The sequence below is a fragment of the Schistocerca gregaria genome, chromosome 2 (assembly GCF_023897955.1).
Source record: "Schistocerca gregaria isolate iqSchGreg1 chromosome 2, iqSchGreg1.2, whole genome shotgun sequence".
Lineage (NCBI taxonomy): Eukaryota > Metazoa > Arthropoda > Insecta > Orthoptera > Acrididae > Schistocerca > Schistocerca gregaria.
Window position 1 is genome coordinate 31,499,267 of NC_064921.1, and position 72,089 is coordinate 31,571,355.

Here is a 72,089-nt window from a genome sequence, read left to right on the forward strand (position 1 = left end):
TGAAGCGGTGTAAACACAGCCGTCCGGGGCTCTCAAGGCAGGCTCCGTGGTTATATGCAACCAGAAGGCAGGCCTACGCTTATTATTATTAAAAAAAAAAGGTTTTCTCCTCTTGGCTCCTAACTTATACGACACAGAAAGAAGGTGAGCTAGTGTTATTAGAAATGGCACTATGCGTTAACCCGGCCAACAAGAAGGAGGAGTCTGGTACGGGTCGCCCACTGGGCGATGTTTGCGTTGTAACAGCCTAATGTTGCCGCGATGCCTTTGAGTTGTCGCACAATTCCGGATATTTCTGCCAAGACAGTGACAACTGTCAACAAGCGTTTTATCACTGTAGTCCTCTTTCCAACTGTTTCTCAACGCTGTTAAAAGATTTTATCATTCTTGTGGTGTCGTAAGCAAAGCACACACCACCAGTTAGCACCGCAGGCGTCGACAGGTCGGCAACCCACTCCAGAGACGGCGTGTAGCGCAGCGACTGCCGCACCAAGAAGTGATATGCGACGCGCCGGCGCCACAGCAGGGAAGGGCAGGGCAGCTCAACCACCGAGAATTCCGCCTTCTGCCTGTGTACTTCACGTCGCATCGTCTGCTTCTAGCGAGTCCACATCAGCATGTCTTCAGGGTAAATTCTAGTGAGACAAGAACTGTCTAATCTGAAGCGTTAGGATCTGCTGACTGAGCCGATCCGTACAAAGTTGAGTATACGTCAGTAAATGTGTGTGTTCTTGTCACTATTCGTTATCAGTGTGCCACAGTTCTCATTATGCTGTTATAGTGTTAACCTCAGCGCGCTATAAATAGTTGCGGGTGGCGACGAGTAAGATCTCCTCCTGTGGTCGTATCTAAAGTAGCGCACAACAACTGGCGACGGGGGTGGGATACGATCTGCGCAAGTTACAGGATTCATTTTTGTTTTTGCCTACCCATCCTCCCCTATCGCTCGTTGTTTGTTTCTTGTTATATGCCTGGTTCACTGGTGTGCGGACTTGTGACCCAGGGCGGACAGTGCTACTGTTGTTGTGTGCGCGGCGTGTATTGAGAGTTCCCTGCAGCTCACAAGATGCTTTTCTAATGCGTGTTGCTCACTCACAGGGCGACCAACACAGTAATTGCTGCAAGCAGAGACGCAGCCAACACGACAGCGGCACAATCTACCAGCAGCACAGCAGTCTCAGCCTCCACCAGCCATTCCACCAATCCGCCCCGCAAATCAACAAACAGCATGAGGGGCTCTTCGAAATACTTAGATCAACTGATAAATCATATGGAGGCACGCCAATTGCAAAGTACGAAGAGCAAAGTATATTTTTTTCTTTCTGTAGATGGCACTGAAGTTTACAGTCTGGGATATGTTTGGATTGTCAGTCCATGAGTCAGTGTTGAACATTTCAACAGACGTGCCTACACACAAGCTTCAAGCTCTGTGTGACAAATTTAGTGAACTTTTTAGCGACGATCTCGGTTGTGCGAACAACTTCTTAGCTCATCCGTCACTCAAAGACAATGTACAACCAAGGTTTTGTCAAGCTGGGAAAGCGCACATTGCCATTGGGAACAGGTCGCTGAACAATACAGCAATGGCAACTGATGGAGTGGAAAAGCTAGTCAGTGGCATTTCGCATTAGTCATCATTCGGAAACCGTCAAGAAGTCTTCGATTGTGCCTTGATTTTAAGTTGACTGAACTCTCAGTTACCCTTCACACTGCACAGAGGAAATAAAGGACAGATTAGGCAAGGGTCGTCATTTTTCCAGACTTGGCGGATTCTGGCCTCAAATTGCCTTTGGATGACTACTCAAAGAAAGTTTTGGTTATTAACACTCATCTCGGGTTATTAGAAATTCAATGCCTGCCCTCTTGCTCAAATTACCGGGATCACATTGTCGCATCTGGACGTTCTGCAGGAGACATTTAGTCGATTATCGGCAGACCTCAAGTGTCGCGAAGACAACTGTTCTTCTCCCAGACGGAAATGGAATGTCTAGGACATGTCATTAATCTGCAGGCTATTCGCACTACCCAGACTCATTTGCGAGTCATCAAAGAGTTGCCGGCTCCCAAACGGCAAGCAGTGTTAGCCAAACTGAACTACTACTACAAATTCATTCCTTACGCCTCTCAGATTGCAGCTCCACTTCACAAGTTATGGTGTAAGGATGTTCAGTTTGCCTGCAACAATGAATGTCAGTTGGCTTTTGATCAATTGAAACGGGTGCTACGTAGTAACACGTGCCTCACACATTCTGATGTGGCTAAACCAGAGGTGTCAGCGGTTGATGCTTCTTCTATTCGTCTAGGCGCAGTTCTGTCGCACTGTGTCATATCAGCAGATTGTCCAATAGCGTTTGCCTGCAAACTTCCAAGACTCAAACAAATTAGAGTCAGATTGAAAATGAAACTTTGGTGATCGTTTATGGTGTGACCAAATTTCATCGTTACCTTTATGGAAGGATGTTCTACATGATCACTGTCATAAGTCACTCACTTCGCTCTTCCACCCAGCAAATACTATTCTGCTGCGACGGGCGTTGCTGCTGTCGAACTAAAATTATGAAATCTTGTGCAGACCTACGGTTCAACAATCCAACGCTTATGGGTTGAGAAAGGCTACTGGTGGACAAGGATGTTCACTTCGACTCATCTTGTTGTCAGATAGATGCTCTGGACGCTTCTGTAGTTCACAATATTCCAATGGACTTTCGTCGCATAGCACAGGAGGCAGCTGCAAAATGGTTCAAATGGCTCTGAGCGTTATGAGACTCAACGTCTGAGGTCATCAGTACCCTAGAACTACTTAAACTAACTAACGTAAGGACATCACACACATCCATGACCGAAACAGGATACGAACCTGCGACAGTAGCGGTCGCGCGGTGCGAGACTGTAGCGCCTAGAACCGCTCGGCCACTCCGGCCGGCGGAGGCAGCTGTAGATGCAGATTTAAGCATTGTGCTTAATTTTAAACGCGCAGAGGGTGGCCTGGGAGAGCCAAAGACGTTGTTGGGCCGGAAGTACGTCGATGCTTCGGTCTTTGTCAAGACTTGGCAGTTCGGCGTGCGGTGTTTTGCTGTTACAAATTGAAAATGAGCGGGCCTGAGTCACCCCCCCCCCCCCCCCCATGCACTCTTCAGCTGGATGTTTTAATGTCCTTGTATGAGAGACACCGAGGTTTTGTGAGGACAAGCAGCTCTCTGGACGCCATTGTTCTTGGCCAGGGATCGACGAGCAGATTGAAGACATGACGTCACGCTGCGCCACTTGCATACAGCAACAGGCGGCTCCACATCAACGCTTCTCTGACGGGCCACGCCTCAGCAGTCAGTGAAAACGCACCAACATTGATTTTGTTGGGCCTTCCAGAAACACACAATAGCTTACTGTAGTGGATGCCTTCAGTCGTTCTCCGTTTGTGGTTCCGATGAACTCTACGACGTCAGCCAGGACTATCAGAACACTTACAGAGACGGAGATGGCAGTGTCTGATCATAGACCATAGTTCACCTCACATTAATTTGAATAATTTTGCTCGGCCAGTGGTGTTGAATATGCCACTACAGAGCCATTCCACCCACAATCAAATGGTGAGGCTTTGCGTTTCGTGCGAACATTCATGGCGCAGATGAGTAAATTCCTTGGAACTCACTCACGAGAGCAGGCCTTGCAACTCTGGTCCAGTCCACCTACAGTGCGATGCCTCGCGGTGGACCTATCCCAGCTTAACTCCAACACTGTAGCTGGCATCTCACCCTGTTTCATCTGCTACAGCCGCCGACGAGAAATACCGCTCAGTACAAGGATTCCCAGTTTCAGATCCAGGACGCAGTACTTTCAGGACTTTCCGGTCCAGACAGTGATGGCAACAGGTAACCGTTCTGCTTCTCCGCGGACACAACGTGCTCTTGGTTACTTCCTCTACAGGGCCGCTGCTCAAAAGGCTCTGCAACCAGCTTCTCCCTCTGAGACTCAGTTATCCTGCTGCTGGGTTTAGTTTTACAGATTCGGCATGCAGCCAGGAGCCAGGGTCGCGGCCCTCCGTTACGGACCACACGGTATCTTCAGCGCGAGGCGCTTCCCGTGAAGGTGGACGCTCCTTCATTCCTGATACCACCATCACGAAAGGATAATGTTCTACGAGTCGGGGAGTGGAATGTCAGAAGCTTTAACGTGGTAGGGAAACTAGAAAATCTGAAAACGGAAACGCAAAGGCTAAATCTAGATGTAGTAGGGGTCAGTGAAGTGAAGTGGAAGGAAGACAAGGATTTCTGGTCAGATGAGTATTGGGTAATATCAACAGCAGAAGAAAATGGTATAACAGGTGTAGGATTCGTTATGAATAGGAAGGTAGGGTGGTAGGTGTGTTACTGTGAACAGTTCAGTGACCGGGTTGTTCTAATCAGAATCGACAGCAGACCAACACTGACAACGATAGTCCAGGTATACATGCCGACGTCGCAAGCTGAAGACGAACAGATAGAGAAAGTGTATGAAGATATTGAAAGGGTAATGCAGTATGTAAAGGGGGACGAAAATCTAATAGTCATGGGCGACTGGAATGCACTTGTAGGAGAAGGAGTAGAAGAAAAGGTTACGGGAGAATATGGGCTCGGGACAAGGAATGAAAGAGGAGAAAGACTAATTGAGTTCTGTAACAAGTTTCAGCTAGTAATAGCAAATACCCTGTTCAAGAATCACAAGAGGAGGAGGTATACTTGGAATAGGCCGGGAGATACGGGAAGATTTCAATTAGATTACATAATGGTCAGACAGAGATTCCGAAATCAGATACTGGATTCCAAGGCGTACCCAGGAGCAGATATAGACTCAGATCACGATATAGTAGTGATTAAGAGTAGCCTGAGGTTCAAGACATTAGTCAGGAAGAACCAATACGCAAAGAAGTGGGATACGGAAGTTCTAAGGAATGACGAAGTACGTTAGAAGTTCTCTAACGGTATATATACAGCAATAAGGAATAGCGCAGTAGGCAGCACAGTTGAAGAGGAATGAACATTTCTAAAAAAAGGCCATCACAGAAGTCGGGAAGGGAAACATAGGTACAAAGAAGGTAGCTGCGAAGAAACCATGGGTAACAGAAGAAATACTTGAGTTGATTGATGAAAGGAGGAAGTACAATCATGTTCCGGGAAAATCAGGAATACAGAAATACAAGTCGCTGAGGAATGAAATAAATAGGAAGTGCAGGGAAGCTAAAACGTAATGGCTACAGGAAAAATGTGAAGACATCGAAAAAGATATGACTGTCGGAAGGGCAGACTCAGCATACAGAAAAGTCAAAACAACCTTTGGTGACATTAAAAGCAACGGTGATAACATTAAGAGTGCAACGAGAATTCCACTGTTAAATGCAGAGGAGAGCGCAGATAGGTGGAAAGGGGATCCAGTATTAGAATCGGAATTTAAAAGAGCTTTGGAGGACTTACGGTCAAATAAGGCAGAAGGGATAGATAACATTCCATCAGTACTTCTAAAATCAACAAAACGACTATTCAAGTTGGTGTGTAGAATATATGTGTCTGGCGACATACCATCTGACGTTCGGAGAAGCATCATCCACACAATTCCGAAAACAACAAGAGCTGACAAGTGCGAGATTTATCGCACAATCAGCTTAACAGCTCATGCATCGAAGCTGCTTACAACAATAATATACAGAACAATGGAAAAGAAAATGCGCTAGGTGACGATCAGTTTGGCTTTAGGAAAACTAAAGGCACTAGAGAGGCAATTCTGACTTTACGGCTAATAATGGAAGCAAGGCTAAAGAAAAATCAAGACACGTTCATAGGATTTGTCGACCTGGAAAAAGCGTTCGACAATATAAAATGGTGCAAGCTGTTCGAGATACTGAAAAAAGTAGGGGTAAGCTATAGGGAAAGACGGGTCATATACAATATGTACAACAACCAAGAGGGAATAATAAGAGTGGACGATCAAGAACGAAGTGCTCGTATTAAGAAGGGAGTAAGACAAGGCTGTAGCCTTTCGCCCCAACTCTTCAATCTGTACATCGAGGAAGCAATGATGGAAATAAAAGAAAGGTTCGGGAGTGGAATTAAAAGGTGAAAGGATATCAATGATACGATTCGCTGATGACATTGCTATCCTGAGTGAAAGTGAAGAAGAATTAAATGATCTGCTGAACGGAATGAACAGTCTAATGAGTACACAGTATGGTTTGAGAGTAAACCGGAGAAAGACGAAGGTAATGAGAAGTAGTACAAATGAGAACAGCGAGAAACTTAACATCAGCATTGATGGTCACGAAGTCAATGAAGTTAAGAAATTCTGCTACCTAGGCAGTAAAATAACCAATGACGGATGGAGCAAGGAAGAAATCAAAAGCAGACTCGCTAAGGCAAAAAAAGGCATTTCTGGCCAAGTGAAGTCTACTAATATCAGATACTGGCCTTAATTTGAGGAAGAAATTTCTGAGGATGTACGTCTGGAGTACAGCATGTGAAACATGTACTGTGGGAAAACCGGAACAGAAGAGAATCGAAGCATTTGAGATGTGGTGTTATAGACGAATGTTGAAAATTTGGTGGACTGATAAGGTAAGGAATGAGGAGGTTCTACGCAGAGTCGGAGAGGAAAGGAATATGTGGAAAACACTGATAAGGAGAAGGGGCAGGATGATAGGACATCTGCTAAGACATGAGGGAATGACTTCCATGGTACTAGAGGGAGCTGTAGAGGGCAAAAACTGTAGAGGAAGACAGATTGGAATACGTCAAACAAACCGCGGTGGTCTCGCGGTTCTAGGCGCGCAGTCCGGAACCGTGCGACTGCTACGGTCGCAGGTTCGAATCTTGCCTCGGGCATGGATGTGTGTGATGTCCTTAGGTTAGTTAGGTTTAAGTAGTTGTAAGTTCTAGGGGACTAATGACCACTGCAGTTGAGTCCCATAGTGCTCAGAGCCATTTGAACGTCAGGGAAATAATTGAGGACGTAGGTTGCAAGTGCTACTCTGAGATGAAGAGGTTAGCACAGGAAAGTAATTCGTGGCGGGCCGCATGAAACCAGTCAGCTGACTGACGACCAAAAAAAAACCACCATCACAGCAGTGACGCCTCTCGCCCTGCCGCCGTCCCCTCCGTGGGGGGTCCTCCAGCGTTCCACTCCAGCTCTGCACGTAGGTGTGCGCGATGTGCGCCAGGCGTTCACGTTGGGGATCAGGCCGAATGCCGGCCCGCGAACAGGAGCCTGCCGCCGGCTTCAGTCCCTGTTCACGTCCCATCTGCTGCACCTGCACCCCGACGTCTCCCTCGCCGTAGGTTCTCATGTCAATCATATGTGACCCTTGCCAGGAGATTGAGGGGGGGGGGGGTGCTCTGTCGTAAACACAACACTTACCACCGGGCAGCACCACACACGTCGATAGCTCGAACGGCGACAATCCATTCCAGATACGGCGTGTAGCCCAGCGACTCACGCACCAAGGATCCACGGTCGTGGTGCCGCCAGAGAAGTGGTTTGCCCCGGCGCCACAGCAGGTAGTTACGGTTGACGGCCGAGAAGTCCGCCTCCTGCTTGTGTACTTCGCGCCGCGTCACGTGATTGTAGAGTGTCCACACCAGCCCGTCTTGAGTGAACATTCTAATGGGGCAAGATAACTGAGTACTCTGCAGCCTTAGCTTCAGATACAGTAGTTAAACTGCAGGATTTGGTGCCTGAGCCGATTTGTGCGTAGTTATTATTCGACTGTAGACGTGTGTTACTGTCACTATTCATTATCAGTGTTCCAGTGTGCTCCTCGTTCTCCTCTCATAGTGTTTCCCTCAGCGCACTGTAAGTAACAGTGTGGCGATGAGTAAAATCTCCTATGGTTCTATCAAAAGTACGATACAAAAATTCCGTTCAAGAAAATTCATACTTGCTTCAGTATCACGTTTTGTACAAGAGTTAATAATTTTAAGCATGGGACGGAATTAGGTGTCCGTCGTTGTACTGACTCTTGTTAAAAAATATCGTTTCGGTATCTTGAACACTTCGCGAAGTGAATCTCACGCGACCCTCACAATAGGTACTCATTTTTCTCTCGCTTAATGCCAAAAATGTAATAACACACAAAAATGCTAATATTTGATACGCTCTGATTCCACTGCCATCAAGTACAATGCAGTGACTTGAAAAGCGTGCAGGTTTATTTAAATCGTAACATACTTGTTGGAGGAGCTGAAGAATAGTCGAGATAGAACAACTTTGGAACAGGAACTTACGGTCGTGGCAGTAATCCTGAGGCAGTGAGAGCTCTGAAATGTCAGGAAAAACAAGGACAATTAATGGACACTAGCCTTAAATTGAGCAACGCTAGTGTTCTGTTTATCGTACAACGCTGTACTTCGCAAGAAATTTCCTAAATGACAACCATCACATGCAATACAGCCGTAACATATTCGTAGCGAATTGAAGAGCACTCTAGCAAGGACACTAGGCATCGCTGTCAACACGCTGCAAGTGCCCTGTCGAGAAATTTTTCTTCGTAGGGAACTGGTGCAGTGCAGACGACGCTTTTGATTGGCCCCACAAAAGAGTTAGTCAGATAGAAACAGAGAGGCAGAGAGTGGCGTACCATCAGTGGAGCGAGGCTGGCATGAAACTGGAGCTGCCCTTGCAGCCCCGCGCCTCGGACGTGTGTCGCTGAGTACGTCACTCTGAGTATTGGGATCCAAATGGGAGGATGCACGTTAAATGGTACATTCGCAAACAGTTTCTGAAAAAAAGAAGTTCAACTGTGTGTGACATCTGATGGGACTTATCTGCTAAGGTCATCAGTCCCTAAGCTTACATACTACTGAACCCAAATTATCCTAGGGACAAACACACACACCCACTCCCGAAGGAGGCCTCGAACCACCGCCGGGATCAGCCGTAGAGTCCATGACTGCAGCGCCTAAGACCGCTCGGCTAATCCCGCGCGGCCAATTTCTGAACTTACGGAACGTATCCATGAACTGTATTTGTAGATCCTGACAATCTAAATTTTTTACTGGCTCAGGATTACTTCCAAGGCCACAATTTCCTATTTCAATCTGTCGTATTTCGACTCCTCTATCGGTTCCTCCAACTTGTGTACAAGTTGTCACTTATCCTTTTGTTCAGGTTGATCAGTATAAAGCTGTGGCCTGGGTGCGGGATATGTAAGTTGGCTCGCCTACATCAAGACGCGTGAAATACTTTTCGGAACGGTTTAGTTCTGTCCAGCCTGCATGTAGACGCAGCAGGAGGCTGTAGCTCTTGTGCAGACATAGGTTGTGCAGCTGTCGCCGTGCCCACGAGTCCACTGCTGCTGTGCGTTACTGCAGGGCAGCAGCGGTGCGTGGCTGTTGTACTGCGGCCACTGAGTGCGGCTACAACAGGTAGCGGCCGGCTGCCGGTGCTCTACTGGAGTGCCGCCGTGTGCAGCGTGGGCCTCGGTTGCTGGAGAACCGCGGCCATCGGTCTCCATACCGGCGGTCTGCGGCCCCGATATCCACAAATCACCCGGCGGAGCGTGGCCAGCCGAGGCGCTATTAGCGCCGCCGTAACTGCTGGGCGGCCGCTGCCCACAGCAGCCTCACCTGCCCTGATGGGCCATCCACGCTGCCAGCCGTTCCTCTGTGGCTGCTGGACGGGTGTCTGGAGACCGCAGCAGTTGGCGAGCGACCGCTGAGGAGTGCAGTAATCGCCTTCACATCGACAGACACACCCAGTCCTGAACCGCCTCTCGTTGGCTCTATCAACGCAACTCCGCACACTGCACTCCATACACTAAGTTAGAAGCTGGATATGGCAGTAGCTGTCACTACATACACTATGAGATCAAAAGTATCAGGACACCTGGCTGAAAATGACTTACAAGTTCGTGGTGAGCTACATCGGTAATGCTGAAATTCAGTATGGCGTTGGCCCAGCCTTGATTTTAGCTTCCACTCTCACAGCCATACGTTCGGTCAAGTGCTGGAAGGTTTCTTGGGGAAAGGCAGTCCATTCTTCACGGAGTGCTGCACTGAGGGAGGTATCGATGTCGGTTAGTGAGGCCGGGCACAAAATCGGCATTTCAGAACATCTTAAAGGTGTTCTATAGCATTCACGTCAGGAATCTGTGCTTGCCAGTCCATTACAGGGATGTAACTGTCATGTAACCACTCCGCCACAGACCATGCATTATGAACACGTGCTAGATCGTCTTGAAAGATGTAATCGCCATCCCCGGATTGCTCTTCAACAGTGGGAAGAAAGAAGGTGCTTAAAACCTCAATGTAGGACTTTGATGTGATAGTGCCACGCAAAACAATAAGGGTGCAAGCCCCGTCCATGAAAAACACGACCACAATGTAACGCAGCGAATTTTACTGTTGGTACTACACACGATGGTACATGACATTCAGCGGGAATTCGCCATACCCACACCCTGCCATCGGATTGCCACAACGTGTACCGTCATTCGTCTCTACACACAAAGTTTTTCCACTGTTCAATCGCCTAATGTACAAGCTCGTTACACCAAGAGAGGCGTCGTTTGGCATGATGTGTCGCTTACGAGCAGCCGCTTGACCATGAAACCCAAGTTTCTCACCTACCACCTAACTGTCGTAGTACTTGCAGTGGATCCCGATGCAGTTTCGAATTCCTGTGCGATGGTCTGGATAGATGTCTGTCTATTACACATTACGACCCTCTTTCAGCTGTCGGCGATCTCCGTCAATCAAGAGACGGGGTCGGCCTGTACGCTTTTGTGCTGTACGTGTTCCTTCATGCTTCCACTTCACTATCACATCCGAAAAAGTGGACCTAGGGATGTTTAGAAGTGTCGAAATCTCGAGTACAGACACAGGTGACACCCAGTCACCTGACCACGTTCGATGTCCGTGAGTTCCGCGAAGCGGCCCCTCCTGCTCTTCAAATGGCTCTGAGGACTATGGGACTTAATTTCTGTGGTCATCAGTCCCCTAGAACTTAGAACTACTTAAACCTAACTAACCTAAGGACATCACACACATCCATGCCCGAGGCAGGATTGGAACCTGCGACCGTCGAACAGCAGCCACGGTTCCGGACTACGCGCCTAGAACCTCGGCCGGCTACATACTAACATATTGTTTCCTGGCAGTGCAATATATTCAAGATTCTAAATCAATGCAAACGGAAGATAGGGTCGTTTATGTCACATATTTCGATACCTGCAAACTCATTCAAAACCTGTAGGTTACTTACCGTTATCCCAGCTTCATGAAATTTGGTTAGAAGCAAAGTTTCGCAGTACAAGAAAAGGAAAAATATCCTAAAATTGTCAATTTCTAATTATATCACACGATTTTTTCCTGACTGTCTGTCCCACCATCTGTGAAGACTCCTATTCTCTCAGGAACGGGTATACGTATTGAGTAGAAATTTATGTCACGTACTGAGGTTTATAGTTCCTTTACGGTGTACTACATATAAGCTTCTAAATCAATTCGGTCAAAAAATATATATAGCTATTTTGATAGTTGCAAACTCACTCAGCAAAACATAAGGGTATTTACCGTTCAAATGGCTCTGAGCACTATGGGACATAACATCTGTTGTCATCAGTCCCCTGGAACTTAGAACTACTTAAACCTAACCAACCTAAGGACATCACACACATCCATGCCCGAGTCAGGATTCGAACCTGCGACCGTAGCGGTCACGCAGTTCCAGACTGAAGCGCCTAGAAGCGCCCTGCCACACCGGCCGGCCATTTACCGTTAAACTACTGTCATGAAATTTGGCGAGAAGCTATATTTCACAGTGCAAGTGGAAGAAAGAATAAGGAAATTTTAATTTGTAAACACACGCCACGAAAGAGTTTGTCGTTTATTAGCAGAAATTAAACGTAAAACATGTTGAAAATCTTGGTATTCCCTGGACCGATATCTTGCCACTACCAGTGTCCGTAACAGGCATAAATTGCCAAGACTTTCGATTACTTAGATGGATGAACTATTTATTTACACTCTTTTCCAAATTTAAAGCAACAAATTCCCCGTCATGTGCCTAATTCACGATATAATGATACAAACTATCATTAGATGTCTGTACGATCGTCTTCTGCACTGAAGATGGCAACCCAATCAGCGTACACCCACGTCAACTATGATGTCAGTGCGGGGTTAGGGATTTTCTCTGCCTCGTGATGACTGGGTGTCGTATGCTGTCCTTAGGTTAGTTAGGTTTTAGTAGTTCTAAGTCCCATAGTGCTCAGAGCCATTTGCATTTGATGATGTCAGGGCATGTATCAAATGGGGCAGTGTCTTCCCGGTAGTCCCACATCCGCTGTCGTTGACAACACAGTCACAGATGGTGGACTAAGGCACAGAGAAAACGCCGACCAGATCCTGTGTGGTAGAGGGGTGACATTTTACAGAGATTTAAATGTACTCCGAAGATCAGGGCAGGACCGACCACGTGTGACATCAGAAAGAGGGGACCATTGCTTGGCTGTAAGGGCAGGACGGTGCCGCCTTATTGCAGTACGGCAACTGGCGTCTGACCTGGCAGCATCCACAGGACGTGTTGTGTTGAGGTAAACGCTTTGGAAGAAAGGCATTTACTGTCGAATACTCGTCTTCACAGAAGAGAACGTATAGAGTGAAGCCATTAACATGCCACCTAGACGGTCGAACAGTGGGCCAATTTTCTTTTCACAGATGAAACTCGATTTCGTCTGGAGAGTGATTCTCGACGAATTCGTAAGTGGAGGGGAAGTGGAACACGATTTGAGGATCGAAACGTTGTGGAAAGAGACCAAATGTGGAGGAGGATCCCTCATGTTGAGCACTCGGACATCTCTTCACGAAATCATACGGGTGATTCGGCAAGGTTTAACCGCTGTCAGGTATCGTAACGAAATTATGGGATCTCATGTGCGGTTGTTGCGCAGTGCTGTCGGCCAAGACTTCGCACTGATGGGAGATAACACTCGGCCTCGTAGAGCACAGTTGATTGATGTTTTCTCGGAAACAGAGAAGCTACTGCACGCATAGCGTGGTCTGCTCGCTCTTTGGATATGAATCCCATAGAGCATGTCTGGGGTGCCCTTTGGGGACGGGTTGCATCACGGCAGCATCCAGCAACCACTCCCCGAGACCTGCGAGCAGCTCTGCAAGATCAGTGGTCGTTATTGGCTCATCAAGATATGGATGGCACCACTCACTGCATGCCATCGTTGGGAAGCCTTTGTCGCTGCGAGAGGTGGTCACACTCCATACCGAGTGCATTAACCAGTTGTCGGAACGCAAAATCTGGAAGTCGGAAAAAAAGCATTTTTATCCACTGTTAGGCATATTGCAGTTGTTTACGTTCTGGGTTCTTTACATTGTTTCTAATGTACTGTCACCTGTTTATACTATTTTGTGGCAACATACACGCAACCTTGCAAAATTACCGTTTGTTGCCTTTATTTTTGAAAGCAGTGTACACAATTAAGTTTGTGCGGAACCTTCAGAGCGCGAGCCACACTCACGCCTGACCAGTTTTCTTATGTTAGAGGACTTATATCTTTATAAATGTCAAACATAAACTTCAAATAATCTTGATTTATTATTGTTCTGTACATAAACGATGACACGAGATTCATGCACTGAAATATCTAGCTGCCTCTAAAAGGCACCGTTGCCACCTTAAACCTGGACAAAAACCTCAGACTGCCGTCTTGGAAACACTCAGACTGCCATCTTGGAAACATACGGGCATCTTCCACTTGGTAAACCCCCTCAATGTTTATGAGGCCTGGCGCCATAACGGTTCACGCAAGCGCCGCTGCCGCTGCCATCGGTTGAGGCTGCTGCTTTCATTCTGGTGGTCAGTGGTGTCAGTAAGGTGGTGCTAGTGAAAATCTGTGTCAGGATCTCTCGAGGTAGGGCGCAAATTTGAGTAATGTTGACAGCTAATAATGTAGTTTGCACAGTGTATCCAGATGACACGAAGAGTGCCTCACAAATTGCCCACACTGGTGGCAAACAAATTGTGTTTGTTATAGACTGACTGAACCGAGTTGATATGGGATTGAAGGGCTTAAAATATACCAAAACCAAAATCAGTACACAATCACCATCAGAAACATCGAACAGAATGCTATTGTCATGAAAATCAAACTATTCCGTTTCATCAGATTGCATTCCGTCTAGAGAAGGTAATACGAGAAGTACTATTACACCTTTGTCGATATTTTAATTAATTACTAGTTGTAAAAACATCGTCTCTTAAGTTAAACTAGATGGCAGAGTAGATGTATTTTGACATCCTACTGTGACTGATAAATAGCAATTTTTTCAAAACGCTTTTCTAAGAAACCGTCAGCAGTAAGATATGCAGTGTTCTTATATTACGCTTTGCATATTTAGTTGACGGAAGCCATACACCACAAAGTGTATTCTGTCATTGCAAGTGGAAGATGGGTCTGACTCCCAAGGAATCTTACGGATGCTGGGGAGATCATACAGAAACAGTCCATCTACACCAAAAAAAAGTCTGTATAAGTAAATACATTGATATGGAAAGTAACAATATGAAGCAGCTTTGTGACGTGGGCAATGGTATGACGAAACAGCGATTTCAGTAGGATTAAATCTGAGCAAAAGTTCGTTAACTTTATTTGAAGTTGCCATGTAAGCTTAGGTCCACAATTTTCTTGTAACTGAGAATGATCAAATGATTAACATCGGTTGTAAATAAATAATAATTCCATCAACATGTGTTGCTGCTTTTAAAATATGCATTTTTCCAAATACTTGGAATCAAAATATACAGTCTATTGTTCCCTTCTCTTCATGTTGATTATTCACAAATTAAAGACAAATATTGTGGATTACCACAAAAATTCTATAGTGAGGGTGTAATGTTGCACTGGTGCTATCCCCGAGAAAAGTGGAAGCCTGTTGAATTCCATTGCCGCAACCCTTTTATTCTTAAATTCAGGTTAATACGAATTTTAAATTGCCTCACATCATCTTTACTAATCGGACGATTACTTGGCAGGGCGTCAGGAGAAGATTACGTGCGATTGTCTTTTCTTCTGGCTGTATGAGTAATAGGGAAATTTACTGCACTTATAGTCTTGCTGCTCGGGTATTTAAACAGTTTGTGAACATGTGATCTGAGAGACCGCAGCTCATAGTGGTAATAGAGTTCGTACTTCTACAAGAACATAAAATGCTTATCACCTTGTTGATTCACCGCCGGCAGTTATCGGAAGTTATCGGTCGCTATAATGTCTACTCAATTTGATTTACAGCCTAAAGAGTAATAGCCTTAAGAATCTGTTAGTGTGTACGGTCGTCTTTTTATTTTACGGAAGTACGGCCTTCTCCCACTCGACCTTACCAACCTAAATTTAAACACCACACTCTGAGGATTGCTTTCACGCTCATACCCCCTTTAGATATTGACTCTTGGTGAGCAAAAACTAAAAATTTAACCACTAGTGTTCAGGTATGTGCGCGCTTTGACTGTGACAGTAAAGAGGTGTAAGCGTACGATAGTTGTCAGAACAGTTACAATTTTCTCGTTTCTATTCGAGCTGCCGACGACTTTCACTTTCACGCTACCATTTACATGAACTTAAGTCTAAGGAATTTAATTTAGAGAGCTGATTCTCGTTTCCCGTAATAAATACACTACGAAGACCAGTAGAAAGTGAGTTCCAATGTAGACGAAGCTTTTTTGGTCACATGTAATTCTAATAGAATCTCATCTTTAACAGGTAAAGAATGTATCCCGAAAGTTTGGCCCCACTTTTGTGTTTTGCTCCGTGAATTTAGGGTTAATATTTCCACCATCTGAACAGACTGTGTTGTCCTTGTCATTTGCTTGGGATATCATTTCTGCATAAATTAATAACAACGAACGATATTACAGGTACATTCGGTAAAGGACTTCCACCGCGATTCTAGGACGCAAATTTGTTGCCACACGAAACTGGACGCTCGCTCTGCTTGGTAAAACGCAACGACGATACCGAGCATTGCAAAGTCTCCGAAGCCAGACAAAATTATGTACGCTGTCAGTATGATTTTCTGGCAGATCTTAAGAAAAGGTAGAGAGACAATTTCCATTCGGTGTAATCAACAGCAGCTCTCTTTAATTGTGAGCAAGTGTAAGAAGATGCCAACAATTATAAGGACAGAACGCCATTTTCTCTTTTGAGCTGTGTGTGAATTGATATAAAAATTCCTGGCAGATTAAAACTGTGTGCCGGGCTGAGACAAACCGGGACCTTTGACTTTGCAGAGGCAGAGGTCTCGAGTTCTAGTCTCAGTCCGGCACACAGTTTTAATCTGCTGGTCAGTTCAGTTACAAGTCTCTATTAGTAGTTTTTGGACCCTATCTCATCTTGAGAAAACGCAATGAACCTATACGAAATGTAAGGTAAGCTGTAGAAGCAGGAAGTGGGAGGCTGAGATTGTTTGATACGATTCTGGAAAAAGTGCATCTGCCAGACGAGTCGTGTACGAAGCCCAGTGTGAGCAGTTCTGGAACTCTAGTTGTCCCTTTCAAGCAGGCGTGCCAGTGGACATCGAATGAACATTTCGACTTACGTAACAGCGCAGTCCATACGAAAGTGTAGTGGGGAGACTTGGGAAACGTAAATGAAAATATCTAAATGAAACGTGGCACTGCCCTCGCGAAACCTTGCTCAGTGAGTCTGAACAACCGATGTTCAAGAAATCGTGTGCCACACTGCTCCGTATCTTGTATGGGAACTACAAGATTAGAGCACAAATTTACGAGGACAAAGTCGAATATATTGGAACCGAGTACCCTCCGTCCTGGCTTCTACGATCTGCAGATCGATTTCGTTCTCGCATGACATTAAAGGGGACTCCGACGGCTGGATCAGTGCAGTTATAGTCAACTTACCTGACACAGTGGGAATCAACAGACAAGAAATATGTATGAAATCTTATGGGACTAAGTTAAGGGACCTAAATTATCCAAAGTCCATGACTGCCACGCCCGAGACCGCTCGGCTAATCCCGCGCGGCGACAGACAGATGCGGTCCAGCACAGGATGTTTTCCGCACATACTGGTGCTCATATACCCTACCCCACCATCTCCCCTGCCTGTGTTATCCAATGTCGACTAGAAGAAAATATTTTACAGAAAATATCTTATAGCAGTGCGAATCAATTGCCTAATAGTCTGTTTCCAGAACAGTAAGAAGAATATTTTAGTTTGTGGGAGCGATGACCCCAACGTGTAAATTCCGGAGGTTCCCCTGAGAACACAGCGAGCGTTGCTGACATTAAGTAACGAAAACAAAGTGTATGGAATTTCCTTTGGAAGAATGGAACTGAAGACCCACTACGCAGTAATTGGTTTCCAGAGAGCCACTTTTATTAAACCGGCAACTGTTCGGTGTTCCACTTAGTCACCACAGAGCCAGACGTTCTCGCCAAAACCCTACGTAATAAACGTGCTGTGATGGACGAAAACGCGAGAGGTAGTTTTAATCCATTGACACAGTTTAAACAAGAGAAAGCATTTATCTATGTCATAACGCGGAAGGCGAGAATTACGCATTATCTCTACGTCACTACACTCTACCAGAGAGTGAATACCAGTAACGTGTGTATCTTGCACCCGCTTCACTGAGACACGTTTTTGACAGTTCTGATGTGCTTCTGCTGCCTACAAAATCTTCCTCAGGAATCAACAAGATCTGGTGCAGAGACTCGCTCTAGTTTTTCATACATTAATCGAAATGTTTCGTTCGTTTTACATCGTAGTCGTGTGATAAACAGCCTTGTTACATCGCAGAAGTGTGGTTTATGGCGCTCCTCTCAATTGCTTCTTAATTTAACTACAAAAAGGCAATTCGGCACGCAACTATGCCACAGAATCAGCATCCAATAATAGTAACGTATAAAACTGATTCCCCTATAAAAGTATCGTACATCAAACAAATAAAATGTTTCTTTTGTGTGTCATTTGGCAAGAACGGTGTCGGGATTAAACTATGATTCAGTCTGCACAAGTTTTCTATTCCCACGTGTTTCTACCAAATAGTTAACTGCAGTTGTGATTCATTAATCATATAATCAAAATACAGCACATTTTCACTTCTCGTGAACGGATTTACAGGTACGCAACTTTCTTGGCAGTTGCAAAATATTAGTTTTGACTTGCAGTGCTACTTCCAGTATTTTATTCGTATAAGTCTTCTTTGTACGCGATCACATCATCTTGAAAATTCAGAGGCTGCAAAGCAGTCTGATAATTGGCGAACAGTGGCACGCCTATAATAATTTTCTAATACAAACATACATTTACTAGGCGGACGACTACGCACGCAGGAAAATATCCTTTCTGAACTGTTTTGACCCAGACATTTCGGCAAAAGTTTCTTCAATGGATTGTAATTTTTGTTCTACTTCTGGTCAGGACGTGTGAATTCATGGCGGCTTGCCTGTACCACCATCTATAGGGTGAGTCAGGAGGAAAGGTACGTGCTTTTCGGGGTGATAATGATTCTGAGCAAAGAACTTCATATGAACGTATGCTCTGTTCCTAATGTTTTCCGAGATAGAACACATTTAATATCACTTATGTACGATTTGTTGAATAGCTCAAAAACCACACCCTACAGGGAAAACGTGTAGCGGTACAAAATTAAAATATATTAAATTTCATACGAAAAACATCCTATTCATTTTTGCTCTAGAACTAATGGTTTATGCGAAGAGAGATCGAGAATGTTTAAAGACTCGCTCGGCGTGCATGCGCTGTAGCTTACGCAGTTTTTGTTGGCCAATTTGAGGTAGCAAAGTTGAGACTAACAGTTTGATACGGGACACCTTTGGTCTATCAAGTCTTGAAACAACCTCAAATTGGCCTAAAAAAACTACGTAAGCTGCAGCGCATGCACGCCGAGCGAGTTTTTCAACATTCTCGCCTCTCTTCGCACAATGCATTAGCTCTAGAGCAAAAATGAATAGGACCTTTTTCGTAGGAAATTTAATATTGTTTAATTTTGTACTGCGACACGTTTTCGCTGTAGGGTGCGGTTTTCGAGTTATTCAAGAGAAACGTACAAAAGTGATATTAAGTGCGTTCCATCTCTGAAACCATTCGAAATAGGGCACACGGCCATATGAACGTTTTTGTTTGGAATCACAAATTCTATCACCCCTCGAAACATGTACCTCTCCTCCTGACACCCTGTATATGCTTTTTTCTCGCTGTACTCAAACGTACGCGTTTCCTACATCTTATTCTCTAGATTTTGTGTTCGATACGTTCAGAGCAAAATGTATTATAAGTATACATTTTCGTGAATGAAAGGAGGCGAAAGAAGACAGTAAAACAATAAAACCAGATGGGTGTCTTTATGAGGGTCTTTTAAGAAAAAAGACGTTATACGACTGTGTTATTCATTTGGGTCTTACGTCTGATTATCTTCAATAACATGGCGAAATAAGTCTAGATCTACAACAGAACAATATAGACCTGTACGAAGCGCACAGTAGTATGGTCAATACAGTCCAAATTTTTAAAGAAAGAATTTAAAATCCTGGTCCGTACTGCAGCATCTCTCTTCACAGTAAGATCACCAAGCTAAAAAGAACTGAGCAAAAAAAAAAAAAAAAAAGGAAAGTACAAAGTCGTTGTATTAGTTCATGTCATTGTCGGATAAAAGGCTGCTGGAAAGCGTCTGCTGCAAGGAGATGCTGTCGATTTCTTTGAATGCGCAAAGATTTTAGATTCCAAGTACTGGCGGAAAAATCCTGGTAAGGCCGAAATTAAGAAGGTATCCCACAAATTTCTCTTAAATGAAAGAGAAGCAATTTTTGTTTTCTCTGATTATCTGCAGGAAAATCAATTCACAGACATACTACATATTCTGAAACACAGTTTTGGCATTATATTAACATCTTCCAAGGAGGGTGAAAGGGATCTCTCTCAAATGACTCATAGTTACTTCATCCAGGTAATCTATGCTTGTAAGACAACTTCTGTGCTTCTCTTGATCAGTATCGTCGAGCCTCAAACCACTCGTTTCGAATATAGCAAGTATGTTGGTTCATGGTTGCTCCAAAGACATAATCCTGAAGTTGAGAGCAAAAAGAAGCTGTTTAGAAATAATGCGTGTATATACGATGATATGTTGAAATTGTGGAAGTTGCTACAATAAAATCATCTTTGTGAGAACTGGTGACTTTCTTCCGGAAAAAAAGGAAACATCTGCATACTCAAAATTTTAGCGTAATTAGAGGAATAAGAAATAAAAGGAATCACCTTTTTATGTTACAATAATATCACAGGAGCGTCATTTCCCCGCGAAGTGTCCTTGAGTGGTTTAACACTGGACTTCCCGTAGGCCAACGTTCAGACACAGTAGCCACGTCAGGACGCTTGGAAATATTAAGGCAAATTGTGTGTTCCACAGAGAGGTCTGGTATCGTTCACGACCATCTCACTGGACCGTCTCTCCTGCTTAACCTGTTTAGTGGAGGACATTGCCGTACCTCTTCCGTGAAGTAGTACGGAATATGTTGGAGTATATCCAGCGAGCGATCAGGTTATTGTGGTAACGGCATGACAGGTCCCAACTACCCTTTGCTGTTGATGGCAGAGAGCTTGCTTTCCCCAGTTGTTGAATTGGGAGTGGTGGGCCAACACCGTGGTCGCTGCTATGGACTTCTTTTTGCAGGGGGAGATGAAAGATTTGGCTAAGATATTCTTACAGACATTCCAGAAGAGGCACTGGGACGCTTTGCTGAAGTAACAGGCCTTATTTGTGAAACATCTGTTTCCTCTGAGCTTTCTGGACAACCAGTATCATTAATGTAAACGAAAGACTTCTTGGGGACACTTCCCAAACAATTCATTAGGTGACAGAACAGTGCCTCTGAACAGTAGCGTCTAAACCTTGACGTACCCGTAGCAGTAAAACGATGCAGCTGTGACACTGTGTCGGTTTACGTTCGCCAAACGCTACAACATTTGCCAGCTGTCCCTCCAAACAGTCGTCAGGCACAGTTCCTCTGGTGTTTCGAATTTCGTTCTTTGTAGTGTGTATGTGGAGTCGGCACTAACAAATACTGCTCGTCATTCTCTCGTACAAAGTCCAGTGTCAACGTAAAGTGTCGGTTTGTCTTCATTTACAATCAAAATGCGGTTTTTGTTTTATCGATGCATACTGACAGGGACAGTAAGGCACGTAGGGCAGCCGGTGGTACCCCAGAAGCGACTCCGCCGCCCCGGCTGCCGCCGCCGTGCAGCAGCAGTGAGACTGCAGGCCGAAGACGCGTCTGGAGAAGCCCCGAACACCGGTGGGGTACCACCCAGGAATAATGGTCTGGGGTGTCATTTATTTTCGTAGCAGGATCCCACTGGTTGTCTCTGGCGGCAGCATTACTCAACGGCGGTACGTCGACAGTATTGTTTGTCTCGTGTTGTTGCCCTTCGTGGCAAGCCATCCTGGGTGTACAATGCCCGCCCACACAAACCGAGACTTTCTGCTGCTTGCCAAACCCTACCTTAGCCAGGAAGGTCGTCGGTCCACACCCCAGTTGAGATGGTTTGGTGCATTATGATCAGGGGCCTCCAACCACCCCGGGATTTTGAAGACATAATTTGGCACGATAACCCTCATGAGGACATACAACAAGTACATCTCTCATGCTGAGCCAAATAATTACCTGCATAAGGCCCAGAGATGGACCAACCGTTCACTGAGTTACTCAATTTGCAAACTTTCAGTTTTCTGAAATTATAATCATTTGTCTATCTATACAAGTGCATCTTAACTACCGATTTCCATCACATTTGTATAATTCCTACGTTTCTTACAGTTTATAGATGAATGGTAATTATTCGAAATGGACACAAATTACAGGAAACGACACACAAGAGCATAAGCAGCAGGAAATGTAACATGAAGGTATGGCCGGAAATACGTCCCAAGTGAAGTACATAGAGTTGAAAGTGGAGGTAATATATCTAGGAAAGTGTAGGTTTCAGTGATGTAGAACACATCGGGAAAGTGAAAATGTTCCATGTGTGCCAGCGTTTTAGCTACAGACTGAAGGGGGTGCACTCACACTTTGTTACTAGGAGGCCTGGGCTTCGCTGCCGACTTTCTGTACCGTGGATGTGTCTCGTGTGCTACAGCAGGGAGAGACGATGGCCCTGTATACTGACAGGAACAGGTCGACATGGTCTTTGAATAGGGAGACGAAAATGAGGATTGAAGGGCGACAACAACTGCTCCATAAACTGTTTCTAACAGCGTTTTGTCGCTTCTGTGGAACAGGTTAGTTTATGGGAATGGCTGGCTATGAAGGGCAGATATGTACATAGTGAACAGGTAAAGACTTTAGAAAACGACCCGAGTATTAGTACGATGCTGATCGCCCGCCATAATAAAATAAGCCAGAGGGCCACTTACAACACGTGCGGACCTCATTACCTACGGGTTTCCCTCCACGGTGATGGTTTTGTCTGGTTCGTCACTAAGGCCGTCACAGTGCTGCGAATTCTGTCATCCATCCTATTCGCAGATGAGACTACCTTCACGAGGGGTTGTAGCTTCAACCTTCGCAATACCCATCCGTGGGCTACAGAGAATCCCCATGGTATGGTGGTAGACTTTCAATGTGACCACCATTATTTGGGTTTTACAAATGCTGACCCAAATATCTGGGTTTTACAAATGCTGACCCAAATATCTGGGTTTTACAAATGCTGACCCAAATATCTGGGTTTTACAAATGTTGACCCCCTCTCTCAAACCCTACCCTATGGCGGGAGAGGGAGAGTTTTAGGTTTAGCGAATCAAAATTTACGTAGTAAATAAGTACTTTATTTATCCGTAACCATTTTGAACTCAGAAATGAGAACATGGATTTTCTTGAATTACAGTGCCAACTACCAATAATCAAAACAAATATTTAAGACAAAATGTACGTAGTTTATGTAGAGTCATTCTGCAATAAATAATGAAGGATCCCATTTCAATTTTTATAGTTGCCTCCCGCCCCACCCCCCGGGGGCTGGGGTGGTGGGCTAATTTTAGCACCAGCAGATCTCCCCCCGGCAAAATAATCCATTTTGGATTCTACACCCTTTATCGTGTGAAGCTTATTTTTAGATTTATTCCGGTTTGTCAACTTAAAATTTACACTTTGTGTGTGGTTGTTTGATAAAGCAAAATACAGGCAGAGGGAATTTTATAGAAGAAATTCAATATGGACACCTAAGAACGGGTAACATTTCTGCCAGAAAGGAAAATTTTTTGAAGTGTTTTATTGGTAACGAATTTAGATGACCATTTTAAATAACGTTTTGTAAAGAGGATTTTATAACATTGTCTGTGTATAAATTGTAACTGAATTTACAACAAAGTAGAATAATAAAATATTGTTAAGTAATTGTAACCGTCATACTGTAACACTGCCATATCACGAAAGTGATCGTTAACCGTTTACCGTCTACTCTGTCCATGCCACGCAGCTTTATTTCTTCTACTTTTAATATTCACCAGTGTTGCACGAAAATATGTTTTCTATATTACGTCTTTAGATTGCCTTTTTTGAACATTTTTACGAGTGTATTTAATTCTGTGGAACAGTCTGCTGACAACGAGATATTTCCAAATTATAATGTTCAAATGTGTGTGAATGCCAAAGGGACCAAACTGCTGAGGTCATCAGTCCCTAGACTTACAAACTACTTAAACTAACTTATGCTGAGAACAACACACACACACACACGCCTGAGAGAGGCAAGGTGTGTGCTACTCCATGATACGAATTAAAATTACAAATGTTACAATATTTATATTTTGGATTAGGACAGAAAATACGGTGCACTCACCAGTAAGACTAGTCCTCATGTCATTAGCCCCAGAGTCTATTTACAAGGACTCTGCGGCGCTGTGGAGGACAGTTGCTTAATTATGTGGATTCCGAACAAATGTGTTGGATTTCAGTTGTAAATTTTATTCCTCTCGGCATGTGTGTAAACAAGAAATCCAGAAGGCAGTGTCAAAGAAAATATATCTTTTAATTTAAGAGAAACTTATGGTCATGAATTGCAGTTTTTACAAGAGGGTGTGCGGTATTCGACCGCCAGGAACCTAAGACAAATCGGCCTTTACAGGTGACAGTTGTTAGAACCATTCGTCATTTCTGTGGTATTGATACTCAGGGAGGAACGCTTTCAGCTTAGCCCCCATGCGCGTCCATAACGGCACCAAGCACCTTACCCTCAGTGAGATCTGATTGCTAACCTGGGCTTAGATATTTTCCTCGATGTTTTTCAAAGTTGGCTAGAAATTTTTGTCCAGAATCAAAATTAAAAAAAAAAAAAACTTAGTCGAGTTGTTAGGTAGGGAGATTCGTTAACCGGCAAGGTGTACCTTCTTGTAACTCTGTTCGTTACGAAATTATGGACAGCAGTTGCGCTCTTTGTTTATTTCTGTAATTCATTTCGTCTCTTCAAAACCAGTTTCAAAACGTACCATAGGGTAGTATTCGCGTAAACAGGACGTTATTAACGACACACAACTAACTGACTCTCCAGTACCAGAACAGAAAGCAAGTACTCGGGGTAACGTAACACTCCTAAATACTGGAGTCGCTAGTAAACAAACGGAACCACATGGAAAAATGTACGTCGACCGTTCAGTTATGTCTTCAGGTGAAGGTTTGTGTGAGTACAATGCACATCGACAAAGATGAGGTAGAAATTCTGCACATCAAGAGAGAAAGTAAGTTATCAGAACATTAATTCCAATTAACGAGAATAATGGAATGTAGTCAAATTAAATCGGGTGATGCTGCGGGAATTAGATTAGGAAATGAGACGAGTAGTAAATGAGTTTTGCTATTTGGGGAGCACAATAACTGATGATGGTCGAAGTAGAGAGGATATAAAATATACACTGGGAATGGCAAGGAAAGTATTTCTGAAGAAGAGAAATTTGTTAACATCGAGTATAGATTTAAGTGCAGGAAGTAGTTTCTGAAAGTATTTGTATGGAGTGTAGCCATGTTTGGAAGTGAAACATGGACGATAAATAGTTTGGACAAGAAGAGAATAGAAGCTTTCGAAATGTGGTGCTACAGAAGAATGCTGAAGATTAGATGGGTAGATCGTATAACTAATGAGTTCTTGAATAGAATTGGATAGAAGAGAAATTTGTGGCACAACTTGACCAGAAGAAGGGATCGGTTGGTAGGGCATATTCTGAGGCATAAAGGAATCACCAATTTAGTATTGCAGGGCAGCGTGGAGGGTAAAAATCGCAGAGGGAGACCAAGAGATGAATACACTACACAGATTCAGAAGGATGTATGCTGCAGTAGGTACTGGGAGATGAAGAAGCTTGCACAGGATAGAGTAGCATGGAGAGCTGCATCAAACCAGTCTCAGGACTAAAGACCACAACAATTCCAATAATAGCATCTTATTTACAATACGAGTACATACAGTTTAGCCGGCCGGGGTGGCCGAGCGGTTCTAGGCGCTACAGTCTAGAACCGTGCGAACGCTACGGTCGCAGGTTCGAATCTTGCCTCGGGCAAGAATGTGTGGGATGTCCTTAGGTTAGTTCGGTTTAAGTAGTTCTAAGTTCTACGGGACTGATGACCTTACAAGTTAAAGACCATAGTGCTCAGAGCCATTTGAACTATACAGTTTAGTGCTATGGTAAAAGACGCCCTGACACCTTGTTCAGGAATAACGCAATAACCTCTTCAGTCTGGTTTATTAAATGACAAATCACTTTTTAACAATTATGTTATTCAAGCGTCTGTCCAGGCTCACACTCAGAAGTAATGCATAACTAAAGGTTGGTTATACCAATGTCCAAATGTGCACGGTGGCGTGCACGTCCCGTAATTATTCCCAAGTCCAGAGAAGTTCAGTCTCTCGAAGTGAAATCGCAAGATTGCCGCCGAGCAGCCAGGTAACCTCGAGTAGAGCGGCGCGTCATCCACATGCAGCTAGAACACGGCGTGCTGCACTACCCGATGAGAACTATTGTTTGCTGCGGCGGCCGGGTTTATGTAAGGCTTGCTAGTTAATGGATCCGTCGGCTGGGGTCGCTGTTTTCCAGGGAAAACCAATCGCAATGTTTCCTGGCGTAGCCAATTCCTGTGTGCTGACAACGCGCGCGCGCGAAGGCGGCCAGCGATGGTAGCCGCGAGCCGCCCGGAGAAGTGCGGCCAGCGATGTACTTCTCGGCCACGTAAGGGAGCGTGCTTGTGAAGACGGCCAGCGATGGAAGCAGCGGGCCGCCCAGGGAAGTGCGGCCAGCGATGCATTTGGCGGCCGCGTACTGGAGCGCGTTGTTCGGTGTTTGTTAGAAGTGGTGTATACCACACACCCTGTATGCACAGTAAATCGCAGGAGACACACTTGACATCCGTTATCCACTACACACTGAGACAGCTGAAACACTGACCACTGACCACCTGCCAGAGTGAACGCCGCCTGGTGCCGTTGCGGGCACTGACGCGTACAGAAAGTGTGTAAACAAAGCAAAGGCGAATGGGGATTCATTCTAGCCACGGTAAGGGCCGTAAATAGTGAAAACTAATGACATCAGCAACTTTGGCAAACTACAGATTTTTTACTGTCCGGTGCCTCAGAAACGGCGGAGCTTCTCGGCTCTTCGCTTGTTGATTTCGTGAGCATCTGCTGAAAATGTATAAGTAGGATGAAACGAAGGGAAGGCGTAAAGGGTTGGACGTCCACGCCTCATTCTAGAACCTGGAGGTCGACGGCTTGCTCGCCCTGTAAAGAAGGGCAGGGAGCGACCTGTGGCAGGGATGCTGACTGAACAGAATGCCGGTGCAGACACAAGTGTTGCCGGAGCACCCCACGTTGTCGGACGTTGAGCCCTGCAGCAGACCCAGGCGTCTTCCCACACTGACTCAACGGCATCGTCAATTACACTTTCAGTGGCCATGGGATTATCGAGATTGGACCGTGAATGGATGGAAACCGTGGCAGGTCGACGGCCGTGTCACAATACGCCGTCACCGTGGCGAACAGATGTTCGAAACATTCTCCATGCCACGGACGTAGTGTGGTACGGACAATATTGTGCCACGTGGGACATTCACCTGGGCTTGGTTATATCGTTCAAAGTTTTTCCAAGTTTTCCATATATTTAGTTGAAATTTCGCTGTTGAAAGTCAATAAGAATATCTTCTTGTTGCATAATTTTTAACACAGACCAGGTATTTGAAACGGGTAAAGTTTTTATGGTGTGAGTGCCGAGAATTATCCTTGTGTAACGTGGCACAAAATACAGACGGGCATAATGATTTTTTAAAATCTTTTTTCACATTTCGAGAGTATTTTGAAGCACATTCCTAGAGCGCAGTAGCTGATTTTTACACCAGAAAGCCGATTCTTTTATTTAGCAAAAAGGATCAGTACACATCGCAAATTGAGTTTACTTTTTTGATAACCGCTTTTATTCACCATCTTTCCATGACTGATACCAGACGTCAGCGAAATTAACATCATTTGCGGCCTAGACTGTTTTCGTTAAAATATCATAGAAAGACCGCCTTTCTCTGTCTGAAAACATATTACCAGAAAAATAAACACTATTTGCCATCTAACCGGACTGCTTTTGTTGAATTACCACAAATAATTGCTGTTGTTCCAGTTATGAGCCAAGAAAGAGTTCACTGTTTTAATGACCAGACCCTTGGATTTTGGTAGGGTTTCACGTACATCTGTTCTGATGCTAAGTGGGACTCTTCGCTAACTTTTATCAAAAGGAGGAGGAGGATTAATGTATAATCTTCCGTCACCGACGAGATCATTAGAGACGTAGTACAAGCCAAGTCTTGTGGAGGCCAGTCACTACTTGCATATGGATCACTCCTTAATCACCCGTGCGACGAAAACGGCACTTTCTGCGAACTTAAGTTCAAGATGCTACATTAGATTCTAGAACATAAGCATTGTGCCGTATTTATGTCTTCAACAAAATCTCTAACTTGCAGGTGCTGTGTGATATGTGCACAATCAACAATTCTAAGTGGCCAAAACTTATAGAAAGACACTGGATGTGGTGCCGGGGATCTAGTGCTGAAGTGCTGAAGCTTAAGCGGAACACCTGTCTCGATACAACCCTTGTAGACATGGCTTCCTGGCGCCCAGGTTCAAATGGTCGCCGATCTGCCACCGCTGCGCGTTAGACAGATTATCATTCAACGTTCAGAGTGAGTGAACTCATATGTGCTACCATGTTCACTATCCACCGGTCTGTAATAGAGTGCTCTGATACCACACGCTGCCTCTGACTGCGATATTCTGGTCACGTCACATCCAGAAATGTGACAACTATGCCCGTGATGTTTGGCTATTCAGTTTATGTTTGCCGCAAGTTACTGCATTTGTCAGAAATAGACTTGAGGTTTACGTTTTGTTTTGCTTTAGGGCGCAAAAAACAAGTAGGGTCATACGCGCCCAAGTCAAAACTACAGAACACGAAGGCAGACAGGAGTTAAAAGCATCTGTATGTCAATCCCAATTCACATAATAGTAGACAGCTGAAAACAGGGACGTTGAAAAAAGGCTAAAACAGACACCATACAAATACGGAGGTCCAAAATTTAAAATTAAATGGTGTTCGCCATATTCCTTTGGCGGATAAAAAGTAAAACACGATCGACAGCCCGCACATCATTTGCTAAAACGGCCGATAAATCAGGCGGCAAACCCAAGCGGGAAAGTAAACGATTAAAAAATGGGCAATGCGTCAGGAAGTGTCGGACAGTTAAACCTGGGCGCATTGTATACAGAGCGGTGGGCGCAGCGCCACTTAGCAAATGACGACGGGTGAAAACGCACTGCCCAATGCGCAGCCGAGCTAAGCGGACACGCCCCTGAGAGGGATTGCATTTTCACCATTATCTTCACCCTCATAGTGGAACTGATCTATAAATGAGAGACAGCTCAAAATTCTTACGCATGATTACTGTCAGTAGTCAAAGCTCTCCCATACAAAAAAAAGAGTTTGAGACATTTATTATAAATGTCTGATAATATTTGTAATAGTATAAAAAACGGGACACTATTTCACTGCGGACCATTTTCTTTGGAACCACTGATTGCAGAGCTTGGAAAAAGAGTCTGAGTACAGAAAACATTAACATAAGTGTTTTATGCCTCCAGTTTCCTTCCCTGATGTTGGTCTGCTAAAAAGACAACTAATTTATTTTACTACAACAATAATATTTAGAAATGTATGAGCCGTGTGCGGCTCACGTTGACGCCGTTAATAGCTTGGCATCTTGTAATGGCGATAGTGGCGTCCCGTTTTCTTAGTGTGCTCTCTGGCGTCACTACGTGTACTCGCCTTGTTTGTCCGTGAGTGGCAGCAGCAGCGCTTATCGGTAACGCGTACCGTGGAACCATCGTTGGAGCGGCTTCTAGTGTTTCCGGGTCGTCGTGTGTCGAGCCAGTTGAGTTGGGACGGTGCAGCAGCGAGATCCGCACAGCCAGAACTCGCCCGACCGCTGGCGACACGCGTGCACTGACCGACGGAAGGGTGTGGTCGCGAGAGTGCACAGCCGCGTCAAGCGCCGGATTCAGCGAGCTTTAGTTGAGTGGACCGTGGTGCAACTTGTGTGTGTGTGTGTGTGTGTGTGTCCACCCGTCTAAGTGACCTAAGTGTCATATGCTGGTATCTTTCCAGTGGCTGACTTGAGTGGAGACGACCGTTAGTTGGTCGTTGGTCGGTCGTCGCGGCGGACGACGTATATTTGGTCTTCCGACCGCTTCTGGCTTCTCTGTGTTTGTGCTCACTTCTAATTCGCCCGCGTTGTTTCACTGTGACTGGTTTTAGTATAGTGAGTTGTTGGTGGAATTGCTTTCCTGCCTCTGTGTGTATCTTGTTGTTTTGAATGACCAGTTATTTTAATGCTGTCTGCGTACTGGATTTGGAGGGGTTGCCAACGGACCTCAGTTCAGTTGTGGCGCACCAGCGTGCAGGTCTGTGCAGCGCGAGGACAAGCCGGGGTCGCTGGCGGCGTGCTGCCGCTGCCGGATCGAGGAGGGGCGCCTGCGAGGGCGACGACTTCGTGGCACACCGAACCCTGCACGTTTAAGTTGAGTCAAGGCTTAACTGCCAATGCAGCCTCGACTATTCCGAGACCTCGCCTTTGGTCGGAGGGTTGTTGCTCCCGCGGACACTCAGCCTGATGGCAACGAGTGAAGTGTTTCGAGGCGGTGAAATATTGCATGCGTCTTTCTCTATTTGTCATTCATTATTGAATTTAGCATTATTCTTATTAGTGAAGTACAACCAGCGGAATTTTCTGCCTTGTGGCAGTGTACCTTTCCTCGTAGTGTTGACGCTGTCCGACACGTCGAGTAGTTCGACAGCATCTTGTATTGTACTGTGCATATTTTTTGGAGGTCGACATTCGTTCTAGTGGTTCCTAGTGTTCTAGTGATCGGACGCTAGGCGGATTGGTTAGTCGGTCGGTCGGCGCTTAAGCTGCCCCTAATTTGAGTTGCCATCCTGTTACGTGAGTGCAACTCTTCGTTGTCTGTCTCAACTTAACTTATGTTTGAGTTACCTTCCCAGGCCGACCCTTGGAACACTTGCTGAGAATCGCTTGTCCTGATTCCTTAGATTGTGATGTTTGATTTAAAGATATTTGTAAATTTTTAATTATTGTTGGTGTGCCCTTCAGCCGAGCAATAATTTCACTAATTGGAATAAGGCCTAAGCCGTGGTACAATAAGTTTTTTCTTAAGCAAACTAGTTTTAAAAGCAAGGGATTTGTTGAAATGTGTGCTATTTGGAATAAATTTTCCTGGCTTCTAATTCAGGCCTTCAGCCGTTTGTTATTTAAAATTGTTTGTGGCCTTCAGCCGAGTGATAATTTCACCTCTTTTATAATAAGGTCCTCACCCGTGATACAGTTTGTTTTAAAAGGAAATATTTATCTTAATATGTGCTATTTGGAATTGTTCTTAAGACTTCTAATTCAGGCCTTCAGCCGTTTGTTGTTTGAGGTTATTGTTGGTTGCCTTCTGCCCTAAAATTGTGGAATTTTTTCCTGTGATTGTCTGTCATACAGACAATAGTGTTCTTTTAAGAGATTGTTTTAAAACTTTAATTTCCTTACATAAAGTTTACGTATTTGTTGTGTAACCAAGAGTAACTGATTATGGCCCCGAACACAATCGTAAACGTATACTGCCCCGTCCTGAGAAACGAGCTCTCAATGTAGCTCAAATGTCACCGACATAATCATCATGTTATACATTTTTCATGAAATAGTAGGCAATCGAGGTCATTCTAAATATCTGTACCAATTTTGGAGAGGTTAACATGTCATTTAGAGAAAAGCCTACCTGAATGATGAATTTTCCGTAAATCGCAAAAGAAGATTTACAAATTTGGTAACTTGCCACTAAGCTCGTTTAGAGCTGCATACTCCACTTGTCCTCCTGTTTCCTTATCCTCCATACTCTTTCTCTTCATTCCTTTTTCTATCCTTGACTCCCTGGTAGCAGCTTCTGCACTATCTCTGCTTCGGTTACCCACCGCTTATCCATAGCAGTTAGAGCTGAAGGCATATTCCTTCACGTCTGGATGTACAATTTCTTCGTAACATTGATCCTTGAAATTGCACCATCACTGAATGTTGTTATTGCATCCATTACACCAATCTTCAGCACTGTCAGCCTAACAAATACAGTTTTAGGTATTCACTCCCATATTCAGCCGCTGAAGCTTTCAATTGCAGTCTGACAGGGACCATGCACATATTTCCTAAGTAGGTTTTTGTTTGCCAGATACCTACATATAGGCTTAATTGCCTCCATTACAGCAAGTGGTAAGGAATGCTTGTGGATATATTGTATGCCTATGGCATTGCTCAACCAGTACTTCTACCACGAATCTTCCCCTTTTGGGCACAAACTATGCTCTGGGGTTTCATCTGTTGACAGTCTGTGAAACAATGCTGCCCAAACAGCTCGTTTCATTTTCTCCTAAATTTATCCTTACTGCTAGTCCATAATACCGAGTCAAAGAATCAGTTTAACTTTTTGTAAGACGACCTGAACCACCTATGTTTTCCGTCTAACAGTTTTTTTTCCACAGAAGTCTTTCCATGATTTTCTCAGCCGAGCTCCCATTCTATTTGTACATTCCCAACACATTCAAGCTTTTCTATCAGTGTGTTCCCATATGGTCTGTCATTAACAACAGTAGTGTGTGCGTTACAGTCTCCAGTCCTATGACAGCCTACATACCTCACACCACACCTGATTTCAGATCTTCTGAAAATGTTTAGAACTCCTTTCGTTTTCGTGTTTCCACTTGCGTGATCAAAGCTCTTTACGCAAACATCGGTGGCAATAAATTTACTTGAACAACCCTGGTAGTGCTTTGTTAGATATTAATTACCAGTTTCAATAAATGTGGCAGTTACAACCCCATTCAGAGAAGTATGACCTCTCTTCTGCCAAGATCCATCAAATGCTGCTACAATGTCTGTATTCTCAGACAAGGCTACTGCTTCTTCGGCTGCTCTTTCCATTGAATGTTCATTTACACCACATAAAGCATTATGTATTAATTTAGTGTATCTGTCGAACCACATTGGAGGTGGAGGCAAATCCATCAGTGCACAAAAAGTCTGGGCAGTTTCCAATACAACACATTGCATAAGCAAGCTGAATGTTTACTCTGTAATGTCGACTATCAGCTACGGGCGAGGTGATGGTACCACTGTGCATCTTACACGAGTTGAAGGCAGTCACTAACCGACTTGAAACATACTTCCTTGCTGAAATGTCCTAAGAAACGTCAATACTAGATTCACAATTGCAGTACTTACATTTCACAGCACTCTTCAAGAGTCTTGACAGCATATTGATGTTTACAATAACATTTCCGTCGTTATTGCTGCTCACAATACAAATAGGCTTGATCTTATTACATTCAGAAAGCGAAAGTTTACGTCTAGAAGCACTGCCTGTAGACATAGTTTCCGCGGGCGACTTCTGAAGCAACTCATGTGTATCATTAGGTTGTGTTTGGAACTGGTTGCCTCTCTTCATTTGTAGCACAGGAAACACACACAGAAACAAAACAACACACAATAACTACAAAACCACACGCGTACGAAATTCCAAAATCATATATTCTCAGATGTTTGTTTACATTCTAAACATGCCCGTACTTTGGTTCCGGGAGTCATTGCCTTCTGGAATGCACCTTTGTTGACGACCCGTAACTAACGACGGAAAAAACAAAAGAACAAAATAATGCATCACGAATTCTGATGCACTTCAAACTGACAGATGGGCGTAGCCCCTGTGCAACATTACATTCAACCTCAACTTTAGAACACAACGGAAAATGATAATGCTCATAAACTATACATTTTTGAAATCAGCATGAAATGCTCTTTTCATTAGAGCAAGAATTTATTTCAAATTTATGGTCATTTTCACGATCTAGTCCCCTCAACATAACCTCCTCCCGGCCTCAGGGAGAGGCTTAATAAGCAAGAGCTTTTTCCCATGAAGGGAAGACAAATGGCGATGCCAAAGGAATACCACCTCCTGACAGAAGGCAACACACAGATCATCGGAGAGAATACAGGAACTAGCGGACTGAGGTACGACGACTGCAGATTTGGAAACAGCATCAGCAGCCTTGTTTCCTGTCAGACCGACATAACCAGGAACCCACAGAAACATCACACTGACTCCACCAAGAGTGAGCAAGTGTCAGTTTTTCTGGACGCTCTGCACTAAGGGATAGACTGTGTACAGCGCACATAGACTTTGAAGCGCGCTGAGTGAATATGAGAAGAGGACACAATTGAAAAGGCTGTGTCGCCGAATGTACTCCGTGGCCTGATACTAGACGAAGAGCTCGGCTGTAAATATAGAGCAGTGTGCCGTAAACCGTTATCGAAAGACACGGGTGTCATTGACGAAGGCACATCCGACCTCACGGTCAGTCTGAGAGCCATTAGTGTATACAAAAGGTACTGTTGCGAAGCTCCATGCGAAGGTCGTGAAACTTAAGGCAATAGACCAAAGCTGGAGTAGTGTCCTTAGAAAACGGAAGACGGCCAAGGTTAACACGGGCCGCTTCACAAAGCCAAGGTGGTGAAGGGTTCACACCCCCAGGGAAAGTGTCAGGTAGCGTGAAGTTAAGCCGCTGTGCCGAAAGCAGACTTGAGGAGGTAACAGGAAAGAGGAACGCACCCCTCACTGACGATCAAAGAAACCATCAAAGAAGGAGGCATGGGATGGGTGGCCACGCATGGCAGATAAATGGCTTGGATACCTGCTGAGGAGAAAGTCACAGCGATAGGACAATGGTAGTTCAGCAGCTTCAGCATACACACTCTAAACTGGGCTAGTGTAAAAGCTGCCCGTGTCCAAATGTATGCCACGATAGTGGATAGTATTGAGATGGCGTAAGAGGGATGCGCGTGCAGACGCATAAACAGGTCCAAGATGTAAAGATGGTGTGAGAAACCACTTGTGTCGCCAGAAATTCATACATACGGTTTTTTTCAGTGGAGAAGTGAAAGCCATTGTCGATGTTCCAGGAGTAAAGACGATCAAGACATCGCTGAATACGTCGCTTAGTGTGATAGATCCGTGGAGAACTGCAAAATCGTCAACAAAAAGGGAGCCGGAGATGCCTGGAGAGAGGCATGACATTATAGGGTTAATAGCGACAGAAAAGACGACGACGCTCAGGACGGAACCCTGAGGCACATCGTTTACCTGAATAAAGTTGTCCGATAAGGCAGAACCCACACTTCACCTTGAAAATTCTGTTTTTTAAGAATGCATTAGGAAACAGGGCAGGCGCCCACGGAAGCCCCACCTGTAAAGAGCACGGAAGATACCAGTTGTCCAGCAGGTGTTCTAGGCCTTCTCCAAATCGAAAAACACGGCGATAGTCTGGGATTTCCGCAGAAGACCATTACGACACGAGTGGACAAAGTAATGAGATGGTCAACTGCAGAACGCTTTGCTCGAAATCCATACTGTGCATTTCGTCAGTAAATTGCGAGATTCGAGACACCATACCAGCCGGGCGTGAATCATATGTTCCATCACCTTGCAAACGCAGCTGATAAGAGAGATGGCGCGGTAACTAGGAGAGAGGTTTTTGTCCTTACTGGACTTAGGTATGAGTATGACGGTGGCTTCACTCCAGCGTCCGGGAAATGTGCCCTGTGCCCAGGTGTGGTTGTATGTGTTAAGCAGAAAGTGCTTGCCTGAAACAGAAAGGTTCTGCAACATCTGAATGTGAATGGCTTCTGGCCCTGGTGTGGAAAATAGGGATGAACTGAGGGCAAGAGCTAGCTCCCTCATAGACGGCACTGTAGCACTCACGATTCGGAGAAGAGAAGGGTGTTGGTGACAGTAATAGGTTCCACGATGACATAGTCAGCTACTGCCAGGCCGGATATTGTGGAATGGGTCTTGGTCCCAGAGAGATGTCGGAGTTTCAGATGGTTCAAATGGCTCTGAGCACTATGCGACTTAACTCCAGAGGTCGTCAGTCGCCTAGAACTTAGAACTACTTAAACCTAACTAACCTAAGGACATCACACACATCCATGCCCGAGGCAGGATTCGAACCTGCGACTATAGCGGTCGCTCGGCTGCAGACTGTAGCGCCTAGAACCGCACGTTGTCGGAGGTTGGTCATACGACAGAGGAAGGGGTGGAACCGTTAAAAGAACTAGCTCTTTTGCTATTCCCAAGAACGCGACATCACTTTGCACGCATCTGTTTATAATTAACGCAGTAGGATGGCGGTTAAAAATGTGGAGAGCACGTCTCCGTGCGATGGTTGCGTCGCGGCATGCCTCAGTCCACCAAGGGACTGGCACACGATGTGGTGAAGAGGACGTGCAGGAAATGGAATCTTCTGCAGCAGTAAGGGTTACGTTTGTGAGATATTTCAGCTGGTCATCACAACTGGGGAAATCTTGTTCTTCGAAGGTCGCCAGGAAAGAGTAAAGCCGTCAGTCAGCCTTAGTAAGCTGCCATTTGGGAGTGCACGTGAATGGAGCAGGAGTCAGCAAACGATATCACACGGAAAATGGTCGCTCGAGTACGTGTCAGAAAGAACGAACCACTCAAGAAGAGGCGCAAGCGGAGCTGTGCACAAGGATAGGTGTGCGAGGAGTCGGAAAGGAAAGTAGGTGCTCCAGTGTTGAGGCGGAAGGGGTTAAGTTGGTTAAGGTCAGCGAATAGTGCACCTCTCTGATGTAGCAAAAATGGGGAAGGTGGTTGCCCAATAAGCTGAAGGAAGTCTTCCCCGCTGACATCATCAAATGACGGAGGGACATAAATTATTCAGAGGGACAGTCAGGTGGGGAAGGAAAATGTGAACTCCAACAACTTGAAGATCCCGTATGAGCAGCATGACGCCCACACGAAGTGGAATGCCGAGCCCAGGGAGGAAGCCAAAACGAATCGGTAAGAAATGTGGAAGCTCAAAGCTGTCGTGAGGGCGGAATTTTGTTTTCTAAAGGCAGATTTCAAGGGGATGCTGCTATGCTAAAAGCAGCCCTAAATCTTCTTTGCGAGACCGAAGGCCGCGAACGTTCCATTGGAGGAAAGTCATGGCGAAGAAGAGATGAGGGATGTCACTTGAGCAGCTGCCGAGTGACAGCCGCGGAAGAGTAGCTGCTGCAGGAGGATCCTGGTCCATGGGGGTCCACAGAAGCATCAGCTGGTTTGTGAGGTCGGTCTGTGAAGTCCAGTGCAGTAAAACGGTTGTTGGAGCAGACTGTAGACACGGAGGCCGGCCAGGCTAAGGTAAGGCGTCGCGGGGCGACACCATCGAAGAGGATCGTCGAGTTGTGAAAGGAGAAGACAGTTTGCCTTTGGTGGTCTTATTCGAGCGTTTCCGGCTAGAGGAAGCGTCGGGTGTTGTTTAGCTGGAGGGATGGTGGAAGTCTTCACGGGATCACTACTCCTGTGCTTTCCCGCCTACCGGTTGTGTAGCTGGTGGCTTCCCCTCTTCAGGCGAGAGTTTTTACAGCTTGTTGCACAGCTGGACGGGGTGATGGCGATGCTACCTTGACGGCGATTTCATAACCTCAGAGCTGAATTAGAGGTCGGATGTCTGCGTGGCCATGCCCTTCATAGATCTATGGGTAACAAAAACAGAACTATAGGTACCAGACGAGAGAACGCAGGGTTTGCGACTAGCCAGTAACTTGCAAGCGGCTGGATAAGGAACTTTTTCCTTTACCCGGATCCCGTGAACAGCCCGCTCATCAAGATACACGGGATAACCCCGAGAGGCGGCGGCATGACCGCCATTGCAGTTGATACAGCGGGGGCAGGGAGGTCGACAACCTTGTGCGCATCCCTACGACAGGTGACACATTTGGCTGGGTGTCGACAAGACGTCCTAGTGTCGTTGAAACGGTGGCACAGGCAGCAGTACGTCAGGTTCGGAATTTATGGCAGGACTGTGGTAATTTCATAGCTAGCTTTCATCTTGGATAGGAAGCACCACGATATCAAAGGTAAGAAAGAGTGTGCGGGCGGGCACTAAGGAGTAATCTACCGTTTTCAGTACACGAAGGACGGCAATGACACCCTGATCAAAGAGGCAAGATTGGATTTTGGTTGCAGTTAGACTGTCGAATAGTCTGGTGTAATTTACACCACGGGAAGAATTCTGTTATATGGACCTCGACAAGAACAGGGTAGCCTTGGAGAAGCGAGGCAACAAGAAGTTGTTGTACTTGAGAATCAGAAGTGGTCTCCAAAAGCAAAGTGCCATTACGTAGACGGGAGGTGGATTTCACAGGGCCGGCAATTACATCAACACCTTTCTGAATAATAACGGTTTTACCGTGGTAAAGGACTGATCATCTTTAGTATGCGAGAGAGTGAGGAACCGTGGTGCATAGGGAAGGGTCTTTGAAACATTAACCTCATTACGTTTTCGTTTTGAAGACGTTGAATGGGAAGATGATTGACTCATTGCGAGAAAATACCCATGATTGCCAGCGTGTCTGATGGCGCGCTCCTTCCAACTGTGGGCCCCTTTCAGAAGAGGGGTGCACCCACCTTAGGTGATTGTTCACACCTCAGGAAACCTCCAAAACCCCTGACAGAGAAACCAATCGGCAATTTGGGAAGACTGCAGCTCAGGCAATGACCCCTCCTTGGGCTTGGCCTGTACCAGGCGTTATGTGCAAAACCTATCGGTCGACCTGGGGATGGAAATTACGCATTACCCAGTCACCTGTTATGCTTCAGACGCATGGGTCGGCCTTCAGGAGTGCACAGGCAGGAAGAAGGAAAAGAGGTACCTCAAACGTCGAAGCGGAGGAACGAGAGGAGAAGGGAAACAAAGAAAGCAAAAGGGATCGAAAACCCAAGGTGAGACTGTTCGTACCTCAACGACAGAATTCAGATCATTCCCCATAACAACCTAGACGTATTCGCCAAGGGAGGGAAAAAAGAATAGCAAGAGGTTACATATGCAGCACGGAAGGAAAGAAATGCTACGAAGGACGGGGCACCGTGGAAGCTAAGCACGAACCCGCCAAAGAATGGCGAGACCCCTGGGAGGATTTGCATGAGGAATACATTTCGAGACTGTTTTAGTTCAAGGTGACGTGAGGGAAAATCAGTAAAGACCAATTCTTGCCTGACGACCATCTGTCTTGGAAATATTTGGTTCGCACGTGGATTAACACGTTGTTCATGTGAGAAATTAGCAGATCCTTGTTTCAGGATGTTATTAAAAGTAAATATTAGCGACTTCACATAGTGGACCACAATGTTTATTCTTCTCCTCATCCGAATAAATCTTGATTTCCTAACGTTTCACGAGCGTTTCTATTACTATTTGGTTCTTAAAAAATGTCGATACGGTGAGTTTTGAAATAAAATGTTATGGAAATATACACTCCTGGAAATGGAAAAAAGAACACATTGACACCGGTGTGTCAGACCCACCATACTTGCTCCGGACACTGCGAGAGGGCTGTACAAGCAATGATCACACGCACGGCACGGCGGACACACCAGGAACCGCGGTGTTGGCCGTCGAATGGCGCTAGCTGCGCAGCATTTGTGCACCGCCGCCGTCAGTGTCAGCCAGTTTGCCGTGGCATACGGAGCTCCATCGCAGTCTTTAACACTGGTAGCATGCCGCGACAGCGTGGACGTGAACCGTATGTGCAGTTGACGGACTTTGAGCGAGGGCGTATAGTGGGCATGCGGGAGGCCGGGTGGACGTACCACCGAATTGCTCAACACGTGGGGCGTGAGGTCTCCACAGTACATCGATGTTGTCACCAGTGGTCGGCGGAAGGTGCACGTGCCTGTCGACCTGGGACCGGACCGCAGCGACGCACGGATGCACGCCAAGACCGTAGGATCCTACGCAGTGCCGTAGGGGACCGCACCGCCACTTCCCAGCAAATTAGGGACACTGTTACTCCTGGGGTATCGGCGAGGACCATTCGCAACCATCTCCATGAAGCTGGGCTACGGTCCCGCACACCGTTAGGCCGTCTTCCGCTCACGCCCCAACATTGTGCAGCCCGCCTCCAGTGGTGTCGCGACAGGCGTGAATGGAGGGACGAATGGAGACGTGTCGTCTTCAGCGATGAGAGTCGCTTCTGCCTTGGTGCCAATGATGGTCGTATGCGTGTTTGGCGCCGTGCAGGTGAGCGTCACAATCAGGACTGCATACGACCGAGACACATAGGGCCAACACCCGGCATCATGGTGTGGGGAGCGATCTCCTACACTGGCCGTACACCTCTGGTGATCGTCGAGGGGACACTGAATAGTGCACGGTACATCCAAACCGTCATCGAACCCATCGTTCTACCATTCCTAGACCGGCAAGGGAACTTGCTGTTCCAACAGGACAATGCACGTCCGCATGTATCCCGTGCCACCCAACGTGCTCTAGAAGGTGTAAGTCAACTACCCTGGCCAGCAAGATCTCCGGATCTACCCCCATTGAGCATGTTTGGGACTGGATGAAGCGTCGTCTCACGCGGTCTGCACGTCCAGCACGAACGCTGGTCCAACTGAGGCGCCAGGTGGAAATTGCATGGCAAGCCGTTCCACAGGACTACATCCAGCATCTCTACGATGGTCTCCATGGGAGAATAGCAGCCTGCATTGCTGCGAAAGGTGGATATACACTGTACTAGTGCCGACATTGTGCATGCTCTGTTGTCTGTGTCTATGTGCCTGTGGTTCTGTCAGTGTGATCAAGTGATGTATCTGACCCCAGGAATGTGTCAATAAAGTTTCGCCTTCCTGGGACAATGAATTCACGGTGTTCTTATTTCAATTTCCAGGAGTGTATTTAATGGGTTGGAGGGTCTTAAAGGGTTTTGACTGATGTAAGTTCAGAAATATCCGTCGCAACGGCAGACGGAGATGATTTAGGCTGAAATCCGGTTCGAGATGTTCTTTAACTTGTAAATCTAGAAACTGAAGTTGAGAAGATTGATCTAGTTCGAAGTTTGATTGTTGGTAGAGGTTATTGAATTCGTCTTTACCCCTGTAATCTAGTCTTGTTAGTGACGGATGGAATGGTAAGGTCATACATTGAACTTCAATATTAGAACTCTATATATTTTTCAATTAACACCATTGAGAGAATTATTTAATTAATAAGAAAAGATATTAAGTGCGATTTCAGTCATTGTAGTACAGGATAGAGAAAGCATATTTCTAATCCAGGCACTGATTTTTATTTCGAATAAAAAGAGGGAGACTGAGGTATCGTGTTTTTAAGGCATCAAGATTTGTTCGTATGAGAAGAGGAAACATTGCGGCACTCTATGTGAAGTCGCCAATATTTACGGTTAATAATGCCCTGAAACTAGGAGCTGCTAAATTGTCACATAAACGGTGTGTTAATCGAGGTGTCAGGGAAGTATTGGCAAAGATAAACGGTCATCAGGTAAGAGTTCGTCTCCCACGTCACCCTATAGTAAAACTTGACACCGTGGATCTGATTTCACAGCTAGAGGAGAGGAAATGTGCTCTTTGATGTGTCGTAGTTTCATTGGAGAACGTGTGTCCTTATATTTCGCTATGTTGTCAAGCACTGTACCGCTGTGGGTCCGTCCTGGCTCTAAACAGCTTTGAAAGTTTGCAGTAAATTAAGATATCAGAAAAGACACAGGCATGTCTGACATTTATCAACAGCTATCGTGAACCGAAGCAAGTACTTCGGGTTAGAAGCTCCAACTCGTCGAACAACTGCCTGTTTATATTCTCTATCGAAAGAAGAAAGTCGGTTTCCATATAGGACGCAGTAATTATCAGTTTCTTCGTTTTGTTTGCCTGATGACCTCCACTCCGCTGATCACTTACATTTTGCCTGTGGAACAGTTTCAAAATTCCCCTATGTTTGGGGTCGTAAGTTTGCTGTTGAGTGGTTTACAACTATATCACATAAGATATCGGCAAATTGTATTCTTGTATGTATACTGTGAACGTATTATTAGTCTAGAGGCAAGAGAAAATTGGTTCAGCGTAAAACTGAAGCTGCCACAAGTATTTGGTGTTTCGTTATCCAGCGTTTATTATAACAAATCCTCTGTCACGTGAATGATTATAAGCATGTGTCGTAGAAAGCACGTTAATATGATTAGAAACGGAAACTGTACCAAACCGAGGGAAAGAACCGTGCGTACGAATTGAAGGAAGTTGTGGGGAACTCTGCCTGTTAAACAGCAGAACACAGAAATCATCATAGACGCTAAGAAAAAAAGAACGACACCCGACTGAGGAATTATGGGAATGGGACGGAAAACGGTAGCTGTATGTGTACAGCCATGAAATGAATAAAGTTTCCGAAAACAATTTATTCAAGAGAATGAGCTTCACAAACTGAGTAAGTCAATATCGTGTTGGTCCACCTCTCGCCTTTATGCAAGCAGTTATTCGGCCTGGCATTAATTAATACAGTAGTTGGATGTCCTCCTGAACGATATAGTAACAATTTTGTGCAACTGTCGCGTTAGACCTGCAAAATACCGAGCTAGTTAGAGGCTCTGCCCATAATGCTAAACACGTTCTCAGGCGGGGAGACATCTGACAACCTTGCTGGCCAAGGTAGGGTTTGGCACCTGCGATGAAAATCAGTAGAAATTCTCGCCGTGTGCGGGTGGGCATTATCGTGCAGAAGTGTAAGCCTAGGATGCCTTGTCCAGAAGGACAACAAAACAGTGTATAGACTGTGGTCGCCTTACCACCGTGTTGTAAGGGCGCCACGGACGACAACCAAGGGGTTTTTGCTATGAAATGGTATACCAGTCCATCACTCCTGGCTGTCGGGCATTTTGGCGACAGTCAGGGTGGTGTGCCACAGCTGTCAGGGGCGCCTCCAGACACGTCTTCGCTGCTGGGCGGGGTTCAGTTCGAAGTGGGACTCATCACTGAAGACAGTTCCACTCCAGTCAGATTTCAGGCGGAAGGCTTGTTTGGAGACGCTCCAGACATCGGTGGGATACTATCCTTACAGTCACCGGTTGAGCGGCGCGATAACCAGGAGTGATGGTCTGTGGGACCGTTTCCTCTCACAGCAGGACCCCTTTGGTTTTCACCCGGAGCACCCTTAGGGAGCAGTGCCACGTCGACGATGTTCTACGTCCCGTTTTGTTGCCCTTCATGGCGAGCGATCCAGGGCTGACATCAGCAAGGTAATACCTTCCGATACACGACGAGAGTTTCTGCTGCTGGCCTTCGTGCTTACCAAGTCACTCTGGCCGGCAAGGTCACTCGAGAACGCTTGGAGCATTATTGACACTGTCCTTAAGTCAGCTCGGGCGTTGCGTGTTTGTTTGCAAATAAAGATCGGCTGCAAACGCATAACTGGCTTGCGTCATCCCCATGCCGTGATTACTTTTGGCTGTGACGGATGACATTACTCAAAGATCTTAATAAACGGACTCATGGGTTAAGATCGTTCTTTAAACTGAAATTCAGTTATAATTTATTTTCGTTAACCTTTCAAGTACTTTACGTGCCTCTGAAATATGCATACCGATAACTTTCTTAGTGATTCGAGGATGTGCTCCTCTGCATGGGTAATCCTTTCGGACGTGTCACTGTTGTGTTCTTTGTACCTATTCTCGACTGTCCTAATGGCCAGTCCCATTTATCAGTAAAAAAGGGCAACATTTCACGATAATCTTAAGCTTCTTTTACTTTTCAATGTCTTATAAGACCCTATGCGTCATCTATGTCTCTCTCTCTCTCTCTCTCTCTCTCTCTCTCTCTCTCTCTCTATCTCTCTCTCTCTCACACACACACACACACACACACACACACACACACACATATATATATATATATATATATATATATATATATATATATATATATATATAATTACTGATTAAAGCAACAAATCACGTAGCAAACTGCGTTGTTGTACTACGAGTTCCAACTTACGAGATGAATAAGTCACAAAACATCACTTGACCTATCTATACCCCCATCATGATTGCGATAATGACCATTCTGTCAATGGATGTACCTTTAAATATGCGTTGAAATTTTTGTCTCGGTAATGTCATATGTAAGCAAGGTGGATGTGGTAATTAATTTGAAAAGCGACCACCTATACTGTCGTCATACGCCAAGAAACTGTCAAAGGGCAATATGTGCTCATATATGTCGCCAGTCTCCTTATTTTGGACGACTTTCCACTAGTTTCACAGTGCTCCCATTAAAAGTTCTCATATAAATTTAATTACCTCTGCATACTGCACACAATTACATCACCCAAAAAAAGTGAAGCACCAAGGAGGTACGGTCGGATATCAGTGAAACTTCTTGCACGTAAGCTCCATCAGTGTCTGTATACCCGTAGATCATTAGAACTGCAATTCTCTCTGACAGACAGAACAGCCACCAGAGTGCATTAGTGCTGCTCGTGTTTAGTGTTGTTACCAAGCCCAATATGGTATACAGGGGGCGGGAACAGCGTCAGCTGCTAAGCGATCACTGTGAGAGACGCGAAGATGCCGTGTACTCTCGTGAGACAGCGTTCTCAGCACGTGTCAGAATTTGAAAGTGGCCTCATCATGCGGTTCCATTCAGTTGGCTGGTTGAATTGTGCAATATCGAGGAGTGTGCGGCATTTGGCTGTGACAGTGGCGCGATATTCGGTTGCCTGGGAACCTAAAAGCATCTACACCTATTATCCAGGTTCCGGTCGTCGGCAAGGAAGGATAGCTAAGTTGTACACAAAACTCGTCGTAACCACACCTGAGCTTGCCTCCCGAGAACGAATAATAGATTCTGTGCTACTCTGTATGTCATCTTGCACCACTGGGCTGAAACCAGCAGACGTCTGACTACGGATTTACCGTTCCATTCGTCGGTGGCTATTAACACCAAAACACGAACGACAGCGTTTGGAATTGTCCTATGGCGAGGAAGCATGGATGACAATTGTCGGGTAGTACAGTGGCGGCCCATGCCTCCCTCCAGTGTTTTAGAGAGGCACAACACTGTTACGTCTGGTGTCATGGCGTGGGAAGCCATCGGGTACGACCTTAGGCTACGGATGGCAGTGGTTAAAGGAACTTGGATGGTACAACGGTGCGTCACAGAGATACTGAATATCTTGTTTTGCCTCTCATGTGACGAATACTTGGTGCCACTTTTCAGCGACACACTGCTCTTCTACATAGGGAACGTGTCTCTATCTAGTGTTAACATACTCCCAAGGCCGGCAAGATCGACAGATCTTCCCCGACGGAGTATGTGTGAGACCAGGCGGTGGGCCAACTCCGCCCCAGTGTCAGTATCCAGCGTATCAAGGGCCACTTACACCAGCCGTGGGCACATTCTGATATAAAACTAACACAAGAACTTGCCATAATGAGCAGTGAAAACTGCATTTCATACTAAGGCATTCTAATTTACAACGAATATGACTGCACGAGGACATAGTGAGAAGTAAGGCCTGAGAATGTTTTATAAAGAGACGACAATCTTTCTAAATAAAACAAATGTTATTAACATTTTTCATATTTATTCTTAACATCCACACATTTATTTCAAGGTATTCGCATCGGTAACGTAAACATTTCTCCCAACGGGGGACCGATTTGCTGATAGCCTCAGTGTGTGTTTCAGTATGGAGCCACAGCCACGACTCTGCTTGCACCGTTCATCACTACCAAGGTGAAGCCCTCGACAGTGTTCTTTAAGTTATGGAAACAATTGGAAAACGGATGGTGTCAAGTTAGGACTGTGTGGAGGACAAGTTCAATAGTTTTCAGAGAATGGTAATTGTGGTAATAAATGCGATATGCTCATGCTTTGTGAGCTGTTTGTGTCCTTATGCGTCAATAATGGCTCAAATGACTCTGAGCACTATGGTACTTAACTTCTTTGGCCATCAGTCGCCTAGTACTTAGAACTACTTAAACCTAACTAACCTAAGGACATCACACACATCCATTCCCGAGGCAGGATTCGAATCTGCGACCGTAACAGTCGCGCGGTTCCGGACTGAGCGCCTAGAACCGCTAGACCACCGTGGCCGGCCGTCGATAATGATTGCACCGTAAAGACATTCACTTAGCAGTTGTCGGAATGTCATGTTATTATTTCTGTGATTATAGTGGCAGTAAGATATAATACATGCCATTCCTCTTTAGGAATTCAGTGACTTTTCCGTTAGCCACAAAAGTTTCATTTTCACTTCTAAAAAAGGAAGTTAGATTATTAATTTGCGGGTGGGTAGTTTCAGGCTTTGTCGGCGTACAGTGATTTTGAAATGTCGCTGTGTATTCAGCCGGGTGACTTGAGCCAAATAGTGCGACCTTTCAGCAGGCTGACTTATTGCCGTCTTGTGGCGGCCCAGGTGACTGGTGCGTCTTCCGCTGGGCGCCGCCGTACTCACAGCCTCCCTTCCCGCCAGTTGCTCAGTTCGGCGCTACCCTTGGGCGTTCCTGCTGATGTGGCAGGGGGGAGGGGAGGAGGGAGTGCACAGTCGGGACATGAATCGTGATCCTCAGAACACGTGCCAAGGCGCCGGTTATGAGAAGGAGGTGCCTCTTCGTAGTGCTATCTAAGTTGTCCAGTGAGCCCGGCGTGAGCGGATCTATCACAGTCTGTTGCTGAAATCTGAGAACGCTAAGGTTACGAGTCTGTCCCCAGCCTCACTTACGCGGAAACCGGTATCTATTCATCGGCTCATTATGTAGCCTGATCTGCGAAGTTTCTTCTAAAATACATTCCCATTTTCAAAACCTGGTGCCGTTGTGATTCATGCTACGTCCTTTGGACAGCCAGCGCTTCGCCACAGTTGACTTAAGGCTGCCCCATATCTGAGTGGCGCTTGTGCTCAGCGCGTCTTCCCTGTACCGTCCCGATGGTACACATTTTACTTTGTGACTCCGAAGTATTCTGTCATAAACGCCATAACAAGAGGTTTCTCTTCTTTGTCTCCAATATGTTGCTTAAGTTCTTTCTATTATGTGAGATGCATGATGTACAGTTCCAATCCGATAACGAGTTTAATGGGGAATCAGCAACACAGCGAAAAGACAAGATATCGTCACGGAGCGGCATCTATTTCAGGAGAAGGTTGATTCGTTGGTTAATTTGGGGAGGGAACCAAACAGCAAAGTCATCCGTCCAATGGGATTAGGAAAGGATGGGGAAGAATGTCGGCCGTGCCCTTTCAAAACAACTATCCTGGAATTTTCCTGAAGCGATTTAGGGAAATCAGCATTGCTGAGCCTGGGTTTGAATCGTCGTCCTCCTACGAATACAGTAGTATTCCGTATTCACCAATCTGGCTTAATCTCTGAATGGAACATTGGTGAGGGCTACAATTATTGTACAACGATCACATTAAAGTTGAGTACTCGTGTTTCGGAAGAAATCAGTGTTTTGGACAATTTAACTCCTTACTCTAGCCGCTGGTTTCAAACGATTTTTACGACCACCATCCTCAGTGTTCTATGGTCATTTTCTGTGAGAACATGGGACCTTCCTGTTCTTTCGTTAGTTATGGTTGTATCTCCACTTCATAACCACATCGCCAGTAGACTACTTGGGAAACCTTGTAACGATTGAAACGTGTACTTTGGTAGTCACCGCAGTAGTTGTACCTGGTACTGCCTGATGGGAGTAGCGCCCCTGTTCGCGCACACATATCAGCGACACCTCGTAGGCTGTTGTCAGCTTACAGAGGCCACAGTATTGGTGACGAAGTTACAAAACCTTGCGGAATAGTGCGCTGAGGAAGCCTTTTCGTTGTGAAGGGGCATGACAGCTGCATGTATGCAAGTTCAAATGTGTATTTGTTGGTTTACGGTAAACGCTGTGCCCTGGTGTGTCATCCGGTCTCCGCTTGACTATCACGTCCAGGAACGGAGGTTTATTGTCTCTCTCGGTACTCATCGCGGATCTAATGTTTCGGAATAGCGGTTTCAGACTCAAAGATGGTGGACGACGTCGTTCTGTTGATATCCGATATATGTCGAAATAATTTGTGTTTCCAGGCATATTACTTGAGTCCTGGTTGGCTCTGAAATACCTGCGCTACAGTACTGTACCGCACCGCTAGAATTGCAACAGGAAACGACACAGATCACTCATAAAGTTGAGCATCGATCAGTAGTTTGTTTTCAGCAACTGAGCATCGATCAGTAGTTTGTTTTCAGCAACAGCGGAGACGCTGGAGATGCGTCAGGCCAGGTGGCTCCTTCGGCACACCCAGATCGGCCTGACAGAGCTGTAACACGACCGCCGCTGTCAAAAAGTGATCACCGCACTATGCGGAATTTTAAGAATGGGCCATGTCATTTTCCTTTCCATCCCCTAACGATCAGCTGTGATGTATCGTAGGCATTTCCGCGTGTACCCGGACTGTAGACATGTACCTGCGAACAAACAACACAATTATTCATCTTCATGCTCCGTATGACTATTTTTTCTTTTCATTCCTATCCGACACGAAGCGTTATTGTTTTTCTCCGTAACGACGGCTAAATTCGATGAACTGAGACGGGAAATCTTGGAATATTCGCGGATGTGGCAGCTGTTCCTCAAATTTCTTGTTAGCTCGCAGCACTACACCTCTACGATCCTGTCTCCACAGTAGGCTATTTCTGTGAACTAACGGTATAGCTTGACAAATTCCGAGAGTCCGCTATGTGTTTGCAAGTGTGTGTGTGTGTAATTTTTTACACTATCTGACCAAAAAAATTAAGGCACCTGTTGGTGGACATTAATAAGGGGCAAGTCGGCACTTCACTTTAATGGCAGCTTAATGCTAGCGGCACTTTCAGTTAAATTTGAATGTTTGTGGGTTAGTGGCAGCGCATTCTACTTCTAGAGCCGAAATAAGGAAAGGTGCTGACGGAAATCGCTAAAGTTTGGAGCAGAAAGTGTAACTTATCCAAAAGGTATTCCATTGGGTTCCTGTCAGGAGCCTCGACAGGCAATTATATTTCAGGAACCATGGACCTTGCCGTTGGTGAGGAGGCTTGCGTGCCTCAGCGATACAGATGGCCGTACCGTAGGTGCAACCACAACGGAGGGGTATCTGTTGAGAGGCCAGACAAACATGTGGTTCCTAAAGAGGGGCAGCAGCCTTTTCAGTAGTTGCAGGGGCAACAGTCTGGATGATTGACTGATCTGGCCTTGCAACATTAACCAAAACGGCCTTGCTGTGCTGGTACTGCGAACGGCTGAAAGCAAGGGGAAACTACAGCCGTAATTTTTCCCGAGGACATGCAGCTTTACTGTATGAGTAAATGATGATGTCGTTCTCTAGGGGAAAATATTCCGGAGGTAAAATAGTCCCCCATTTCGGATCTCCGGGCGGGGACTACTCAGGAGGACGTAGTTATCAGGAGAAAGAAAACTGGCCTTCTACGGATCGGAGCGTGGAATGTCAGATCCCTAAATCGGGCAGGTAGGTTAGAAAATTTAAAAAGGGAAATGGATAGGTTAAACTTAGATATAGTGGGAATTAGTGAAGTTCGGTGGCAGGAGGAACAAGACTTTTGGTTAGGTGAATACAGGGTTATAAATACAAAATCAAATAGGGGTAATGCAGGAGTAGGTTTAATAATGAATAAAAAAACAGGAGTGCGGGTAAGCTACTAGAAACACCATAGTGAACTTATTATTTTGGCCACGATAGACACAAAGCCCATGCCTACTACAGTAGTACAAGTTTATATGCCAACTAGCTCTGCAGATGACGAAGAAATTGAAGAAATGTATGATGAGATAAAAGAAATTACTCAGGTAGTGAAGGGAGACGAAAATTTAATAGTCATGGGTGACTGGAATTCGTCAGTAGGAAAAGGGAGAGAAGGAAACATATTAGGTGATTATGGATTGGGGCTAAGAAATGAAAGAGGAAGCCTTCTGGTAGAATTTTTCACAGAGCATAACTTAATCATAGCTAACACTTGGTTCAAGAATCATAAGAGAAGGTTGTATACATGGAAGAATCCTGGAGATACTAAAAGGTATCAGATAGATTATATAATGGTACGACAGAGACTTAAGAACCAGGTTTTAAATTGTAAGACATTTCCAGGGGCAGATGTGGACTCTGACCACAATCTCTTGGTTATGACCTGTAGATTAAAACTGAAGAAACTGCAAAAAGGTGGGAAATTAAGGACATGGGATCTAGATAAGCTCAAAGAACCAGAGGTTGTAAAGAGTTTCAAGGAGAGCATAAGGGAACAATTGACAGGAATGGGGGAAAGAAACACAGTAGAAGAAGAATGGGTAGTTCTGAGGGATGAAATAGTGAAGCAGCAGAGGATAAAGTAGGTAAAAAGACGAGGGCTGCTAGAAATCCTTGGGTAACAGAAGAAATATTAAATTTAATTGATGAAAGGAGAAAATATAAAAATGCAGTAAATGAAACAGGCAAAAAGGAATACAAACGTCTCAAAAATGAGATCGACACGAAGTGCAAAATGGCTAATCAGGGATAACTAGAGGACAAATGTAAGGATGTAGAAGCTTATCTCACCAGGGGTAAGATAGATACTGCCTACAGGAAAATTAAAGAGACCTTTGGAGAAAAGAGAACCACGTGTATGAATATCAAGAGCTCAGATTGCAACCCAGTTCTAAGCAAAGAAGGGAAGGCAGAAAGGTGGTAGGAGTATATAGAAAGGCGATGTACTTGAGGACAATATTATGGAAATGGAAGAGGATGTAGATGAAGACGAAATAGGAGATAAGATACTGCGTGAAGAGTTTTACAGACCACTGAAAGACCTGAGTCGAAACAGGGTCCCCGGAGTAGACAACATTCCATTAGAACTACTGACGGCCTTGGGAGAGCCAGTCATAACAAAACTCTACCAGCTGGTGAGCAAGATGTATGAGACAGGCGAAATACCCTCAGCCCTCAAGAAGAATATAATAATTCCAATCCCAAAGAATGCAGGTGCTGACAGATGTGAAAATTACCGAACTATCAGTTTAATAAGTCACAGCTGCAAAATATTAACGCGAATTCTTTACAGACGAATGGAAAAACTGGTAGATGCGGACCTCGGGGAGGATCAGTTTGGATTCCGTAGAAATGTTGGAACACGTGAGGCAATACTGACCTTACGGCTTATTTTAGAAGAAAGATTAAGAAAAGGCAAACCTACGGTTCTAGCATTTGTAGACTTGGAGAAAGCTTTTGACAATGTTGACTGGAATACTCTCTTTCAAATTCTGAAGGTGGCAGGGGTAAAGAACAGGGAGCGAAAGGCTATTTACAATTTGTACAGAAACCAGATGGCAGTCATAAGAGTCGAGGGGTATGAAAGGGAAGCAGTGGTTGGGAAAGGAGTGAGACAGGGTTGTAGCCTCTCCCCGATGTTATTCAATCTGTATATTGAGCAAGCAGTAAAGGAAACAAAAGAAAAATTCGGAGTAGGTATTAAAATTCATGGAGAAGAAGAAAAAACTTTGAGGTTCGCCGATGACATTGTGTTTCTGTCAGAGACGGCAAAGGACTTGGAAGAGCATTTGAACGGAATGGACAGTGTCTTGAAAGAAGGATATAAGATGAACATCAACAAAAGCAAAACGACGATAATGGAATGTAGTCAAATTAAATCGGGTGATGCTGATGGAATTAGATTGGGAAATGAGACACTTAAAGTAGTAAAGGAGTTTTGCTATTCAGCAAGTAAAATAACTGATGATGGTTGAAGTAGAGAGGATATAAAATGTAGGCTGGCAATGGCAAGGAAAGCGTTTCTGAAGAAGAGAAATTTGTTAACATCGAATATAGATTTATGTATCAGGAAGTCGTTTCTGAAAGTATTTGTTTGGAGTGTAGCCTTGTATGGAAGTGAAACATGGACGATAAATAGTTTGGACAAGAAGAGAATAGAAGCTTTCTAAATGTGGTGCTACAGAAGAATGCTGGAGATTAGATGGGTAGATCACATAACTAATGAAGAAGTATTGAATAGGATTGGGGATAAGAGAAGTTTGTGGCACAACTCGACCAGAAGAAGGAATCGGTTGGTTGGACATATTCTGAGGCATTAAGGGATCACCAATTTAGTATTGGAGGGCAGCGTGGAGGGTAAAAATCGTAGAGGGAGACCAAGAGATGAATACACTAACCAGATTCAGAAGGATATAGGTTGCAGTAGGTACTGGGAGATGAAGATGCTTGCACAGGATAGGGTAGCATGGAGAGCTGCATCAAACCAGTCTCAGGACTGAAGACAACAACAACAACAGCTGATCACAAACCGTTCTCTCTGAGACGCTGCTTTAGGACTGTGTGCTTTAACATGCTGATACAAAATCAACAATTATCTTCTAACTGTTCCAGTACTGCATGTAGTACACAATGCAGTAACATGTTATCATACACTCCCACATTTAGCCCACCAGGGTTGCCGAGCGGTTCTAGGCCATACAGTCTGGAACCGCGCGATCGTTGCGGTCGCAGGTTCGAGTCCTGCCTCGGGCATGGATGTATGTGACGTCCTTAGGTTAGTTAGGTTTAAGTAGTTCTAATTTCTAGGGGACTGATGACCTCAGAAGTTAAGTCCCATAGTACTCAGAGCCATTTGAACCTCGCACATTTAGCATTTTCTTAAGCGCAATAACAAGACCACAACCTACCTATGGAAAACGTTCCAATATCCTATCACCACATGCTGGCACTATATAAAACGGCAGGTGAACGTTCTCCAGGGATCTATCTGATTAACATCGGGTACAGCGGATTTAATCAATGAAAATCATTCATTGCCAGTCATCAAGTACAGTGGCGTTACCACCTCAAGCGTCGCATAGTCGACTTGTGGATAGCATGGCTTTTGACGAGCTCCTGTTCATCCTCTTTTTTTTATTTTTGGATTGGATTTGAGATTTTTGGATATTATTTCGTCAGACAATTTCTGATATGGGCATGTGATCATTTCCTTTTAGCTGTCTACTCACAGTCACCGTGCTAGCAGGACTGCTGGTGGAACTTTTCAATTCTCGAGTGATTCCTTCCGCTGCTTTCTTACGGTTTCCTACAAGCATCCTCCACAATGCTCTGTGGTTCTTGTCCTTCGGTACATGATATCTGCCACACTGACTGTTGTTGCTTTGGCTATGGTTGTGTTTCAGATTCACAGTCACCTCACCAACAGACGACTTGGGAAACTTTGGAAGGGTTGAGGCGTCCCTGTCGAGTTTGAGTCTCAGGTGACATGGAATGACTAGTCCATGTTCCAAGTCATTTTACGATCTCTTCCATTGTTACTGCGTCTCCACTGAGAACACATAACTCTTCTCCTCTTTCTGTATTGGCACACCCGCCTTTAGTAACATCTAATGTCCAATTCTGAAATAGATTGTGGTGCCTAGTTACCTTCGTTCACGTTGGGTACATCGTGAACAGGAATAAGTCACACCTGCTGTTAAACATCACTGTACTGGTTTAAGGACGTAGATGAACTGTGGTCAATGTCATCACGTAATCTACAGTGCCTGAAGACGTCTCCGAGAACCACTCCGAGATCGCAGGCGGCAGAACTTGGTGTGAGCTGAGTTACGTCGCGTGCGTATCTGCTGCTGTCTACTTCGGGGCGCGTGCCGAAGTCTCGCACCGGCCGAGCTACCGCCAGCTGCAGCTGCAGCTCTTACGTCCTGCTCAGTCTTTCGGGTGATCCACGAGTATGAGACTCCCGGCTCACTCGGCGGACGCGCGGAAAGTATATGGCAGAAATCTCAGCTGGAGAAGAGATTTTACTACCCTCGTACGCTCGGTATCCAATGGGATACCTGTGATGTTAATGCGAGATTAAGGCATGGAAATCGTGAACAGAGAATATTTTCACTGCTTCTTCGAACATTTTCGAGGTGGATCCTGAACGTGTGAATATCGAGCATATTGCAGCATGTTGTGTCGAACGTCAGCAGACATCACGACATGAAATGTCGTATGCGGCTGGTGGTGCCACAAGGCGGGTGACTGTCTCCTACACCAGAGGAATTACTAGTTCATACGCTAACAAGATATGGGTGAGCTGAAGTTTGGCCTCCAGTGGAGTTGCACAAATTAACCACCAAGAAGCACAGATGGAAACAACAGGAGGGTTCGCTAACAGGTGTGACCGAGACTTGCTAACCATCATCGCGGTGAATGACGCAGTGATGCACCTGTTCATCCTCAAGTTTTTTTCTCTTTTTGAACTTTATTTGTATCTTTTGATATTAGTTCCTCAGCCAACCACCGAACGTACAAAGGTATACGACATCAATATTTCCATTGATTCTTAAAGATACCTACAGCTTCTTAAACTTCGTCTTCATCCAGAGAATTCGAAATAAAAATACTGATTTGAAACTAGTGGAATTACTGACTCCATTTTGTCTATAGCTGGTCGACATGTCATCATTGTCTTTGTGAACGTGTATTTACCACGCTAAACAGTGTTGACATCCGCTGCTAATTTGACAACAATTAACCTTCGTGACAAATCATGTGAAGGATGCCACTTATAATTTTGTGTCACAGAATCAAACTAAGTCGGTGGTACAAATTTGTTCCCTGATGGTGTCATTTAAATTTGTTTCTTTGCTTTAATGCCCATGACTCATTTCCATAAAAGAGAGCTGGGTTAGAGATGTCATCCGTTCCGATTTTATCATCTTTTCTCATTAATTTCCCAAACGACCTATCAATGTCTCAATTTAGTTTTTTGTATTTATTTTCTATATGAGGCACCGATTAATCTGCGTACAACTATCCGTTGCAGTATTTCCTCAAATTTGATTGCGTTAGCCCTTTGTAAAAGTTTTCCTTGCGTAGCCATTTTACCGGTTTGCTACTCGATACACAATAGCTTTATAAACTTTCCAGACAATAATACATTATATTATGTGTTTCCACTATGTAACGAAGTCATTTATCGACACTTTTAATATATTTTTGGCATCACTACTACAAGAAGTATACACATTCTATTTTGACGAGCTTTCTACTCACCGGAATTTTGATCGACATTGCAGACTTTGTTACACAACATTGGAATATTCCGAAAGGGTACTGGATTTCTCGGATATTAAATACAGACATTCACTCCGTTAAAAGTTAACTGTAGTTCTGCTTCCAGTTGGCAAAAGACAGCCCCATATCTGCTGTATAGATGTATACATCAATAAACTGAACACGGCAGTAATATTGGAAGATACGATTCCAGTACTCGTTATGAGTACATGTAAGTAGGAAGAAGATAACGTTTTAACTTGGGAAAGGGATTATTTGATTAACGGACTGCTATAGTGTTAAAGCAGTGGTAAACTTAATGAAGTTTTAATATCTAATAATCAATAAAAATTTAATTCAGGCAGATAAATTGTTGTTTGGTATTAGTCTAATGTAATGTGGTTAATACCTTTAGCACGAAACCAGGATGGTTAGCTCTTCTGTTAATAGGGGAAACACGTATGTAAAATGTTATCTGCCATGACTACTTGGTTCAAATGGCTCTGAGCACTATGGGACTTAACATCTGACGTCATCAGTCCCCTGGAACTTAGAATTACTTAAACCTAACTAACCTAAGGAAATCACACACACCCATGCCCGAGGCAGGATTAGAACCTGCGACCGTAGCGGTCGCGCGGTTCCAGACTGAAGCGCCTAGAACCGCTCGGCGACAACGGCCAGCTGTCATCAGTACTGCCCAATTTTAGTACACGATCAATGCCTATGATAGCATTTCTTAGGTAAATACAGTGCCACTGCACTCTGTGAACTGTACCAATATATGAATATAGCGCCTCACTTACATGAAAGTCCCTGCCGTCATTGTTTGAACGCGAGCAGATTATCAGCTATCATTTCTCAGTCGAGAAATTTTGAGGACTTCCCTATTACCTATGAACTTAAGTAGCTTAGCTCCAAGTTCCATTCTTAATCGCTTGCTAGTAAAATAACAGTGAACATCATAAATATTTAAGGGCATTAAGCTATTACATTCAACGAAATGAAGAAACTTATTTCCACTTTAAACCTGAGTCCTTGTTAACAACACTTGTAATAAAACTGCCTTGAAAATGCTGTACATGCTGCGCATAACTTGAAAGACCTTAAAAACCATTTCGTGTCAGACAAACTACTTTCAAACAAATTATGAAGGCGTCAACACACTATTTAAGGTTTCAGCCTAAAAAATTAGCGGAATGTATTTCCAATTTAATTAAGTATGAACTGCAGAATGACCATGTAGATATAGATGTTTATTACTTTATTTCCTTTTTAATCTGTAGAAAGAAATAGGCCGATTGGCTTAATAGAATTGCTCATGGTTGATACCATTTCTAGGCAATTCGAGATGTAAGATAATTTCAATGTTACGGGGAATACTAGAGAGTGGTAATGTGCTCGAAACGCTTAAGAACTATTTCTATTCCCCTCGTCATTAGCTTTTCTTAGCGTGTTTATGTAGAAGCAGTTTTAAAATTTTCAACTGCACTGACAGTACTGATAATTGTGTCAGCTTCTGTAGGAAATCAGTTTCTTAAGACTTATTTTCTGTCCTCTCTAATTGCATGCACTCATATTGTATATAAAACAGTGGGGCAGTAAATCAGTTATAAAGAAATTGCAGGAGGTGTATTACCATAGCAATGTGGATTGCAGAATAAATTTCGCAATAATTTTTAAATAGCTAACATAAGCTATTGATTGTTATAAGGCGTTGTTTCTTTGTAGCATGTACCCCTTTCTCATGTAAGGCAGAACACAAATAATTCAAATCCGCTGACTTACAGTTTACTCTTAGAGGCGGATTCTGAGACGCCAGACAAACATTATAGTGAGCATCTTGTAACAGGACAGTCAGCAGAACAGGCAATATAGGTTGCTGAGGCTGAAAAGATACTATCTACGTATTGTTAAGAGTAAGATATTCATATACTTTTGCTCTGCGATTATAAGAAATGAATTATGCCTAAATACGTAAGAGATAGAATTCTTATTTTGATTTTGTCCAAAGTATAGTAGTGTTTAATCTGTGTACGTAATTAAATAGGTAAGGGATAATCTTCTCAGCAACAATAGTTTAACTCTTATTTGTTATAATGGGTATAAAGACAATTTCATCCAGTATTCTTATAATTTTTGTGAGTCAATAATAAACTTCTAGGAATTTCCTTTCGCCTAATTCTGCTTTATCTAAAGTAACTCAGTTATTTAAGGAACAGAACTAATGTTAACAGATCAAGCAAAACTGTGTTTACACCTACTTACTTATCAGCACAAACATATTAGTGTTATAGAAAAACTGCGTGTTTTTCCACAAAAATTACTAAGGGTTAGTGGGATCGAAAAATACGTGACTGTTTGGATAGATGTTTCTTGTGGGAAATTATTGGAGCAGCAAGACATTACTCCTGCAGAGAAGCACGTAGGTGTCAGGCAGCGTGCGGAGACTTACGGCATGGTCGCTGCGAGCACCTCACCCTCCGCTGGCCCCAGCGGAGAACAGCAGCCGAGAACAGCAGCGCGACGACTGACGGTGCAGCGCGGGTCTGCCTAGCCGCCACGCAGAAGGCGCGCGCCCAATCACGGAGCGTGGTACGCGCACGCGTCGTATGCAGCAGCGCATGCGCTGAGGATTGTCGGCAAGGAGTTACGTCGCCGTCAGGCGGTCCTGGGTGCGGTAGTCAGTGCGGTGCGGTGCACAGCGCAGACATCTGCACGGTAGAAGACTTCACAGCTGCAACCACTTATTGGCACCCCTGCTTTATAAATGAGCGATTTTAAAAGAAATAAGGAAACGAGAACTAGCCACTTAGTGGGAGCCACTTCACAATATTTATCCTAATGGACAAATAGTAGGTGTACGCTGAAAAATGTGAGACGGCTTTGAACATTATTATACAACCCCAGTCGTTGTTTTGTCTAGTGTTTTGACGTAAGGACTTCATTGGCTTCCACTATTTCGATACATAACGAGTCCAACTATACTTCACTTTTGTTTTGTTTTTGAGGTCGTTTTACACTCCCAATGTCAACACGTTACGGCAAATTCGTAAGGGAGTAACAAAAATAAATGACCAAATTTTGTGGAAAGATTCCTGCCATGTCGAGGAAGAAAATTTGTTACACGGACATGGGTCCTGGAACGCTTTATTTCCTTGTTTGAACCCAGTTTGTACAACTCTTGGACACCTTTATCGTCTACTTTGAAACGATGTCTCATGTATAAAGAGTACGTTTGCACTAAAGTTGGTGTTGACTCACTGTAGAGTACCTCATTCGTGTACCCGTGTAGGAAAATCAGCTGCTGATAGAGTCTGCACACGTTGTACATAGCACGGATATAGCAGGATCTCACATAGGTCTCTTTGACCGTTATGTGGGCAATTGCAGCAAACTGTCTCAGGCTGACACTAGAATTGTCAACTGCACGAAGAAGTTCCTCCACGTCCTCCTAAGCCTCCGTCAATCGAGAGCAGTAAGCTCGAACGTCCCACGCTCCCTAAGGCGACGATCGGTGGCTTCAGATGTTATCCTGTCGGAGCACTGTCGTTCTGTAGATCCCTGCCGATGTAAAAGACGAGCACAGGCACCACCGTCATCTCCCAGTTCATACAGTAAATGGACGTGTGCCAACTCCAACTTCTAGTATACTTCAGTTGCACTGTACCGGAAACTAAGCCCATGATGAACACTAAACGTGCTTGATGTTGGCACGGGGGAATGTAGCTAGTGGCATGTCAACATTGCCTTGATTCCAGTGGAACAACAAACCCTGACGGTGCAGTCCAACTTCGTGTATTCAAAACGTGCTGTCAGTTACGAGTCCTAAAAGTATAGCCTTCAGCTCCAAGCGGAATACGCCATCTGCTTACGAACCATAATGCCAAAGAGCAACGGAGCCTTGAAACGGAAACGGTGCAACATATTAAGCATGTACGCCAGCATCTGCAACCAACAAAGTCGATTTTTCAACTGAATACCATGTCAATAACAAGCTCCTCAATAGTCGTCTGACATTGACAGACTTGTTACTAATACGGAATCTAGTTGATTTGGGCCCAACTGCACTCGACTTTGTTGGTTGCAAATGATGGCGTACATGGTTAAGGGGAAACTACGGCCGTAATGATTTTCCGAGGGCATGCAGCTTTACTGTATGGATAAATGATGATGGCATCCCCTTGGGTAAAATATTACGGAGGTAAAATAGTCCCCCATTCGGATCTCCGGGCGGGGACTACTCAAGAGGACGTCGTTATCAGGAGAAACAAAACTGGCGTTCTTCGGATCGGAGCGTGGAATGTCAGATCCCTTAATCGGGCAGGTCGGTTAGAAAATTTAAAAGGCAAATGGATGGGTTGAAGTTGGATATAGTGGGAATTAGTGAAGTTCGGTGGCAGGAGGAACAATACTTTTGGTCAGGTGACTAAGGGTTATAAATACAAAATCAGATAGGGGTAAAGCAGGAGTAGGTTTAATAATGAATAAAGCAATAGGACTGCGGTAAACTACTACAAACAGCACATTGAACGCATTGTTCTGGCCCGCCGAGCGGCCGAGCGGTTCTAGGCGCTTCAGTCTGGAACCGCGCGACCGCTACGGTCGCAGGTTCGAATCCTGCCTCGGGCATGGATGTGTGTGATGTCCTTAGGTTAGTAGGGTTTAAGTAGTTCTATCTTCTACCGGACTGATGACCTCAGATATTAAGTCCCATAGTGCTCAGAGCCATTTGAACAATCTTTTTTGAACCATTATTTTGGCCAAGATATATACGAAGCCCTCGCCTACCACGGTAGTACAAGTGTATATGCCTACTAGCTCTGCAGATGACGAAGAAATTGAAGAAATGTATGATGACATTAAAGAAATTATTCAGATAGTGAAGGGAGACGAAAATGTAATAGTCATGGGTGACTGGAATTCGACAGCAGGAAAAGGAAGAGAAGGAAACGTAGTAGATGAATATGGATTTGGGCTAAGAAATGAAAGAGGAAGCCGCTTGATAGAATTTTGCACAGAGCACTACTTAATCATAGCTAATACTTGGTTCAAAAATCATGAAAAAAGGTTGTATACATGGAAGAACCCTGGAGATTCTAAAATGTTTCAGGTACTCTATATAATGGTAAGACAGAGATTTAGGAACCAGGTTTTAAATGGTAAGACATTTACAGGGGCAGATGTGGACTCTGACCACAATCTATTGGTTATGAACTGCAGATTAAAACTCAAGAAACTGCAAGAAGGTGGGAATTTAACGATATGGGACCTGAATAAACTGACTAAACCAGAGGTTGTACAGAGTTTCAGGCAGAGTGTAAGGGAACAATTGACAGGAATGAGGGAAAAAATACAGTAGAAGAAGAATGGGTAGCTTTGAAGGATGAAGTAGTAAAGGCAGCAGAGGATCAAGTAGGTAAAAAGAAGAGGATTAGTAGAAATCCTTGGGTGACAGAAGAAATATTGAATTTAATTGATGAAAGGAGAAAATATAAGAATGCAGTAAATGAAGCAGGCAAAAAGGAATACAAACGTCTCAAAAATAAGATCGACAGGAAGTGCAAAATGGCTAAACAGGCATGGCCAGAGGACAAATGTAACGATGTAGAGGCTTATTTCACTAGGGGAAAGATAGATGCTGTCTACAGGAAAATTAAAGAAACCTTTGGAGAAAAGAGAACCACTTGTATGAATATCAAGAGCTCAGATAGAAACCCAGTTCTAAGTAATGAACGGAAAGCAGAAAGGTGAAAGGAGTATATAGAGGGTCTATACAAGGGAGATGTACTTGAGGGCAATGTTACAGAAATGGAAGAGGATGTAGATGAAGATGAAATGGGAGATAAGATACTGCGTGAAGAGTTTGATAGAGCACTGAAAGACCTAAGTCGAAACAAGGCCCCGGGAGTAGACAACATTCCATTAGAACTACTGACAACCTTAGGAGAGCCAGTCCTGACAAAACTCTACCATCTGGTGAGCAAAATGTGTGAGACAGGCGAAATACCCTCAGACTTCAAGAATAATATAATAATTCCAATCCCAAAGAAAGCACTCGTTGACAGACGTGAAAATTACCGAACTCTCAGTTTAATAAGTCACGGCTGCAAAATACTAGCGCGAATTCTTTACAGACGAATGTAAAATGTGGTAGAAGCCTACCTCGTGGGAGATCAGTTCGGATTCCATAGAAATATGGGAACACGTGAGGCAATACTGACCCTACGACTTATTTTAGAAGCTAGATTAAGAAAAGGCAAATCTACGTTTCTAGCATTTGTAGACTTGGAGAAAGCTTTTGACAATGTTGACTGGAATACTCTCTCTCAAATTCTGAAGGTGGCACGTGTAAAATACAGGGAGCGAAAGGCTATTTACAATTTGTTCAGAAACCATATGGCAGTTATAAGAGTCGAGGGACATGAAAAGGAAGTTGTGGTTGGGAAGGAAGTCGTTTCTGAAAGTATTTGCATGGAGTGTAGCCATATTCGGAAGTGAAACATGGACAATAAACAGTTTGGACACGAAGAGAACAGAAGCTTTCGAAATGTGGTGCTACAGAAGAATGCTGAAGATTAGATGGATAGACCACATAACGAATGAGGAGGTATTGAATAGAATTGGGGAGAAGAGGAGTTTGTGGCACAACTTGACTAGAAGACGGGATCGGTTGGTAGGACATATTCTCAGGCATCAAGGGATCACCAATTTAGTATTGGAGGGCAGCGTGGAGGGTAAAGAAGAAGAAGAAGCTTGCACAGGATAGAGTAGCGTGGAGAGCTGCATCAAACCAGTCTCAGAACTGAAGATAACAGCAACAACAACATGGTTAATATGTTGCACCGTTTTCGTTTGGATTCTCTGTGGTCCTTTGTCATTGTTGTTCGTACGTTCATGTCTTATTACGCTTGAGGCCTGAAGATCACGCTTTTTGGCGTCAAAAGTGGTAGCATGTTTTGAATAAACGACGGTAGATACAATACAACTGTTGGTTTCAATACTCAATATTCAAGCACTTCATGTACTTATCTGTCCCACTGTCCTCACTGAATGACCAGAGGCTTCCAATTTTTTTCTCAGAACTGGGAACTGATAGACAGTGCCATTTTAGAAAACACACACAGACAGACCCGCTGTGGGCGCCTGACAGACGGTAGCACAATGTGCAGCGCTCACTACTCCAGCGACAGCGGCGACAGTCAGCTCTTTTTCTAACAAAAAGGTAAAAAAGTCCTCGAAGTGGGCGCCGCGAATCATGGCGCTGACGGACAATGGCTGGGCAGGGCTGTGGACGTGAATTGTTTCTTTCTATGCTGACTCGTCAGGAATGAGACTTTCCTTTCATCGACTGTGAGAGTGGATGAGACATGCATGCTTATTTCCGATGGTCATACCAGCCTCCTAAAGAAGCGTTCGCAGAGCGCAAGGACTTATGGCTTCCACGTTATGGAAAATGTGTACAGGTGCAGGGAAAGTACGTCGAGAAGTGACGCAAGTTTCACACTTTTTGTGTGATTAGTTTGTGACACAAAAAGTCTGAGGTATTACAGCTTGATCGCACCTCGTAAGAAAAGGTCTCGTGTTATCTTGGTGCCTTCTGTTTCTATGTGTTTTCCATGATTAATGTGATTTTGAAGAGAAGTAGAAAATGAGTTCTAAGTTGGAAAGAAATCCGTTCCAGAACTATGATCTTATAACATTTTATTTCACTATGTGTGAGGAAAGTTTTCTGAAAGTTTGGCCACAACTTTCTTACCGCCCTGTCCGATCAGCAATGTGCGCTGTATTTCTGAGAGAGAACTTGGCACTGTCCCATAGCTCTTGCTATACACGACGAAGCGTTCGTGCTTTTACTCCTCCACCTATACTCCAATCACGTTGGGATAATAAAATTTGTGAAGGAGTATAATGAAAAAATTAAAAAAAAGGAAACAAAAGGCTTGTTGAAGAGTGCAGTATATTCACAATAATACAGAACAGTTTTTTTCAAAGTACGTCTCGTGCGTCAAGTCCACGTTATGGGGACACTCGAAGGCATTTCTCACTTATCGATGATGTGTAAATATTCAGTATGTTAAAAAAATGGTTCAAATGACTCTGAGCACTATGGGACTTAACATCTATGGTCATCAGTCCCCTAGAACTTAGAACTACTAACTAACCTAAGGACATCACACAACACCCAATCATCACGTCAGCACGTAGTCGTACATATCTATGAATGTATAATCTAGTTAACTAATACGCATTGGAAGGACTCCTTTTTCATGCATGTGAACAAATAAGACGAGCATTTATGTTGAAACGCTTACGTGATTCTTTGAGGCGGAGAGCTGAAGAATGTTTAAGAATGGTAACAACATTTATGGTTGGTATAAGACAAAATGGCACGTATGCCAAATAAGTATTTGTTTCCGTACATGTGTTTACGGAACTTGTTTCCATCGGAATACTACCTGCTTCCTTTATGCTTCCTGTGTGATAAGGTCCTACTTTTGCTGACGGTATGTGTCCTAAGACTCGTGGAGTTCTACTCCCTGATCTATGTAGTGACAGTGTTTATAATCGTAGCTGCTACCTCACCATACTTCCCGTTTGGACGTGCTTCCTCCACCCTAGACTTCGTCCACCAAGAGTTTTAAATATTTGATGCCTCTCGGTATGTCTTTCTTCTTTTAGTCAAATTACTCCGTCTAGTTATTCTATCTTCAGCATTGGTTCCAACAGCTATTTTGCTGTTATAATTACTGTTCACAGTCCACATTTGAACGTCATAAGGGTCCAGAGAAAGACAATATACGATACTATGTATTAAGCTACAGTTCCTATAGGCATCATTACGGAGTGGGGAACTGAATCCAGTCGTTTTGCGTAACGCGCAGTGCGCTTGTTTACGAGACAGGGAAGCCCGCGCGGTGGAATAAAGACCGTGGGCTGCAACACCGACGACGTTAAATGATGTTTACAGGCGGTTTCCTAGGATGGTTTAGGCAACTGATGAATGGATCCCAAAATTTTACTACAAGGACAGTAAAAGTACGACAATACGCAGAACATAATTTACACGACTCACACACAGATGGCGCACATGACTTCCCTCCCTTACGTTATCATGACGACTGTGGCGACAGGAAGGGCATTCGGCCACAGACATAAATAATGAAATAAAATTTACCAAACACTGAGAAAGTGGATCCTGCAGTAGACCGCATAAACGCTAAGGAAGGGAAGATGTGCGTGGGAACATCAGAAGTGGAAGTGCAGCTAATCGACGAAAGTCAGACATATTACTGCACAGGAAGTTTCAGATCTTTCAAGTTAGGAAACATGGAACTTGGGAAGTGATATATTTAAATTGAAATTACCTGTCCTACATTCGTTCACGTTCTGGATTAAACAGTTTGCCTCTAAGTAAAGTACAGCAGTCACAACACGAAAACAGTAGCCATGGCGCTTTTGGAGGTGTTATGCCTTTGACTTGCTCCTGTTCGTGAAGTGATTCACCAAGCTGGTTGTATAGGGGCCTACAGTGTGAAGTAGACCCGATATACAGAACAACTTGTCATTTCTCATATCAGCAAGCAATGACACACGTGAAAGAAGTAACACTTAAAAATCGTGGGATTGACCAAAGATCGAACCCGACATCTGTTGATATTTTGTCTGATAATTTACCTCTAAGCTACCGAACCACATTGCAAATAGATTTCAACATCTAATGGAAGGATTTTGAAATTAGGACTGACGACCATTTAAAGTAAATAAAGTATAACTTTACATTGCACACTAGTTGTTGTTGTGGTCTTCAGTCCAGAGACTGGTTTGATGCAGCTCTCCATGCTACTCTATCTTGTGCAAGCTTCTTCATCTCCCAGTACTTAGTGCAACTTACATCCTTCTGAATCTGTTTAGTGTATTCGTGTCCTGGTCTCCCTCTACGATTTTTACCCTCCGCGCTGCCCTCCAGTACGAAATTGGTGATCCCTTGATGCCTCAGAATATGTCCTACCAACCGATCCCTTCTTCTAGTCAAGTTGTGCCACAAATTTCTCTTCTCCCCAATTCTATTCAATACGTCCACATTAGTTGTGTGATCTACCTATCTAATCTTCAGAATTCTTCTGGTTACTAGTAGCCAGTTAGTAAGTTTTTGTGTTAAAGTAGTCGGAGACCAAGACAGATCGAAAATATATTGTCTGAGATAAAAGTGAAGGAATGAGGAGGGAAGGAGTAAAATGAATGAAACTTCCCGGGTTGGAACGATTTCTCATGTTACTTGAGCCGTTTCAAAATGGAGTCAAATTTACAAAGAATTGGGCAGTATGACCACTCTTAATCAGTACGTCGTTGTACCCTTGTGGGCTGGATGTATGCATCAAATCGGTTCGGAAGGCTTTCATAAAGACTTTGTGCCCTCTGCTGAGTCAAGTTAGCTTACATCCATGATAACTGGTCCTTCCTGTTGCAGATACTGGCAGTGGGACGGTATTCACGTCCGAGCTAATTCCACACACATTCTGTTGGGAACAGATTTGGGTATGTTTCTGGCCACAGGAGTATCGGCATCAAGCAGACGGTTTATAAAGACATTTGTGATGAGTGGACTAGCGCTGTCATATTGAAAAATGGCGTCACGATACTCAACATGAGATGTAACACAAGAGGGCAGACCATGTCCCGTGAAGCACTGTTCTGCCGTCAGAGTTCCCTCAGTCACTATCAGCGGTAACCTGAAGTCATACCTGATGCTTTTGACACCATGACACCAGGACTAACATCTCTGTGCCTCTCCAGAATACTGTAAGAACGGGATCTCTCCCCCTGTCTCCGACATATTTACCGGCGATAGACATTTAGGGTAGCGTGGAACCGTGTTTCACTGCGTAGCGCTATGTGATGGCACTCATCATCAACTGTCCAAGCGCCTCTGTCATGGCACCATTCAAAAGGCAGCCGTTTGTGTTGTTGTGTTAATGGCAGAACGGGATGGTAGGTTGCCGATCAATGTTGCGATATGACACAGAATGTCGCGGCGAGTCCGTTACTTATTCTAGGACGACAGGCGTAGGTGTGCAGGGGTAGGAATCGCCTGGAGCACAACACGGCGACCCTCGCCTGTGGCTGTCAGGCGCGGTCGACCGCAACCTTGACGACGAGCATACCTGCCATCAGCTTTGCATGCATTACAACATATGGGCAATGTCATTTCTGAATATCCCAAAAACCTGATAGTGAATGATTAGACCAGCCAGCCAAATAGAGACCAGCGGTGCTGATAACGCTGACTGCCACGAGTACACGGCATGCGAGTGTCGTTGAGAGTGATCAGTCAACATATTGTAATGCCATTCACGCCCCTTGTACACCATGCCGGGCATGGCACCAACACTGAAAACGAACACCACTAGTGCGCTCTGTTACTCGTTGTACTTGTCACTTGCGTGCGGTCTAGGGCGTCTTGTCACGGTTCGCGCGGCTCACCCCGTCAGAGGTTCGAGCCCTCCCTCGGGCATGGGTGTATGTGTAGTCCTTAGTGTAAGTTAGTTTAAGTTAGATTAAGTAGTGCGTAAGCCTAGGGACCTATGACCACAGCAGTTTGGTCCATTGTCCTTACCACAAATTTCCAAATTTCCCGAAGGTGTGTACGCGTGCAAAATTATACTCACGTCCAACCTTGTGTTCTAGGTGCTTCACTTCCTTCGTCGGAAGGTGAAAATAAACAGAATAAAATCAGAGTAGAGAGTTTTCGGTAAACTAAACTATTTTTGAAAGGAAACTCCCGATGTGTCTGACACACAAATATTACAATCAGTGTGTTCCGAGTCCTGAAGTATGAAAGTAAGAAATTTACTTTTCATGAGGAAGCAATCTAAAAATTAAAGAGCGGTCAGTGATCAATGTAAAGACTGTTCCTGGTAATTGCAAAAGATAAATGAGGAACAAATAAATCATGGAAAAGACTCGAGCTGAACGCATATACTTCACTATACAACATGAGAGGTTTTCAGAATGTGTTGCAAGGTATAGGATGGTCGATTAATCAAGGAGGTTGTATACTGGATCCGAAGAAAGAAACGTTGAACTAAGGGGAGGTGGGCATAAAACATGTAGAATCAACAGCGGTGCGTAAAGCTTAAGATTATAACGCTTGGTGAAGTGTAGAGGGAGCCTTTATCTATAAGTGAATGTAAATGACTGAGAGATACAACGAACACCACGCTCGTGAAATGTGTATAATAAGCATTTAAATTTAGTATCTCTTGAAAACTACTAAATTATTTCGATAAAAACATAAAATATCTTGGCACTCATGTCCTGTGTTTAAAAGGGACACCTTTCGCGCTGTATGAGTGTGTAAGAAAGATGTTTTTCGCAGCGGAAAATTCTGTTTCGACTCTAATCTCATCTGTCGCCAGCCAGGAGCAGGACTGAGAAGTTGAACTGGCGAGAGTGTGGTGCGCCGGGTTTTGCTCAGCAGCAGGGCAAGCAAGAGAGGCAGCGATGCGGAAGGAGCAGCCGGCTGGGGCGAGGGCGGGCAGCGTCGGAAACGGGCAGCGGCCTAACTGCGCGACGCAGCCGGCGCGAGGGCGGAAACCGCGCGGCACCGCGCAGCCCTGCGCAGTTCCGTCCGGGACAGCTAGCGCGCTGCCAAGTGTAAAGGCGAGGGCAGGATAGCTGTCGCACAGCTGCGTAACTCTCAGCATGCAAATACTCTACATCTCCCTGCTACATGTGCCGAGCTTTTCGAGAGGGTTAACATGCAACTCTACGGGAACGGTTGACAAAAATTTTATATTGTGTAAATGACCATGTAATGAAGAGAAGACCTAATCTTATTATTTTGTACTGAAAGAATAGAAATGTGTTAGTTAAAAGTGATTAATGCCACGTTGGATATTGCTGTGTGAAAAGAATTAAATTAAATTTGTTGTGTAACACGAAAGCAAAGAAGTTCTGCTCACATACTCGTCCTGTTTCTTAATTCAGACAAGCCAAAGCAGGATAAGAGAAATTAAACTAACATTTTCTGGCAATAAATATAGGAGTCATACGTATATCGTCTCGAAAATGAGGTCAGTAGGAAGTGCAAGATGGGTAAGCAGAGATGGCTAGTGGACAAATGTAAGGATGGAGAGGCATATATCACTAGGGCTAAGATAGATACTGCCTACAGGAAAATTAAAGAGATCTTCGGAGAAAAGAGAAACGGTTGTATGAATATCAAGAACTCAGATCGAAAACCAGTCCTAAGCAATGAAGGGAATGCAGAAAGGCGAAGTACTATATAGAAGGTCTATACAAGGGCAATATTACTAAAATGGAAGAGGACGTAGATGAAGATGAGGTGGGAGACACGATACTGCGTGAAGAATTTCACAGAGAATTGAAAAACCTAAGTCGAAACAGGGCCCCAGGAGTAGACAACATCCATTACAACTATCGATGGCCTTGGGAGAGCCAGCCACGACATAACTCTACCGTCTGGTTAGCTAGTTGTATGAGACAGGCGAAATACCATCAGACGTCAAGAAGAATATAATAATACCAATTCTAAAGAAAGCAGGTGTTGGCAGGTGTGAATATTACCGAACTATCAGTTTAATAAGTCACGGCTGCAAAACATTAACTCGAATTCTTTACAGACGAGTGGAAAAACGGGTAGAAGCCGACCTCGGGGAACATGAGTTCGGATTCCATAGCAATGTTGAAACACGTGTGTCAATACTAACCCTATGACTTATCCTAGAAGAAAGATTAAGGAAAGGCAAACCTACTTTTCTAGCATTTACAGACTCAGAGAAAGCTTTCGACTGGAATACTCTCTTTCATATTCTGAAGGTGGTAGGGGTCAAATACAGGGAGCGAAAGGGTATTTACAATATTTACAGAAGCCAGATGGCAGTTGAAAGAGTCGAGAAGCAATAAAGGGCAGCAGTGGATGGGAAATGAGTGAAACAGGATTGTAGCCTATCCCAGATCATATTAAATCTATATATTGAGCAAGCTGTAATGGAAACAAAAGAAAACTTTGGAGTAGGAATTAAAATCCATGGAGAAGAAATAAAACTTTGAGGTTCGCTGATGACATTATAACTCTGTCAGAGATAGCAAAGGACTTGGAAGAGAAGCTGAACGGAATTGACAACGTATTGAAAGGAGGATATAAGATGAACATCAACAAAACAAAACGAGGATAATGGAATGTAGCAGAATCAGGTGATGCTGAGGAAATTAGATTAGGAAATAAGACAATTAAACTAGTAGATGAGTTTTTTATTTGGGAAGCAAAATAACTGACGATGGTGAAAGTGGAGAGAATATAAAATGTACACTGGCAATTGCAGGGAAAGTGTTTCTGAAGAATAGAAGTTTGTTCAGATGGTGTATAGATTAAAATGTCAGGAAGTCGTTTCTGAAAGTATTTGTTTCGAGTGTAGCCATGTGTGGAAGTGAAACATGTACGATGAATAGTTCAGACAAGAAAAGAATAGAAGCATTTGAAATGTGGTGCTGCAGAAGAATTCTTACGATTAGGTGGGTACATCACGTAACTACTGAGGAGGTACTGAACAGTACTGGGGAGAAGAGGAATTTGTGGCATGACTTTAATAGAAGGAATCGGTTAGTAGGACATGGTTTGAGGCATCAAGGGATCAGCGAATTAGTGCTGGAGGGCAGCGTGGAGGGTAAAAATTGTAGAGGGAAATCAAGAGAAGATTCAGAAGGATGTAAGCTGCAATAGGTACTTGGAGATGAAGAAGTTTGCACAGGATAGAGTAGCATGGAGGACTGCATTAACCAGTCTCTGGGCTAAAGACCACAACAACAACATGTATATCGTACCACTGTTGTAAATAAAAACTATGCGTGCACCTAGAGATGTTCTCAGTTAGTCAAACAAGCTGTCACACTGCACGTGCTTAGGCGTAGTATTGTAACAATACAGGCGCCGCCGCCCGGGGTAACCTCGCGGTGTTAGGCATCTTGCCAGGGGTGGCCAATCCGTCGGAGGTTCGAGTCCTCCCTCGGGCATGGGTATGTGTGTTGTCCTTAGTGTAAGTTAATTAAAGTTAGATTGAGTAGTATGTAAGCTTAGGGACCGATGACCTCAACAGTTTGGTCCCATAGTAACTTACTACAAACTTGCAAATACAGACCCAAGCACATGTACAGTGGCACTGAAATTGCAATACCGAGCAGGCTGCGACTCTCGGCCAATCAGAACAAAGTGCACTTTTGATAGTTTCACATAGATTCCGTATATTGACGGGTTATATCCTGTTCATTTGGAACAGTTATTTATTTATTACGTGATTAATTAGAATCTGCAAAACTTGGCAGATAGGCCGAATGGATGGGATTAGACGGGACTATGATTTGCCTACTGATATAAAATTGTAGGTAGGAAGGAGGAGTAATCACTACATGAATGTTGGTACTGTCCAAATGTAATTTTTTGTAGACATAATTACACAATGATTAGTGGAATTACATTGTATTTTAAAGAGAAGTCAGGTACTACATTACAACTCCAACCGAGAGTCTGATCGGATTTAGCAGTCTGCGACGTTACTATGACGTAGCGCTATGTGATAACACTTAATTTTCTGCGACCGTTTCGCAGTTATCTGGCGAGCTGGAGCAGTGCGTCTGAGAGAGCATCCCCGCAGCATCTCCTGTCAGCAGAAAGACCGTCGCCCAATCCTATTATCTCGAGCATGGCTCTCTTTGGGGGAAAACAGCCTCTCTCCTTTCTAGTCCCCCCCCCCCTCTCATCACGGTGGACAGTTGGTTTCACCATTGCTGCCCTACAGCCGCCACAGGGAAAAAACTGAACGCAACATTCCTTCTTTTCTGCGCAGCTTCAAAAGGCAGACGCTGCGACAACATCGCGCCAGCTTGGGAGTATCATTTGGGTTCGGCCAAAAAAATTTCGTTCAGGCAATGGTATTGCGTCGCTGTCCGGTCCCAGTAGCTGAGTGGTCAGAGTGACGGAATGTCAATTCTAAGGTCCCGGGTACGATTCCCGGCTGGGTCGGAGATTTTGTCGCACAGGGACTGCGTGTTGTGTTGCCCTAATCATCATCATATCATCCCCATCGACGAGCAGGTAGCCGAAGTGTCGTCAAATCGAAAGATCTGCACCAGCCGAACGGTCCACATGACATTTCACTTCATTTCATTGCGTCGCTCTGGACAGAGTTCTTGGCCCGTACGGGCGATCCGTCATGGAGACACACTCCGATCGAATATTAACTTCGTGTTAATTAATGCCGATCTTGTACACAAAAATGAAGGAAGCTTATGTGTGCTTTCGCTAGAGTTTCCATGGATTTATGAACAATTTTCGACTGTCAGATTGGCAACAGCATCCCCTCCATGTAGAGTTTTTGAGCGCAAGGAGTTTAGGGCCGTGATCTTGAATTCTGGGCACTCTGCTCCGAGCCTTTGAGAGAACGGCGTCATCTCCGGCCGCCGTTCGGTGCTGGTCGCCGCACCATAGCTGTGTAAGAGGATATTCTGCGCGGTTATTTTGCAGCGAAACATGTGTTGCTCATTTCGATTATATTTGTGGCTTCTTGTTGTAACGTTATCCTTCATCATCCGAATTTCCCAAATGAGCGGATGTCTGTTAACTCCAATCAGTCTTCCAAAAGTTTCTGGTAGACCTACCTCATTTTATAATCAGATTTTAAATATGTACGAAGTGTCTCTCTGTTAACGTGAATGTTATTCATGTGAATCATTGGAACAATTGAATAAATGTTAATCTCAGTCCTCACTTAAATTTAAACGTTCTCCATTTTATCCTGCAACTTGTCCTGGTTAGTCGACCAGCTGTACTCCCAGTTGACCCAGTTCACTGTCTCGATGCTGTCCTTGTGCAGAGTTTCCCACTACAATGACAATTTACTCATTGTTCTGTAGAAGAAGCGAGCATTGCATTAGCTCGTTGTATATCCATGCGATTTGAATTCTGCAGGTACTGTCTTGCGAAAAGCAACGAGGACTGTAACAGGTAATGGTTGGCTCCTGTAGTCCTGCGACTGTCATCGTGAGCTTGATGGCCTGGAACCGCAGTTCCATAGTGCGTGCACTTTGCAATACGCGGTACTGACATAAAAACGGAGTGTATTCGTCTATATAATGACCTTCACCACAGCACACGCGAAACAATCTTCTCAGTGAAGGCTCATTTTGATTTAATGGTACATTTCGGAGAATGTAGCGAAGATACTTTTGCTACAAAAGAGACTACATGGAAACTGATGGAGAAAAGCTGACAGCAGATCGTCAATCCATAAGGGATTCGTATAAAAGTTTCCGGAAAGAGTTGGCAAAAGATCTATTCGAAAATCATTGGAAGTTTTGGTTATATGTAACTCAATGAACTACTCCAAACATCTCATTCAATCCTTCGAGGATCTGCCTGTTGTTTAAGGCAGCAGACAAATAGCTGGAACAGGCGACGTGCATGTGTAGCAGAATCCAATGCTGTATTCTCAGCTCAAACACACCGCGCTCTGGGCGGAGGACAGGTCTCCCTCAGAGAAC